Raw genomic sequence first — 72,089 nt, 5'->3', positions numbered from 1 at the left:
ATGGAATACAATAACAATGCTCAGGCAAGGAGTAAAGGGGCAGGGCCCTTCTTATAGTCCAGAAAATCATGGGCAGTTGATGATGATTCCTCCTGTGTGCCTGTGTCTTGCCCTTTAAGGTTGGGCACGAGCGTGCACGTGCACCCTACGGGACACAGCGGACCGGAGCGGAAGTGAGCGCTGGCGTCTCCTGGTAAGGAGATGCAAGCCAGCAGTCACAGATCCATGGCTGCGGCCGCGGGGGGGGGGGGGGGGGGGGGGGGGTGAGTAAACCCGACGGTCGGCGGTCATGGACGCTACAACTCGGAAATGTGATTTTTTTTTTTTCGAGGTGTGGAGTGATTCCTCCACAGAATATAGTTAACATGTAGTTTTTACCACATGGTTAAAGCCGTAAAAGCATAACCCAAAAAACATATTTTTTCCGCGGGTCAATACAATTATGGCGATACCAAATTTATATAGTGTTTTTTATGTTTTTCTACTTTTACAAAGAAAAATCGAATTGTTAAAACAATTGTGTTGCCCTGTTCTTAGATCCATGACTTTTTTTTATCTTTTCATCGATTGAGTGGTTTGAGGTCTTGATTTTTACGAGTTGAGCTGTGTTTTTATTGTCACCATTTTGGGGCACATAAGACCTTTTGATCACATTTTATTCAATTTTTTTGTGAGAGATGAGGTGACCAAAAAAATAGCAATTCTGGCATTTTTATATTTATTTATTTTTTACAACGTTTTTCGTGCTGGTTAAATAATATTATATTGTAAAACTTCAAACTTTTACGCACGCGAAAATACCAATTTTGTTTATTTAGAAAATAAATGCTTTACATAGGAAAAGAGGGATTTTTTGAAATTTTATTAATAAAAAAAAACAATTCTAGATTTTTTTACTTTTTTATTAGTCCCTCTAGGGGACTTGAATTAGCAATTGATGGATCGCTTTCCCATTATACTGCAATAGTAATGTATTGCATTTGTGAAAGTGATTAGAATATCTTTAACAGCATTATACTATGTATTTTTCCGGCTCCTATTATGCCCTACCGCATTGCGTGGTGGTGATGGGTTGTCGGAGGAGGCTGCCACCCTTTTTCAAACGGCTTAGATGCCCTGTCGCTATTGACTGTGGAATCTAAGGGGTTAAATGATCAGAGTCAGAGTTTTTTCCGGTCCCGCCCATTACAGTGAAGTGTCAGCTCTAACATATAGCCAAGATCCGCTTAGTATCAAGCAGGCCTAGCCTGTGAGCCCACTCCATACTTCCTCTTGCCGGCTATGACGTAACCCTACATCAAATGTTGGAAATGGGTTAATATTATAATTCCAAGTGGATTCTTGATGTTAATTTTTACCTGTTACATGTACTGTACACTAGGTTTTATTTTTCAGCCTTTTTTTTTTTTGGGGCTTTCTTGTAAAAGGATTCATAATACTGTGGCTTTTCATATTCCGCAGTGATTGACATTCATTCTGAAACTTTTTTCCCTATTATTTATGTTAGAGTAGACAATATGTGTATAGTAAGGCTGCGTTCACATCTGCGTCAGCGCTCCATTCCCTCAAAATTTTCCGTCAGAACGAAGCCCTAACTGGCACAAACGGAAACCAGAGGCTCGTTTCCATCACCATTGATTATAATGGTGACGGATCCGGTGCAAATTGTTTACGTTTGTCTCCGTTATGCAGGGGTTCTGTTGTTTTGAGGGAATGAATACCGTAGTCGACTACGCTATTGATTCAGTCAAAATGATGGAATTCCTGCACAACAGAGACAAACGGAAACGATTTGCACCAGATCCGTCACCATTGAAATCAATGGTGATGGAAACGAGCCTCTGGTTTCCGTTTGTGTCAGTTAGGGCTCCGTTCCAACGGAAAGCTCAGACGGAACATCGGAAAGGAGCCGTGACGCAGATGTGAATGCAGCCTAAGTGTGCGTATTATTAATGTAAATGTAAGATGAATGCACATCAGGATAGTTGAAGAGCTGGCATAGTGCTAGTTCCAGGAAAGACTCAAAAGCCTAGAACTATATTAAACTTGCTGCACTGGTTTATGAGGCCATCTGTGGCCATGGTTCTATACTTTATACACAGAGGACAAGCTGGCCGGGGTGCCAGGCGGTGCATTTCCAATTCATGTGCCATCAATAATATTATTCATCTGCTTCTTGCTCCACCAGGTTGCTATTAATATGATCACTAGCTAAATTTTACTCATGATTTTTCCTGGTGTCTTTCCCTAGAGCCATATTTGTGACTTGACTTTAATTTAGGACCATTGGCGCCCTTCTTAGACCCAAAAAACCCTAGTTGATCCATCCATATTTCAGACCCTTCTGCTGTATACTGCCTCTAATGATCTTCTGCCATATCAGTTACCGGCCCAACTACACCTGGAAATAAGCCCAGGAAAAAGTACCTCTTGCGATTAGCAGAGGACCTGTGGCCAAAAACAGAAGTCTGCAAGTAAAGGGGATATTTTAGGTGCTATGGACTATTCACTGGATTTTTACTTAAAGAGTAGGTCCACCTTCCCAATCAGTTTTGTGTATTACTCCAATGCATCTAAAATAAAAAAAAACTGCAACAAGTGCGTAAATACTATAAATGAAAAATCTATTTTGTGTCTACAGATCCAATACAGAACTATATATCTCCATAGTAACAGACTACAAACAAACAAACAAACGATGATTAGCGTCATTGCTGTCTAGCAATGGCTCTCGAGAGAAATGTATGTGCTAGGAAAAATACTCTGTGAGCTAAATACATCAGAAAATTTCTCTGGTAGTTTGCTACAATGTATCAGTCTAGGGTCCAAGCTGTTTAGCTCACAGAGCATTGCCTAGACTGGATACACTTGTATCCACTTTTACGCTGAGAGCAGAACTAGGTGTGTGGTTTACATTCAGAGGCAGCAAACCTAGAGCGTTCTCATTCACTGACACTAAACTAATATCTTGAAAATGATTAATAATTAAAACATAATGGACCTCATATTTCATGACCGTCTAATGGTGCATTCACACACAGCAGGTTTGTTTGCAGAGATGTCTACAACTGAAAATCAGTTCCATTAATCTGAATTTGGTTGTTTCTAAAGCAAGCACATCAATTTTTGCAACAAAATCTGCCAAGGAGTCTGGGCCCCACCCTCTTCATTATCGGGGGGGGGGGGGGGTAGTAAAGGGGCAGTAGGGCACAGTGAAACGCAAACTAGCAGGGTCTCTTTGGAGGGGCAGGGCAGAGAAAGGAGGTGGGTATCAGAGGGTAAATGGGAAAAGACTAGGTGCCTAAGTGTCAGACCTCGGTGTTCCTTATAAGCCACGCCTCTAATCCCACCCAATACCCGCCTATACACACACGATTCAGACAACTTAGTATCATGCTGTCATAGTGCCTCCCGCACAGTATAATGTCAAATAGCTGCCCCCACACAGTATAATGCCAAGTAGCTGCCCCATAGAGTATAATACCCTCTAGCTGCCACCATAAAGTATAATGCCCACACAGATACCCCCATGCAGTGTAATGCCCCATAGTTGACCCATATGGCATAATGCCACCATACAGTATAATGCCCCATAGTTGACCCATACAGCATAATGCCCCCTACAGTGTCATGCCCCAGCAGCTGCCCCATGCTCTGCAATTCAGTGCTTATGCATGTAATTGTATCTGCATCCTATAGATACAGGTACAATTATAGTGCAGGAGGGGGTGGCGGCGGCTGGCTTCAGTGGCGCCGCTGCCCCCTCAGAGAGGCAGCAGCACACAGAGGAGAGCGGGCCCATTTTTTTTTTCGTTTATGAATGAGCCCCTGACGAGGCCCTGTGTATGACTGCACCCTAAAAGGAAAACTGGCCTTGTTGCCCATAACAACCAATCACAACTTTCACTTTCCCACAGCAGTTTAAAAAGTGGAAGCTGAGCTCTGGTTGGTTGCTATGGGCAACAAGGCTATTTTTTTTTGGGCATAATGCAAGGCTCTAAGAAGAAATGCTCCAGAATAGTTATTTCATGAGCAAACAAGTAATTACTAAAACCGACATGTCAGGAGAGATGACAGGTCTTCTTTAAACTAATATCTGGCCGCAGCATTTTAGCCCAAAAAAAGTCTCTAAAAATGCAACCGAAAATGTGTGAAGCTGGCCTATAATTGGAAACTTGAATGGACATATAAAAGCAAAGAATAGAAAAAAACAAAACATTAATAGTGAGGCTATGTTCACACACTAGACATAGAAATGGCTGTAAAATACGGAGATGTTTTCAAGGGAAAACAGCCTCTGATTTTCAGCCGTTTTTTAAGCATCAAGCGTTTGATGCGTTTTTTTGCAGCCGTTTTTGGAGCTGTTTTTCTATTGACCCAATGAAAAACGGCTCAAGAAGTGACATGCACTTTTTTTTACGGGGCGTTTTTTTACATGACGTTTTTTCACACTGCCGCGTAAAAAACGCCCAGTCAGAACGAAACGCCATTTTTCCCATTGAAATCAATCGGCAGATGTTTGGAGGCGATCAGCTTCCGTATTTTAACCCTTTTTTCGGGGCATTTACAGCCCGAAATACGGCTGAAAATACACCGTGTGAACATAGCCTAATATTTCCAAGTAAGACATAACATTTTGCATTATGTCTGAAAATCTCAATTAGACGTAATATAAAAAGATGAAGACTTCACAGTGAGATTTTTTATCCTTTGTAACAAAAAAAACACATGCCAGAGAAGCTATGTAATTATCGGATACAGAAGGCGTTATGTTATTTTGATTTTCTTTTCTTTTTGGTATATCTACTTGGTTCTAGATATATCCACTGGCCATTGTTTGTGACTTTAGCCATTTTTTGTCTCAAGCTGAAAATTAGGTTATGTATGTGGAAATACCAGCCACTTCCGCCAACCAGAAATGTTCAATATGACACAAAAAAACTCCTTGCATTGGCTACATTTTAGTTTTTTTCTGTGAAAATAGAAGAAATGGACCCTATTTCTTTTAGGCCTGATTTACACGAGCGTGTGCGTTTTGCGCACGCAAAAAACACGACGTTTTGCGTGCGCAAAAGGCACTTAACAGCTGCGTGTGTCATCAGTGTATGATGCGCGGCTGCGAGATTTTCTCGCAGTGCCATCATTATGATGCACGTGGTGCTTTTCTGTTTACATTCAGAGTTTGACAGCTGTTGCGCGAACCACGCAGTTCGCACGGAAGTGCTTCCGTGTGGCATGCGTGGTTTTCACGCACCCATTGACTTCAATGGGTGCGTGATACGCGAACAGCGCACAAAGAAAGGACATGTCGTGAGTTTTACGCAACGCACTCGCGCTGCACAAAATTCACACACTGTCTGCACTGCCCCATAGCCTAATTAATATAGGTGCGTACGACACGCGTGAAAAGCACGCGCGTCGCACGCGCGTATATTACGCTCCTGTAAATTATGCCTAATGCTAATGCAAGGGGCAGAGAGATTATCTCACCATGTACCTTATGGAAGGCCTCTAGATGTTGCCTCTTCTACCAAGATCATTCGCATGAGAGACAGAGTTTCATTGGTGCCAGAATATTGAATTTCTTAGTATAGAGTACTGCATTATTTTTATCTAAGTGGTATGTTGTGCCATCTGTGGCCCTATTGTAACCCACCTCTGGAAAGAACAATAAGGCCCTGTTCACATCTGCGCTTCGAGACTCAAAAACAATAAGGCCCCAGTTGAAGCTTTTAGACCACTTTTTGATTTTTTTAAAATTTTTCTTTCTAAATATTATTTTTAAAAACACAGACCGCCTAGTATCTCACTAGCTATAACTTCTCAGTCTTATATATTTTTTTTCTTTAATCAGCTGTTATACAAACTTATACTGTACTGGATTAGATTTCTTCTCGCTTATGCCTGTCTATCCAAAGAATATGCTACCTAGAACCAGTACAATAAAAAAAAAAGTGTGTAACAATATAAATAAAAAATATATTTTGCAATGATTTATAACTCATCAGTGATTAAAATATCATCCCCCCTCTCATTGTGGCGTCGGGTTTTTGCCACTCAGAAGAAAAATGTTGGTGTTTGTTTCCTGCTCTATGTGCTTTTTATAAACTTTTTGGCCAATTCCCCAAACCCTTGTTTAGTAACAATCCAGTTGCTCTGGAGAGAGGTGTCCTGCATAGGTTCTCACCACCAAGTAGCAAAGGGGCTGGGCACCCTCTCTCCAACGGCACCATGGCCTACTTTTATGAAATGTATGCCCTTGTAAGGCTCTATTCACATGACAGGGTCCAAGTGTCGGCCGATAAAAACGTCCGTTTTGGTCCGTTTTTCTCGGCCGATTTGCATCCATTTAGCATCCGTTCCGCTTCCATTCCGGGCCGTGTTTCCATTTTAACGGCCGATTTTGACCCTTTTTGCATGCGTTTTTTCCTTGTCCATTTTAAAATATATGGACAGTGAAGTCAGGGACTTCTCCTGGTGCGGAAACACCAGCCACAGCACCGGGGATTCCGCTTCAGAAGTCCCTGACGTCACTGTGTCCATATATGGACAGTGAAGTCAGGGACTTCTCCTGGAGCGGAATCCCCAATTCCCGGCCACAGAGTTGCCGAAGTTGTGGCTGGGGATTTGGGATTCCGCTCCTACAGGGAGCAACAAAATACCCTCATCCTCCTCCTCACCTGCACTTCGTACTGTAAGGAGGAGGAGGAGAGATTGAGCGACGGAAGACACGGCTGTCACTCGGAACACATTCCGGTGATGGCCGAACGGGAGAACGACCGAAAATAGGGCATGTCCCATTTTTTGACCGCCAAGTTTCCCGGGCCATCAAAAAAATTGGTCTTGTGAATAGCCCCATTTGGGGTCAATTGTTCCTACTGCGGCCGTGTGACGGACGTTTTTTAGAGCCTAACGTTGAGTTCCTCTATCAACTCTGCTCCCATAGCGGCTTCCCTCCAGGGTTATGCTCACTTCTAGCCAGCGATCTCCTGCTCAGCTCCGCATAGGCCCGCGTCACCTCTCCGGTTTACCACGCTACGCAGCTGCAACCTCCAGTCCTTACCTGCATCAATGCAGGAAAACAAGCCCACTTACTTGGTGTCCAGGTTCTGCTCCTCTGCTGCACAGACTAACAGGCAGGGCCGGCATTAGGGGGAGGCAACCTGTGCAATGGCCCAAAGCCCCCATACTCTAATGGCCCCCTGCCCACTATAGCGGCTGCTGCAAGGCCCGTGCCGCCTGGCCCATAACATTTTTGGCCCGGCTGGAACGGACCCCTTCATGCCCGGTGGCGTCGCTAGCATCGGAGGGGGCCCCGGTGATAGCGATAGCCACATTCACTTGTATCTACGTCCTCCTCAGGACAGAAATGCAATAAATACTATAGGCTGCAGGCCACGTTAGGCCTGCAGCTTATAAGGCGTTGGGAAGAATCCCTGAACAGGCCGACGTGATGACGTCACTGCATCATGTTGGCCTGTGCAAGGGTCGTGCCCGGAGGTTGTGAAGAGTTCCGTTCATCGCGGGAATGGGGCAAGGTAAGTACAATGTTTTTTTGGGGGCTGTGTGTCACTGTATACAATTGGTGGGGGAGTTGTGTGTCACTATATACAAGGGGGGGAGCTTTGTGGCACTATTGATGATGGGGGCTGTGTGGCACTATATACAAGGGGGGCTGTGTGACACTATATACAAGGGAGAGTGGGGCTGTGTGGCACTATATACAAGGGAGAGGGGGTCTGTGTGGCACTATATACAAGGGAGGGGCTATGTGGCACTATATACAAGGGAGGAGGATTATGTGTCACTTTATACACAAGGGGGGGCTGTGTGGCAACATATACAAGGGGGGCTGTGTGGCACTATATACAAGGGAGGGCTGTGTGGCACTATATGCAAGGGGATGCTATGTGGCACTATATACAAGGGAGAGTTGTGTGGCACTACATACAAGGGGGGGCTGTGTGTGGCGCGATCTACAGGGGAATGTGTGGCGCTATCTACAGGGGCAAAAAGGGTTTTTTATTACGGTGGGGCACAAAAGTGTCAGGGTTACTGATGGGGCACTTTTATTGTGTTGAGCACTTAGGAATAATTATTACCATCTGGGGCTCTGTGGATTACGAGTTTGTTTAGAGGATGGGGTATAGGTGGGGAGGGTGCATGTGTGTCAAATTCTGCAGAGACGAGTTGGCTGGAATAAGTCGTCACAGTCGTCTGAGCCAGATGGAGAACAAAAAAGGAAAGGGAACGACTCTAATCAGAGAAAACATCACCTGTGAGTCACTGGATTTAAATGTGCTGTAATCACTTATATGGTCTGCAGAGCTCCTGCGTATAACTGACATATACCACTATATAGTCACTATATGCTGGTAATATTATATGGTCTGCAAAGCTCCTGCGTATAATTGGCATCTACCACTATATTGGTTTTTATTCAGTAACAGTATGGGGTTATTATTCAGTCACTATGTCATTATGGTGTGGCGGTAATATTCATTAACTGTATGGGGGTATTATTCAGTCACTATGTGTTTATGGTGTGGAGGTATTATTCAGTAACAGTATGGGGGCATTATTCCTATACTATGACGTTATGGTGTGACGGTATTATTCAGTAACAATATTGGGGCATTATTCAGTCATTATGTGGTTATGGTGTGGTGGTAATATTCAGTAACCGTATGATGGTATTATTCAGTCACTATGTGTTTGTGGTGTGGCAGTATTATTCAGTAACAGTATGGGGGTATTATTCAGCCACTATGTGATTATATTGTGGTGGTAATATTCAGTAACAGTATGGTGGTATTATTCAGTCACTATGTGGTTATTGTGTGGTGGTATTATTCAATAACAGTATGGGGGTATTATTCAATCTCTATGTGGTTATGGTGTGGCGGGATTATTCAGTAACAGTATGGGGGATTATTCAGTCACTATGTGATTATGGTGTGGCAGTATTATACAGTAACAGTATGGTGGTATTATTCAGTCACTATGTGGCTATGGTGTGGTCGTATTATTCAATAACAGTATGGGGGTATTATTCAGTCACTATGTGGTTATGGTGTGGCAGTATTATTCAGTAACAGTATGAGGGTATTATTCAGTCACTATGTGGTTATGGTGTGGTGGTATTATTCAGTAATAGTATGGGGGTATTATTCAGTCACTATGTGGTTATGGTGTGGAGATATTATTCAGTAACAGTATAGGGGCATTATTCAGTCACTATGTGGTTATGGTATGGTGGTCTTATTCAATAACAGTATGGGGGTATAATTCAGTCCCTATGTGGTTATGGTGTGGAGGTATTATTCAGTTACAGTATAGGGGTATTATTCAGTCACTATGTGGTTATAGTGTGGTGGTATTATTCAGTAACAGTATGGGGGTATTATTCAATCACAATGTGGTTATGGTGTGGAGGTATTATTTAGTAACAGTATGGTGGTATTATTCAGTAACTATGTAGTTATGCTGGGGTGTTATTATTCAGTTACAGTATGGGGGTATTATTCAGTCACTATGTGGTTATGATGTGGCAGTATTATTCAGTAACATTATGGGGGTAGTATTCAGTTACTATGTGGTTATGGTGTGGCGGTATTATTCAGTAAGAGTATGGGGGTATTATTCAGTCACTGTGGTTTTGGTGTGGTGGTATTATTCAGTAACAGTATGAGGGTATTATTCAGTCACTATGTGGTTATGGTGTGGCGGTATTATTCAGTAACAGTATGGGGGTATTATTCAGTCACTATGTGGTTATGGTGTGGTGGTATTATTCAGTAACAGTATGGGGGTATTATTCAGTCACTATGTGGTTATGATGTGGCAGTATTATTCAGTAACAGTATGGGGGTAGTATTCAGTCACTATGTGGTTATGGTGTGGCGGTGTTATTCAGTAACAGTATGAGGGTATTATTCAGTCACTATGTGGTTATGGTGTGGCGGTATTATTCAGTAACAATATCGGGTGTTATTCAGTCACTATGTGGTTATGGTGTGATGGTATTATTCAGTAACAGTATGGGGGTATTATTCAGTCACTATGTGGTTATGGTGTGGCAGTATTATTCAGTAACAGTATGGGGACATTATTCGGTCACTATGTGGTTATGATGTGGCAGTATTATTCAGTAACAATATGGGGATATTATTCAGTCACTATGTGGTTATGGTGTGACGGTATTATTCAGTAACAGTATGGGGGTATTATTCAGTCACTATGTGGTTATGGTGTGACGGTATTATTCAGTAACAGTATGGGGATATTATTCAGTCACTATGTGGTTATGGTGTGGTGGTATTATTCAGTAACAGTATGGGGATATTATTCAGTCACTATGTGGTTATGGTGTGGCGGTATTATTCAGTAACAATATGGGGGTATTATTCAGCCACTATGTGGTTATGGTGTGACGGTATTATTTAGTAACCGTATGGGGGTATTATTCAGTCACTATTTGGTTATGGTGTGATGGTATTCTTCAGTAACAGTATGGGGGTATTATTCAGTCACTATGTGATTATGGTATGGCGGTATTATTTGGACCTTATATTGTGTTATTATTGGTAATATTGGTCTTATAATAGTGAGTTGTTTTCAGCAACAGTATGCAGGTAATATTTCATCTGGTATAGTGGTATGATTTAATAACTGCATATGTATATAATTTATCTTTTTGTAAGAGGGAGACATATGCTTTGGGGCTTGCAACACTTCAGGATGCGCTAGAAATCAATTCACTGCACACCACCTTCTGAATTTGCTGCATTATTGATACAGTAATTCAGCATTTGGGGCCCCACTTTTAACTTTACTCAGGGCCACACTTTGTCAGGAACCGGCTCTGCCAACAGCAGCTATTTCTAGCCCCTCACGCGGTTCACCTGCCATCCCCGGGGAAAACGCTTCCTTTTTATGTGCTCTGCTGTTCCGACAGCACTGCATGGCACCGCGGCCTGGCTTCCAGCCAACCTGCAAAACGAATCATTATACGCTACATATATATAGTGTACAAACCAATAAACACCTTAGCAGTATCTCAATATAACTTTGCAAACTCTTAAAGTGACAGGCAACACAAAAAAAAGTATATGTGGACAGTCCTTAGACTGTAAATAGGGGCACTTAGTCCCCCTCCTTACAAACTCAAGGACCTGGAGGCAGTGTCAAGTAATTTTACTTCTCCTAAAGTGTTTACATTAGCATGTTTGTTAACAGCTTGTGGCACGTCACTTCTCCAGAATTACGACTCCTTTATCCGTATAGAACAAACTGCATGTTCTTTTTGTACATCAAAAATACTCATTTTATTTGCCGTAAATACAGAAATGGAGCTGACAGATCCCTGATGTGATCATTTCTCACCCAATCTTATTCTTCACTGAGATGTTCTCTCACAGATAAGTTCCTAACTTCATTCTCAGATGACCTCCCTCCCACACTAATGGTAGAAACGTCAGGTCAGAGAAAGGAAGACTAATGACGGGCGTCGGGCACTGCTGATCTCTGCTAGATGCATGTCACACTGGCTTCTTATGTATTTTGTAATGGATACAACATATGGTGAGATATTTAACCCTCATCTTGTCAGGTCAACCACCAGTTATAGCCATAGACTGGTGTCACATTATCAATGTATGTCATTTGTTGAAAGGCTCTGATTCTTAACATAAATCCTTTGGTCTAGCATACGTAAAATATATAACAAGTGTGGTCTGAGTGTTTAACATACGTATCTCATGTATAGACTAAAGTGTGGTATTCTGTGCTACGGCTAGAGGGCGCAATACAACAAAAACAATACTCCTCGGAGCTATAAGGAAAATACCAAGTATGTAACATTCAAAGTATAATATCTGACTACTATAGAAATATTTAACCCCTTGGTGCCGCTGCCGTTTTTGTTTTTTTTATTTATGTTTTTCTCTCCCTGTCTTCCAAAAGCCATAACTTTTTTATTTTTTTCCATCGACAGAGCCGTTTGAGGGCTGTTTTTTGCAGGACGAGTTGTAGTTTTTATTAGAACCATTTTATGAAACATATAATGTACTGGGGAACGTCAAAAAATTATTTATGGGGAGAAATGGGAAAGAAAACTGCAATTACTCCCTTGTTTTATGGGTTCGTTTTTACAGCGTTCACCGTGTGGTAAAAACAACATGTTCGCTTTATTCTGCATGTCTTTTGTCTGTTTTCTTTATGATTTACTGCTTTAAGAAAGATAAAGCTATTTGTAAAAAAATATATATTTTGTGTCGCCATATTCTGAGAGCCATAACTTTTTTCTTTATCTTTTGATAGAGTGATGAGAGGACTTGTTTTTTGCAGGGCGAGCTTTAATTTTTATTCGTACCATTTCAGGGTACATGCAACATTTTGATCACTTTGGTTCCAAAAAAATAGCAATTCTGGATATTTTTATTTATTTATTTTTTTTATTTCAACGTGCAGGTTAATTAAATTATAGTCGTTCGGACTTTTATGGATGCAACGATACCAATTATGTTTTGTTTTTGTATTTTTAGGAGGGAAATGGGGATCTCATCTTTTAACATTTTTGTATTTTTGAATATTAAAAAAAACTTTATTTAACTGACATTTGTATTTTTTTTAGTCCCCAAACTAGGGACTAAAGCTGGTACAGTACACTGCAATACCTATGTATTGCAGTGTAATGTAATATTTACCGGTTCCTATTTTAATAGGAGCACAAAGATGGCAGACCTGGGGGCGTTCATTAGGACTCGAAGCTGCCCTGACAACCATTGTCCCCCCGCAATTGTGTCGCAGGGGGGCGGGGGTGATAGTGTGACAGAGGAGCCGTGGTTTTACAACTGGAATTGGAGTTGACGGTGAAGTGCAGTGAAGTGTGGGCTGTAACATACAGCCGACATAAACTAAGTTTGGAGCGGAACAAAAAGAGGACCTGGTTATTCTGGTTATAAATAAGCTAAGCAGCAATACTCAATGTCAAGCAGCAGCTGCAAAGCAAATCGGATTATAGGGTGTATAACAAGTAAAAACCTGGGATTCAAATGTATTTTATCCTTCTATAAAACCCTTGTAAGACCAAATCTTCAATATGGAATTCAGTTTTGCAAAAAAAGATATAGTAGAACTGGAGAGGGTTCAAAGACAGGCGACTAGATTATTAAATAGGATAGGATGTGTCGCTTAAAATGAAAGGCTAGAGAAATTGGGCTTGTTCAACTTGGAAAAAAAGATGTCTTAGAGGTGATCCTATTAATATGTGTAAGCATATGTGTGGTCAATACAACAAAGCAGCACAGAATATGTTCTCTCCAAGGACTCTACAATGGACCAGGGGACATTCATTGCCTGTGAAAGAAAGACGTTTCACGCATCAAAATAGGAAAGGATTCTTTACAGTTAGAGCAGTCAAACTATGGAATGTCCTACCCCAATAGGTAGTAATGACAGATACCATGTCAGCATTTAAAAAAAGGCTAGATGATTATTTACTGACAAATTACATTGGGGGTTATAATTAATATAGCAATGAATGACCTGTAACTGATTAAGAAAGGTTGAACTTGATGGATCTGTGTCTTTTTTCAACCTATGTAACCCCCTGCTGTCAGGGAAGAGTGCTGTTTGAGGCGAGGTCCTCATGAACCTATTCAAACCAAAAGAAGTCATTAGGATTATTGAACTTGAGGGAGTTTAGTGCTGGGCTCCCCTCTCTCCATGTACCATTACATCCTGCATGATGATCTGCTGAGGGCTGCCATGATCCCTGCCGAGGAGGAAATATTTTATCTATCTATCTATCTATCTATCTATCTATCTATCTATCTATCTATCTATCTATCTATCTATCTATCTATCTATCTATCTATCTATCTATCTGTCTATCTGTCTGTCTGTCTGTCTGTCTGTCTGTCTGCCGCCATCAGAAATTCAGGGGCCTCATACAGTGACATTGGTCACGGACCCTCGGGCTTTACCGTTTGAGCATTTAAAGGGAGGGAAGTGAGCGGAAGGTCAGCAGGAAGCATAGTAAGCAGGAGAAGTTTGTCAAAGGGGTTTTCTGAAATATTAAAAATAGGACTTTATGTTGAAAATAGATCAAATTGAAATGTACTAATCTTAGTAATTCTGTGCCATTCCCGCACCGCAGGTACTCACCCGCCTGTCCCCAGTAATCTCTGTGTACCTTACTTCCACAATGGCGTGATGTGTTCATGTCACGTGATTGTGGCAGCCAGTCACCGCTGCTAAGTAAGGGCACTGGTGGTGTGGGAACGGCACAGTATTCACAGTAAACACAAATACCTTTATTTTTAAGGTCCTAGCCCTATTGAACCTAATTTAAACAGAATCTGTCACCAGGCTTACGCTGCTCTATCTTAGGATAGCATAAAGTAGTGCCGGAAGCCCTGATTTCATTGATGTGTCACTTGTCAATATGGTGTACTTTTCATAAAATCAGGTTCAGCGCAAGCCGAGCCCGGAGTCCCCCTAATGATGTGCATGCGCTAATTCTGAAGTACTCCATGTTCATTATATGCGGGATAATCCCACCCACCGCCGCTGATTGACAGCTTTCTTCTCTATTCACAGCACTAACCCCCATAATTACCCCGGTACCTACCGCCACCAGGGGTTCAAGAAGAGCCGGGTACTATCCAGGACCCGACCATCTGTAGTGACGGTCAGGTACTTGGGTGGCCCCATGCTGGTATTATTAGAATGAGAAAGGCCAGAAACCTTGGCCCTTCCCACCCTGGTAATGCTAGGCTGCTGCTGCTATGTTGTATCTGGCAGGTTATCAAAAGTGGGGGGGGGGACCCCAACATCATTTTCTCCAATTATTATTATTATTTTTAAATGACGTGGGGTTCCCCGATTTTTAATAAATAAATAATTAGAGAAAACGATGTTGGGAAAATAATATTTTATTGAAATAAAAAAAAAAACACAACCCTAAAAAAAAGCCATCATTGAAGAAGTCCTCGAATTCGATGTAGTCCAACAACAACCAACCTGTAAAAAAACACAAAGAAATACATTAGTAACAAACAAACAGGGCCCATGTGTGATACTGTCTTTTGTACCCTGTATCTAAGCCTATTACCATGTGTGACCCTGTCTGCTGGGCCCTGTATCTAAGCGTACTACATGGTGGGCTTAGATACAGGGCTCCAGCAGACAGTAATCTTATACAGTATAAACTTACTGTCTGCTGGGGCTCTGTATCTAAGCCTACCATGTGCTAGGCTTAAATACAGGGCCCATCAGACAGGATCACATATGGGCCCTGTATCTAAGCCTACCATGCAGTAGGCTTAGATACAGGGCCCATGTGTGATACTGTCTGTTCGGGCCTGTATCTAAACCTGCCACAAGGTAGGCTTAAAAACAGGGCCTAGCAAAAGGATCACACCATGTGTGATCCTGTCTGGTGGGCCCTGCATCTAAACCTACAACATGGTAGGCTTAGTTACATGGCCTCAGCAGACAGTAACGTTATACTTACCCTCTTCGTCAGCTCCGGGCACAGTGGAGGTCCTGACGCCATCCAGCTTTGTGACGTAATGCGCGATAGTACGACAAAGACATCGGGACTTATGACTTATGACGACAAAGACATTTGGATTTTCGCTGCCCTGGGAACGAGGATTCTAAGTATAACGTTACTATAGTAACATGGGCCCATGTAGTTTATTACATATGCTCCAGATACTATAGTAACTTTTCACTAGCTACGGGGTCCGATCGTAATTGCGAAGGTGGCGACCGGTATGGCTACTCCTCCAGCAGTCGCGACGGGCCCCTGTTTAGCCCGAGCCTCTGACGGGAGTGCCACCTGTACTGCCCCGATGGTGGCGCTGTATTTATCTATGTATCTAACTATCTATCGTTCTATCTCTTCACTGTACAATTGTTTTCTATTTCTAGATCATTACTAAGATCTGCCGCACAATTACAATCTATAAAGGTATTTTTTTGCAACCTCTATTTAGAGAACAGGAAACGATCAGGTACGTTCTAGGAAAATAAGTGACACCTTTCCATGGTTTGGGTAAGACCCTTCCACCTGTGGGGGTCACAGTCTGGTCTCTATTGGATATTTACATGTTGTGAAGTCTGCCTCTTATTAATAAATGTAGTTACGTTTTAAATAAGCAAAAACCTAGAACACATTGGAAATTAAAGAAAAAAACATTTAAGAAACACAAAAAACAAAGAAAACATCTTTACTATCTACAAAAACTTCTATAATAATATCACCTATAACATCAATATCAACAACATCAATAACATCTATCTTAATATTATCTATAATAGCTACAGCTATAATAATATATCGATAATACCATCTATAATAGAATTTCGACAGTATCTAATGGACAATACCATCTATAATAGAATTTCTATACTATCTAAAATTCTCATGAAGACACTTCTATAGATAAAACCTTCGTTTAGAGAACGGGATAAAGATCCGGTAAGTTATATGTTAATATGTAACATTTTCATGATTGGGGTAAGGCTCTTCCACTTGAGAGGGTCACAGTCTGGTCTCTATTGGGTATTAATGTCTTGTGAAAACTGCTCCTAATTAAAAAATGTAATTACATTTTAAATAAGCAAAAACAATATAAAAATAGAACAAAATGGAGATGATAAAGCACATTTCAAAAAGACAAAAACACAAAGAAAAGACAAAGAACAATAACTGTTACATCTTTACTAACTACAAGAACATCTATAATAACATCAATATCAACAACATCAATAACATCTATAATAATATTATCTATAATAGAATTTCTATACCATCTAAAAATTCTATAGATGAAACCTTTGTTTACAGGATAAAAATCCGGTAAGTTCTATGTTAATAAGTGTGACATTTTCATGTTTGGGGTAAGGCTCTTTGACTTGTGGGGGTCACAGTCTGGTTTCTATTAGGTATTTATGTATTTGTCTCTTCTTTGTGTTTCTTTTAATTCTCTTTGTCATTTCCATTTGCAGGTTTTGTTTTTTTTGCTTATGTAAAATTTGTCATTCTTTTTTTTAGGATCCAACTATTCGAGTGCCGTGAGTCCTGAACATTGAGAAATATTAAAAAATAAATTTGGCTCATCTCATCCAAGGTTGCACTATCTAAGGATGGCTTGACATAATTTAAAGCTCCTTCCATATCTCCTCATCATTCTGGACCTCCATCAATTGTTTCGGAAAAGAGGACATATGCAGAGGTACTACAATGATCATCAGGCTAAGTGCACCATTTCTAGTATTTCACTGTCCTTCACCAAACATACCTACTTAGGGATCTTAGGCTGTCTAAGCATGGGAGCCACTGACTGGATGTCGGGTCTCCTTTAAGTATCCCATAAAGCACACTGAGTGGGTTCCTAATATGAGTGGCCGAGGGGATGACATGGGGGGGAGGGTTTAAGCTTATATAATAGAGGTTACTTCCTGTAGTTAGCCTCTTTCCCGCTTTCCAGACAGAGTTCAGGAACGCCCGCCCGCCCGCCATCTTTTTTATTATGAGATGTTATAAGTACTTATGACTTTGTGTTGTTATGACTTTGTATAAATAATATTTGGTATCCATTTGTCACAGCTGGCGTGTTCGGAGGCTCTTGTTCCGTTCGTTGAAGGGGATGTGTAAGACGGGTCATCTGGCAAAACAACAAAGACATGCCCACCACGGGGGGCGGTGGCACGGCATGCGAGGTGATAGTCATCTGAAACATCAAGTTAATGAATGTCAATGAACTGACAAGGTTTCCCTTTGTTATATTGTTAATAAAAGCTGTGGCCACCCCCACTTTATTCCACAAAGATGACTATGTGTTTATTTCTATAGTAAGTTTCGTTAAGTAGCACTCAGAAGCACGTAAAAGGTACATACAGTCAAGGATGGTGACATTCCACAAGTGTCTTCATGCTTCATGGTACTAGGTCCTCTTCCTCTAGAAATCAACAAGAATGCCTGCTGCGAATAAAGGAGAGTTTTAGTGTCTACTGTTTTACAGAGTAAAGGCTCTTTTACACCGACCGATCGCTCGTCCCCATCCATTATTATCATGTCGGCAGCGCGTCTCTCTGTTTACACAGGAAGATGTGCTGCAGACAACGATAATATTTTACTTTTTTAAAACGATACGACCAGCAGATGATGGAGTGTTGCCTTGTTCATCTGCTGATCGCTGCCCTGTTTACACAGGCCAATTATCCGCAACAATCGTTCTATGAACGCATGTCTGCCCGATAATCGCCCAGTGTAAAACCCCCTTTACTCCAACTTTGAACTTTATTTAGGTAGAGGACCTCTATAAGTAACTATCAATGTCATACATACCTCCTTCATCATTGGCCCTTGGAATAAAACATAGACCTTCTAAATAAGGGTATAACCTACTCTTTGGCTGGGTTCACACTGAGTTTTTTGCAGGAGGAATATCGGGATGCAGGCAGAGCAAAATTTGCCTCAAAATTCCAAACAGAATTTTGAGGCAGATTTTGCTCTGCCTGCATGCCGATTTTCGCTGCGTTTTTCGCCTGCGGCCATTGAGCGCCGTGGGCAAAAAACACCACAAAATACGCTTTCTCTGCCTCCCATTGATGTCAATGGGAGGTCAGAGGCGTAAACGGCCAAAGATAGGGCATGTCCCTTTTTTTTCCCCGCCAGATGGTTTTTCTGCTCGCAGGGAAAAAAACGCCTCCGCCTCCCATTGAAATCAATGGGAGGCATTTTCGGACGTATTATTGGCGCGTTTTCCTACACAGTTTCCGCGGCAAGAAACTCTGTGTGAACCCCCCCTTAGTAAAAAAAAAATCATATTACAAATGCATCTTTGTCATCTGTGGCTTAGTTAGAATAAAGGGCGCACCATAACAAAGATGAAAATGAGCCCCACAAGTGTCGTTCTGGCTTTTGGCCCCCAGGGCTGAAGGGCCTGCTGTTTGTTTCCCCCTACCAGAATAAAGATCATTATATAAATACTATATCAGTTTCAAGAAATGTAAATAAAATACAGTACCAGAACTAAGCAGACAGGGATGATCATGTTATCACACTGCCTTGCATCAGTTCAAAATATTGAACCCAAACAGGCTGAGATAGTGCTTTTCCCCTGGTTATGGGGGAACCAGCTGCTATATAAACACCTCGTTTGGAACAATTCGCAAAAATTGTCTGAATCTCACCCATGCCCAGTAAGGGGCGTAACTAGAAAGTGCTGATGCCACACAAATTATCGGACACATTACTAAAAAATGCAAGATAGGGGCATGGCAGACATTAAAATTCAAACCAGACTCCTAAATTAATTTAGATCCCAAAATAGATGCCTAAATAAGTTCAATCCCTAACCCCCTAAATAAATTCAGACCCGTCCTGGAAATTAGTTCTGAGCACAAACCAGACCTCTACAATAATTCAGACCCAGAATTACGGTAATTCTGATCCCATATTAGGCACCAAAATGTATTCAGGCCCCAGAATGGACCCCTAAATAATTCAGACCCCAGACTACATATGAGAATTGACCTCTGGTCCAGCAGAAAATACTTACCAGACAACTGGCCCTCTAGGTATGAGAGAACTGGATTATGGTGGTTTTTCTTTTATTTTCACATTCTATAGGCTCCATATTTTATAATTTCAGATGCCGTGTGAAACATTAAGTATATTGCCATTAATTGATAGTGTCATTTACTTTCCCATTAATTGTGGTGTGCCAAGACAACTGAGACCTTTTCCCCACTGGGAAGCCACATATAATCTGACAGCCAAGCATGCTAATCTTAATAGCTTATTCTCTTGATGCGTGCAGACTCGTAACGGTCTGACCAAGAGCATTAACCACAAACCTAAGCTGATGTGGCTGTGAATTATTTTTGATAACAATATTGCTAACTTACTCTACATTCCCCCTCTCTCCTTTTCTCAGTCTGATGGGATAATACTTAGTCTGACAGATGCTAAGGCTGTTGGAGTGAATTAGGGATGTGATGTAAAATTTCCATGGTTAGATTATGGCGCTTTACTGTTCAGCAGTGATTGTATCTTCAAGTTCCCTATCAATTTTAACTGATATTTTTCCAACAAGTTTATTTTTGGTGCAAATATCTTACCTCAGGACCAGGTTGCTGACTCTTGGCATATTTGATTAGTGAAAGCAGATTATTGAACCACTACACACTAGCTCCAATGAATTTAAAGCCTTGTCTGCTATAGATAATCCCTTTTTATTAGAAGGATCCCCCTAAAATGAACTGATCACAGGTTGTCCTGCTGCTAGTACCCTAAGTGAGCAGCTGTAATCTATGGGAACTTCAGTAGGAAGTATTCAATTTCTCTGCTGCACTCCCAAAGGTGGAAAGAGACATTACACAGTTGCCAATAAAATCAATAGGCTGTCCATGTGATGAATGGAGGTACTGGCTCCTCCAGACACACTTTTTGTAGCCGCTGACAGATGGAGTCCTCAATTGAGTCAAGGGAAAGGGAGGCTGGTTCTAAACCTGACAATACTGTACAAAAGGTGATATTTGCGGCAAATCAGGATCCATTACAGAGTTGAAGGCCATGTCTAGAGTGAATTTTTTCTGCTACATATGAACATGGCCTAAGAAATTCAAGGGTGATCCAACTTCATATGCATTTCTATAAAGATCACATTACTGCATTGTCCTAAATTATTTATATCCCCTTTTTCATATGTAAAATGTAGATTTAAGCCTGCCCAAAAATACAAATCGGAACAATCGAACAGCCACAATACCAGTGAAGGATGTCCTATACAAGCTTAGACACAGGGTTGCATCTATCAAATTCCCCATTTCACTCTGAAAAACAAATGCACAGGGCTGATTTTAGGGGGTAACAATCCCTAGGGGTCCAGTCCTAGGAGGGCCCCTTGGAACCACCGGAGAATACTAAAGCTACCCAGTATTATTTAGCAATGCAGAGTAGTATTTTTGGGGGAATTGAGTTGCATTATTATGTGGGAACTAAATAGCAGTATTATGTGGGCTCTTTAAAAATATATTATTTGGATGCTGCATATTGTTTGGGCACTATTTGGTAATATTATCTGGACTGTATATGGTAGTAGTTTTACGGCACTATATAGATATATATATATATATATATATATATATATATATATGTTATGCGGGCCGAAATTATTTAAAAAACTGTCTAAGAATGGCCCTACTTGTTGCCCAGGGCCCCATTTTCTATAAAACCTTTTACATTACATCTTGAAGTTTGATGGAGGCAAAGTAGTATTAAAATGTTACCTAGTCTTGATATCAGTCTTTCTCTTTTACATTTAGATCAGTGAGGGTGATGAAACTATAACTATAGCCCGGAGATTAGAACGCTGCCTACTCGTTTTTATTTTTCATAAACTTATAAAATGTCACCGCCTATCACAAAATTAATTCCTCGCACTAAGTTTGTGAGTGTTAAGATGACAGAAAGATAATGGAGTCTGGTTTTATATTTTATGAACTTCAGAATGTCACAGCCAACAAATACACAAGCTAATATTAGTAAGTAATCATAACCACCCTAAAAGGAAGAGAACGTGTTCACTTTATGCATAGAAGACGTTGTAGTTAAAGGAGCATTTGTTCACATTTAAATGTATTAAAGGGATTGTCCAGTTTTTAGATTGAAAAATATTCCAAAACAGTGCCACTCTTGTCCATGGGCTGTTTCTGGTATTGCAGACTATCCCCATTTAAGTCAATGGGGCTGAGCATTTCTGGAAAAAATTTAGACCCAATTTTTTTTACCAGGTCATCCCTTTAAAGGAGTTTTCCCATAATACTAAGTGATGGCATATCAGTAAGATATGAATCCACTGCCTGATCGGCAGGGGTCTAACGGATTGGACCCCATGATCCCCAGAATGATGCAACAGCAGTGCTGGTTCAGCGCCGCTGCTCTTTCATAGGTATTCCCTGGACAGTGACACCCCACAACAGTTTCTTTATATTAAATTGATTTAATCCCTTAGTGACCGGCCTATTTTAGACCTTAATGACCGAGCTATCTTTTAAGTTTTTCCATCGTCTCATTCAAAGAGCTATAACTTTTTTATTTTTTTGTCGACATAGCTGTATGCGGTCTTGTTTTTTGCGGGAGAATCAAGTTGTATTTTTTAATAGCACCATTTTGGGGTACATATAATTTATTGATTAACTTTTATTAACTTTTTTTGAGGGGGGAATAGAAAAAAACAGCAATTTCGCCAAACTTTTTGCGTCCTAAATTTACGGTATTTAGCGTGGGGTATAAATAACACAATAACATTATTCAGCTGGTTGTTACGATTGCAATGATACCATATTTATATATGCAGCTGTTCGCGGGCTTTTTTTTTTGCAGGATGACTTAGTTTTTATTGGTACTATTCTTGAGTACATGCAACTTTTTATCATATTCTTTTAAGGCGGGATGCACAAAAAACAGTAATTTATTGCATTCTTTTTTATTTTATTTTTTACGGCATTTGCCGAGTGGGTTAAATATGTATACCAAATATTTGTAACTTTTTTTTAAAAAAAAAATCTCATGATAAAGCATTTTGTAAGGGGAAAAGGTGGGTTTTTCATAATTTTTTTTACTTTGGATATTTATTTATTTATTATAAACTTTTATTAAACTTTTTTATTAGTCCCATTGGTGACTTCACTCTGCGATCATCTGATCACTTTTATCATACATTGCATTACTTCTGTATTGCAGTGTATTACTGCCTGGCCGCGTGAATCTGGCATGGCCTAGCAGGCATTAACTAGTAGCAGACCTGGGGGCCCTTAATAGCCTCCGGCTACCATAGAAGACACCTGCAGCTTGCGATCGTATAACAGGGTGCCGGTGGGGGGAGAGAGAGAGGGAGTCCCCTCCCTCCAAAACCATTCAGATAAGGGGCTCGCTGTTGAAAAGCCGCATCTGAGGGGTTAAACGAGTGGGATCAATACTGATATCGATCTCGCCCGTTCCAGCGGTCTTCTCCTAGCCCTCAGCTACCTCAGGTAGCTGAGAGCAGGGAGATTTAACTGCTCCCCGCTTACTTATTCCAATGCAGCGCCGTGCCGTAAAAAGGCTACTGCTTCGCAATAAAGCCTGTTAGTGTCTGCTGTAAAAACACTAATGGGAGGTCATTAATGGGTTAATGTGTGCTACCATTGTTTATTATCCCTATTTTAAAACTTTTAAGAATTGTGTATCCTTTCATTAATGCAATGTACCTTGACTAAACTCAAAATTCTGTACTTGAGAAAATTCCAAGACATGTACAAGAGTTCCTGTTATCTGCAACTGACTCCAGATTACCATCTGCCAAGTCTCTGCCATCTGTTTAAAGTTTGTTCCGAAATGGAAAAGTTTATTATTTATGATTTTTTGTCAACATTGTAAAATAAAATCATAGCTCTTTCATCTGTACACTGGTCCAGCAGTCACTTTTCTAATACATTTTATGTTTTGTGTTGCGTTGGTATTGTTGTTAATATTTCTTATTATTAGCCTACAATTATCCATCACTTACATTTCAGAGTGTTATCATCATACATGTTCACTATGGCAAATATTCAGTAGAAAATGTCTTAAAAAAAAAAAAAGCCCCTGGAAAAAATATCCAATATTTTTTTCCCAATCCCTGGCTTTAGTTTCCAAGTCCTACTTGTCTAATGGTCTACCAGTCCCTTTCGTCCAGTGCCACAGGCTGATCGCCTCCATGCCATGCTGCATTGATGCAGTAATTCATGCAAAAAGAGCCCCGACCAAGTATTGAGGGCATATACTGTACATACTTTTCAGTAGGACAACATTTCAGTATTAAAATTCATTTTTGAAATTGGGCTTATATAATATTCTAATTTTTGGAGAGACTAAATTTTGGCTTTTCAGTAACTGTTAGCCATAATCATCAACATTAAAAAAAATAAATGCTGGAAATAGATCACTCTGTAATGAATCTATATAATATAACAGTTACACTTTTTGAATTGAATTACTGAAATAAATTAACTTTTTGATGATATTCGAATTCATTGAGAAGGACTAATATATATATATGTAGACAGAGAGGAGTGGGGAGTGCAACAACAGTTTCTTTCTCCATGAGAGGGGGAGTAGAAATGGTGAGGCACCTTATTAGATCAGAGAGTCCATAGTCAGCCTTAGGTACATGCGACCAGTGTGGTTGCACAGGGCGCCACCTGCTGCACTGTGAGGGTGGTGCCACCGGGTGTGCGTGCCCCGCCATGTAGCTGCTACTCAGGGCGCAAGCAGGTCAGGTGCCACTCACTTACTGCACCGACCTCAATACTGGCTGCCCCGCGCCCTGGCCACCGCTCATCCACTCACCCTGTCCTGCGTTCTGTATGACGAGACAGGCATAATTACATCATTCAGCAAGCAAGACAGGGAGGAGTCCCCCACGCTTAATATGCGTTTTCAGGGCTGGCGGGGACACTGAGGAAGTGTTTTTTCCAGGGTGGCTCCAGCTCCAGCAGACAGTGTTTCTCAGAAGCCCAGCAGGTCAGTCACTGACTTTGGGGTTTGCTTGAATGGGTGTACTGTTGAAGGGTCTAAATAGGGCAATAATGGCAAATGGACATAGAATTCAGTGCCACCGTGGTGCCCATTTGCCATTTTGTTGCCCCTTTATTATTCTTCTGTGACAAAAGATGCTAAAGGCTACAGGGGCAGTAAATGGCAAATAGGCATCAAGGGGCCACTAAACAGAAGGACTCTAAAGGGGCAATAAGTGGGAAATGGACATCATGGTGGCACTGAAAGACACTAAAGTGTTAATGAATGTCAAATGGGCACAAAATTCAGTGCCTTTATAGTGCACATTTACCATTTGTTGCCTTTTTAAACCCTGTTCAGATTACGTTAAAATCTATGTACACCTTTGAATTTTTTTATTTCTAATAAAAATCGGTGTGTTTGATGCAACTTTGTAATTACATTTAAGGCTTCGTTCACATTTGCGTCAGGGCTCCGTCCGGGTGTTCCCTCTGAGCTTTCCGTCAGAACGGAACCCTGACTGAAACAAACGGAAACCATAGTTTGCATCACCATTGATTTCAATGGTGATGGATCTGGTGCAAATGGTTTCCGTTTGTCACCGTTGTGTAAGGGTTCTGTCATTTGAATGGAATGAATATCGTAGTCGACTGCTGTATTGATTCTGTCAGAACGACGGAACCCTTACTCAACGGTGACAAACGGAAACCATTTGATCTGTCACCATTGAAATCAATGGTGATGTAAATGGAAACCTATGGTTTCCGTTTATTTCAGTCAGAGTTCCGTTCTGACGGAAAGCTCAGATGGAACGGCTGAACCGAGCCCTGACGCACATGTGAATGAAGCCTTATTAAACTATTTTTACTTTTTGACATACAGCTGCTTTGTAATCTGTATACAGAACAGCCATATTTAGCGCTGAGACCTGAGTCCGTCAGGTCAGTTGGACTGACGGGTTCAGAGTCAGCGGGTCCTGCGTGTCTCTGACAGTTCATGACTTAGATGTGATCGATAACAGGTGGATCCTGTGTGTCAGAGACACGCAGGACCTGGTGACATTGAACCCGTCAGTCCCACCTACCTGACTGATTCAGGTCTCAGTGCTAGATACGGCTGCTCTGTATACAGAATACAAAGCAGCTGTATCTCAAAAAGTAATAATAGATTTTAATAAAAAGTATATATTTAGAAAGTTGCACAAAACACACTGACTGATTCTTTAAAAAAAACTAAAAAACTTTTTCAAAGGTGTACACAGCCTTTAAAGCGGTTGTCCAGAATAAAATTAAAAAAACAACACATTTTGTTGAAGCAGCAGGAGAAGTTAAAATAAAAAAATAACTTATACTTACCTCTATCCCCCCCAGACGTTCCTGCACTGGGGGCTCCCGTCAGATCTGTTCTCTGTTTGTATATAGCGGTAACATCATGTTGACCGTACACCACCGCTGCAGCCTATTAATAGCCTCAGCAGTGATCAGCTGAGACCAGTAATAGGCTGCAGCGGTGATGTACTGTATACGTGACGTCACCATTGCAGCCGCTTTGTGTACACACAGAACAGAGATGACAGAAGCCCCCAGCGCAGGAACGTCTGTGAGGAGAGCGGTAAGTATGGGCTGCTTTTTTATTTGAACCCCTCCTCTCCTGCTGCCACATAAAAAGTTTAAACCCAGACAACCCCTTTAACCTCTTAACACTATCCGTGTATGTATGCCGGATGTGCATTCCAACAATATTGCCGTAACAATACGTGCCACTCTGTGTTATCTGTGGTGTTACGTAGGACTGCAGGTAACACTAATACATCATCTGTAATCAGAGAGTTATCACTGTGTGTTATCTGTGGTGTTACATAGGACTGCAGGTAACACTTATACATTATCTGTAATCAGAGAGTTATTACTGTGTATTATCTGTGTGCAGGTGTGTGTGTGTGTGTGTGTGTGTGTGTGTGTGTGTGTGTGTGTGTGTGTGTGTGTGTGTGTGTGTATTTGTGGGTCTAAGCGCCTAGCTAGGTATCTGTATGTGTATATATTTTTGTGTGTGCATCTACTACTGTATCTGTACTCAGAGTTATCACTGTGTTATCTTTAGTGTTACATAGGACTGCAGGTAACATCCACTACATTATATGTAATCAGAGCGTTATCACTGTTATTGGTGGTGTTACATAGGACTGCAGGTAATATCTAATACATTATCTGTAATCAAAGAGTTATCACGATGTGTGTTATCTGTGGTGTTACATAGCACTGCAGGTAACATCTGCTGCACTATCTGTACTTTGTATATATGTGCCTGTGTGGGTATATTTGGGTCTGTATGTCTATATATTTACCTATATGTATTTGTATATGACCCATTATGTGTGTGTGTGTACATGCCTCGTGTGTGTGTGTGTTTGTGTTTCGGTATATATATGTATGTATATTTGCCTGTATGTCTACATATGTGCCTCTATGTATGTACAGTATATATGTTCCAGTATGTACGTGTCTATATATATATGGTTAATTTTTTATTTGTTTGTGGAGGGCAGCAATAGAGAATCCGGCACAGGGCACCATCCAACCTAAGGCCGGCCCTGAGAGAGTCTATAACAAGACGGGAAAAACAAGATGGTTGTGATTATCAGAAATCCTTCATAACGATCCTAGGTCTAGAAGCCACCATGTTTACCTGGATGTGTCCCCAACTCATCATTTCTATCTGCAGTACACACAAAAGACATTTTGCTTTTGATAGAGCCTGTTATTAAATTAGAATTTTTCCTGTATTGTTAATACAGGTGTGAGTCATAGCGCAGATATACTATAGGAGGTGCAGAGACAACATTCGAACTCAGGACCTGGTGCCTGAGTGGGTCTTAAAGTTCTTTTGCCACATAAGAAGACACCAGTATTATAAATGGCACATGGTAGATGGGGGCCCTGATACAGATTTTGCATTGGAGCCAAAAGCTTCAAGTTAAGCCACTAGTGATAACTGTTCTCATGGGTTGGTTAAATTGGGCTAAAAGGGCATTTACCAGCTGACAGTAGAGCAAACCACTTTCTAGTCTACTGCCAAGCAACTGATTGTGAAATTGGTCGTCGCTAATCAGGGCTGGATTTACCTATAGGCACAGTAGGCCTTTGCCTATAGGTGTCCCTTGAGGATGGGTACCTGATAAAGGGAGAGCAGACAACCCTTTTAATGCTATATTTGACATAGTAGTTGCACCATTTTCAACTATATGTCAGGATGCAAATGCAACTGAGCATAATAGTGGACCAGTTCACTGTCAGCTCCCTGCCCCACCATTCATTTTGTGACCCCTAACATGCAAGGATGCCAGCGCAGGCTGGCGTGATGCAGTGACGTCATCACACCTGCCTGAGCCAAGCTGTGGACTGCAAGGCCAGAAGAGGCCTGCTGAATGAGCTGCTCCATACGTTGTGAGAACTGGTTCTAGGTGGGTATTACTTCTGTTGCTTTAAAGAGGCCCTGTCACCAGATGATCAAATCCCTATCTCCTATTGCATGTGATCGGCGCTGCAATGTAGATAACAGTAAAGTTTTTTTGTTTTTTTTTAAAACAATCATTTTTGACCAAGTTATGAGCAATTTTATATTTATGCAAATGAGCCTTTCTAATGGACAACTGGGCGTGTTTTCTCTTATTTCCAACTGGGCGTTTATTGTGTTTGTAACATCTGGGCGTGTTTACTTGTTTTACTAGCTGGGCGTTGTGAATAGAAGTGTATGATGCACTTCTCATCGTTACCACCCAGCTTCTGGCAGTGCACAGACACACAGCGTGATCTCGCGAGATCACGCTGTGACGTCACTTCCTCCCACAGGAACTTCATCGCGTCGGACGATCGAGGACACGCTGTGTGTCTGTGCACTGCCAGAAGCTGGGTGGTAACGATGAGAAGTGAATGATGCTGATTCGTCAGCATCATACACTTCTATTCACAACGCCCAGCTAGTAAAACAAGTAAACAAACCCAGATGTTACAAACACAATACACGCCCAGTTGGAAATAAGAGAAAACACGCCCAGTTATCCATTAGAAAGGCTCATTTGCATAAATATAAAATTGCTCATAACTCGGCCAAAAATTATCGTTTTTCAAAAAAACAAAAATGTTACTGTTATCTACATTGCAGCGCCGATCACATGCAATAGGAGATAGGGACTTGATCATCTGGTGACAGAGCCTCTTTAAGCGGGCACTATTTTTGTGTGGTGAGGCCTAAGAAGGCATTATACAGTATGTGGGCACTAAGAGGGCATTTTAACTGTGAAGGGGCACTAAGTGGGCATCCTTACTGTGGGGCACTAAGGGGGCATCCTTATCAGGGCCACACAGTCCATGAGGCAAGATGAGCTTCTCGCCTCAGGTGTCATCCTGATGCCTCTCTGAAGGGGCGGAGGCCCCACTGAAACTAGCTGTCGCCACCCCCTCCTGCAGTATAATTGTACCTGCGTCTAAAGGACGTTCTGTGCCCTGTCATTCAGCACCTTTTAATGATGCAAGCAGCGTGATGACGTCATTGCGCCACTTTCGTCGTTGAATTGTAGGGTAAGGCACAATGCCAATCAGCACCTTTCAACGGAGCAATCGGCATCATCGCGCCGCTTGCGTTGTACAGCCCCAGCAGACCTTCTCAGAAGAGAGCAGGCCTCTACTGCAAGAGGACGGCGCGGGAATGGGATCAAGTGAGTATGAAAGCTTTTTTTCTCTTAAATATGTGAGTTCCATTATCTATGGGGGGGGCTCTATCTACAGGGGGCACAATCTAAAGGGGAGCTATATGTGGGACACCATCTACAGGGGGGCTATATGTGGGGCACTATCTACAGGGGGATCTATGAGGGCCCATAATCTACAGGGGGATCCATGTAGGGCACCATCTACAGGGGACTCTATGGGGGCCACAATCTACAGGGGGATCCATGTAGGGCACTATCTACAGGGGTTCAATGGGGGCACTATCTATAGGGGATTCTGTCTAGAGGGGGCTGTATGTGGGGCACTATGTACAGGGGCTACTATCTACAGGGGGATCTATGAAGGCCCATAATCTACTGGGGAATCTATGTACGGCACAATCTACAGGGGACGCTATTGTGGCCACTATCGACAGGGGATCTATGTAGGGAACTATCTAAAGGGGGCTCTATGGGGGGCACTATCTACAGGTGGCTCTGTCTACATGGGGCTCTATATACAGGGTCTCTATGGGGCAGTTATTACAGGGGGCTCTATGGGGGCACTATCTACAGGGGGCTTTATGGGGGGCACTCTCTGCAGGGGGCTCTATGTGGGGCACTATCTACAGGGGGCTCTATGGGGGGCACTATCTACATGGGGCTGTATGACGCAGTTTCTACAGAAGGCTCTATAGGGGGCACTATATATGTGGAGCACTGTTTACAGGGGGCTTTATGTGGGGCACTGTCTACGGGGCTCTATGTGGGCACTGTCGACAGGGGGCTCAATGTGGGGTACTGTATACATGGGGCTCTATATGCGGCACTGTATACAGGGTGCTATATGGGGGGCACTATTTACAGGGGGCTCTATGGGTTGGCACTATCTACAGGGGGCAATATCTACAGGGGGCTATATGGGGGACAGTGTCTACTGTGTGTGTGTGTGTGTGTGTGTGTGTGTGTGTGTGTGTGTGTGTGTGTGTGTGTGTGTGACACAGTATATGACACTATTATAATTAGAGATGCAGTATACCATGAGAATTTTATACTGGTTGAACAGGAGAAACAGGGACCACAAGTCCACAATATTAATCAATGAACATGAGCTTCTTAGTTAACATTTTGATCAAATTGTATAAGCCCACTTGCCACTTCATGGCGAACTCCGATAAGTGAGTCCCTACTCTATTGGTTGCAGCACCGCATGGCGGTGCCCGCCATCACAGTACCGCACCCGCAAATGGGGCAACTCAGAGTCCCAGAAGCACCCCTGCTGCCAGGCCAAGCCACCTTGGCTCTGGGCCACGTCCCCCCACAAATGCAGCACCACAGCAACAGACACTGTGAAAAGGTAGAATGAACTCACCTTTAGATGTGCCCCAGTGGCCAACTGAGAGCACAAGTGTAGAAACACTTATGAGGTCATTCCTTAATTAAAATCAGCTGGGTTAAAAGCGTGGAGTGCTGGTACCAGAAATTGCAAAAAAAGGAAAGAATATAAATATACTGGTTGAAGAAGGGGCCCCTATCTCCAGGGGGTGCTATCTACAGGGGGCTCTATGGGGGGCACTATCTACAGGGGGCTCTATGGGGGCAATATCTACACAGGGCTCTATGGGGGGCACTATCTACAGGATAGCGCTGTGTGTGTGGGGGGACACAGTGTATGGTGCTATTATAATCAGGGACACAGTGTATGGCGCTATTATATTTAGGGGCATTGTGTGTGGCACCATGAGAATTTTATCTTGGTTTATAGGTGCAGAAATGTTTGAAAAGTGAGAAGCTGAGTGGTAAACTGCAGAAATGTGCTGTGGTCGGTAGAAGTCATCATAGAGGTCTGGACCGGACGGAGAAGAAAAGAGAAAAAGAACAACTAGAATCTGAGAAGACATCACCTGTGAGTCACTTAATGTAAATGATTATTCTGCCTCTAATCAGTACTGTAGTCACTGTATGATCTGCAGCGAGATGATGGGCAGTATGATTTTTTTTTGTGAGACTAGATCTCCCAGCATATCCTTCGGGCCAAGCTGGGAGCTGTAGTTTTACGTCGTACAAATCTATACGGCAGGGGTTGCACTAAATTGAGCTGTATTTGTGTTGGTGCTGTATTTATGTACTGAGCTTTGTTCTGGTGCTGTACATATGTACTGATCTTTGATCTTTGTTCTGGTGTTGTATTTATGTACTGAGCTTGGTTCTGGTGTTATATTTATGTACTGAGCTTGGTTCTAGTGCTGTATTTATGTACTGAGCTTTGTTCTGGTGTTGTATTCATGTACTGAGCTTTGTTCTGGTGCTGTATTTATGTAATGATCTTGGTTCTGGTGCTGTATATAAGTACTGAGCTTTGTTCTGGCGCTGTATTTATGTACTGAGCTTGGATCTGGTGTATTTATGTACTGAGCTTTGTTCTAGTCTTGTATATATGTACTGAGCGTTGTTCTGGTGCTGTATTTATGTACTGATCTTGGTTCTGGTGCTGTATATATGTACTGAGCGTTGTTCTGGTGCTGTATATATGTATTGTGCTTGTTTCTGGAGCTGTAATTACATAGGATATCTTTATAATAACAAAATTTCAGAGCAGATTGAATTGTTTTCAATTAATTTTATATTTAATGGAAACCTGTCAGGTAGTTTTAACCCTTTGAACCGCCACCTTGCAGTAAAACATGCCCTGACAATATTTCCAAATATTTCCCTGTAAGTGTTTTTTTCAGATGCAGCAAAATCTATAAAATCAACTTTTAATGTGGCGCACACTATATGCTAATTACTCATTAAAGGTTCATGAGGCGGTGCCGCTATCCTGAAAAGTCACATAGTCATGCCTCCAAACCCACCTGTCCATGCTTGATTGATATCCCCCGGGTTGTTATACATCACTACCAGACTCCTTCAACTTTTTCGGATGCGCCATTGCCTTGTACTACTTGGGAATGCACCGTGCAGCGAGGTGTACTCTGCCCGGCTTCATCGCTGTACCACGCATGCCGGGGAAGTGCAAGGCAACGGCGCATCCGCAAGAGTTAGAGGATGCTGATAGTGATGTAGAACAGGCAGGGGATGTCAATCATGATCTGGGGGGCGCAATTTCAATTTTTGCCTTAGGCAGCAGAAAAGCTAGAATTGGCCCTGATCCTTATTGTGTGGTGGACACTAACGGGGCATCATTACTTATTGGAGGACACTAAGGGGACATCATTAATATTTGTGTGGCATCCTTACTATGTGTGGGCACTAAGGAGCATCCTTATTGTGTGTGGTGCACTAAGGGGGCATTATTACTGTGAGGCAGTGCTAATTGGGCATATTTTGGTGTGAGTGGCATGAAAGGGGCATTATTACTGTGACGAGAACTAAAGAGGCATCCTTACTATGTGCAGGGCAATGAGAGGCCTTATTACTGTGAGGGGACACTAAGGGGCATTATTAATGTGTAGGGGTACTAATACTGCGTGGCACAAAAACAGGGCACTAGGGAAGTCTGTGAGGTATGAAGTGACACTATTACTGGGTGGGGTCAAAGGTGGCCAATTTTATAGGGTGCTGCACAAAGGGGGCACGATGTGGGGAACTATTACAGCATGGGGTACTAGCTACTAATTACTATGTACGGGGCACTAAGGGGGAATTATTACTGTGAGGGGACACTAAGGAGCACTATTAATGTGTAGGGTTACTATTACTCTGTGGCATACAAAGAGGGTTCTATGAAAGTGTACGAGGTGTGAAAGGGCACTATTACTGTGTGGGGTCAAAGGTGGGCACTATTACTGTGTGCTGCAAAGGGTGCACGATGTGGGGCACTAAGGGGGCACTATTACAGCATGGGGCACTTGCTATTTCCCACTGTTATCTTTAGGTGCACTGTCTGTGTGGCACTATTATTTTTGTGGGCACCATCTGTTTGCCACTATTTTTGCAGAAGTAGGACACCATTAGGGTGGATTCACATGTGGCAGATTTTGTTACATTCCTCTGAAAGGAACGTGTAAAATTCATTCAGATGAAAATTTAGAAATCCGGCACCTGCTACATGTGTTTATGCCAGATTAAAGGAATTTTATTGTATAAATTCTGATTTATTATATGAATAAATGCTTGAATCAACTCAAACATAATTGAAATTAATTTGTTGTTATGTTTCATTTGTTTCTAACTATTGCAAATGTATTTAAAATGCTTTATTATTTTTGACTTGGCCCAGACCCACGAGAGAATCCAATATAAATTCTATTAAAAAATCATTTGCCTGCAGAGAATTTCCACTGGATTACCCTTTTAAACTTTAATGTTGGTTAAAAAATATCAATCACTGATGAATCAAACTGTACAGTCAAGTAAAAAAAAATCCCGGCTGAATGTGTAAGGATGAGAATTGAAATGATTGGGAAAATTGTATTCCAGAGGCGCAGCCCAGAGAGTCAGTAAAATTAGATTATCGTTCCCAGGCTACAAATGAAATACAGTCTGCCACCTGTGTGAGAGCCAGCATGCGGATAATATGTTTGTTGCATGAATGGATAGCTTACTATGCATGTGTGCCAATGTCTGCGTCAACGGAGGGCTGGAAACCTGCAGACTGGCATAGGAAATTATTACCCATGAATCAGGTAACCACTGCTTTGTGTTTTGGTTAACAAGGGTGCTCTCACACTACACATTGCATCATCATTGCATCCACTGACAAGGTAAAGTATTGCAGAATATTCCCCATGAAAAAAGGAACTTTGCCGTTATGCTAATGACATACACTACATGGACAAAAGTATTGGGACATACCTCTTAATCATTGAATTCAGGTATTTCATTCAGTCTCATTGCCACAGGTGTATTAAATCCAGCTCCTCGCCATGCAGTCGCCTTTACAAACATTTGTGAAAGAATGGGTCGTTCTAAAGAGCTCACTGAATTCGGATGGAGAGGTGTAAAGCAGCCGCCACTGGACTCTGGAGCAGTGTAAACGTGTTCTGTGGAGTGGTGAATCACGCTTCTCTATTGGGCAGTCTGATGGAAGAGTCTGGGTTTGGTGAATGCCAGGAGAACGTTACCTGCCTGACTGCATTGTGCCCACTGTAAAGTTTGGTGGAGGAAGGGTAATGCTATGGGGTTGTTTTTCAGGGGTCGGCCTAGGTCCCTTAGTTCCAGTGAAGGGACAATTGTATTCTTCCACTTTGAGGGAATAGTTTGGGGTTTCTATTATTTCCTGTTTTAGCTGCAAAGGGGGGACAAACTCCATATTAATGTCTATAGATTTAGAATGGGATGTTTTAAAAGCTCCTGTAGGTGTATTGTGTAGGGGCCCTAATACTATTGTCCATATAGTCAGAGGAGTAGCTATGTTCTCCTGCACCTGGGGCAAAGATTCAGATTGGCGCCCCCCCCCCTCAACTTCTTTCCCGACATCTCCTTCCCCCTCGCCATGTTTGCTTGCTCTACCAATCAATTTTTTTTTCACTATTTTTTTACAAATGTTTTCACATTTTACATTTTTTTTTTTTTTTTAAATGGTATAAAACAATTTCTTCATTTTACAAGCGATATAGTTCTATAAGGGAGTTACCATAACAATAAATTAGAAGAAAATAAATGAAAGAGGCCGCACAGCCCCTTGTAGATAGCGCCACACATAACCCCCTGTAGATAGTGCCACACACAGCCCCCTCTTGTATATAATGCCACACAGCCCCCTGTAGATAGTGCCACACACAGCCCCCTGTAGATACTGCCACAACAGCCCCCTTTAGATAGCGCCACACACAGCCCCCTCTTGTATTTAATGCCACACAGCCCCCTGTAGATAGCGCGACACACAGCCCCCAGTAGATAGCGCCACAACAGCCCCTTGTAGATAGCTCCACACACAGCCCCCTTGTAGTTAACGCCACACAGCCCCCTGTAGATAGCACCACGCACAGCTGCCTGTAGATAGTGCCACACACAGCCCCCCTCTTGTATATAACGCCACACAGCCCCCTGTAGATAGCTCCACACACCGCCCACCCTTGTAGTTAACGCCACACAGCCTCCCTGTTGTAGATAATGCCACACAGCCCCCCCTGGTAAATAGCGCCACATAAAGCCCCCCTTGTAGATAGTGCCACACAAAGCCCCCCTTATAGATAGCGCCACACACAGCCCCCCTTGTAAACAGCACCACCATAGCCCTCCTTGTAGATAATGCCACACACAGCCCACTGCTCCCTTGTAGATAGCGGCACACTCCCCCTTGTAAATAGCGGCACACTCCCCCTTGTAGATAATGCCACACACAGCCCACCACCCTCCTTGCAAATAGCGCCACACTCCCCATCTCTTGTAAATAGCGCCACACTGTAAACAGAGCAGAGAGCCTACCTCTACCACTCTCCGCTCTGCCTGATGTGACTCACCGGAGGAGCCGAGAAGGTCATGCGGCACAGGCAGCGGTGGAGTTCCTTCTGACTAGGGTCGGTGACAGCCCGGGAGTGGACCAGTGAGCTCAGGGGACAGGTCAGGTGACTGGACTGGTCCACTCCCGGGCCGTCACAGACCCCAGTCAGAAAGCCGCCGATATGATTACCTGGCCCTTCCTAACGCTGATCGCAGCTGCTGGTGTCCGACATACAGGGCACCTATCAGCAGCGATCAGCTGCTCTGCCACGGTGCCCACCCTTCCCTACCACCTTGTTGCACCCGGGGCACATGCCCCATCTGCCCCCCCCCCTAGCTACGCCTCTGCATATAGTCTATATTGTACTCACAGTGCATTCACTCTATACATTTATTTTTGTTTTTATAGCATAACCTTTTCCCCTTTATTGTAATTCTTTATTCTTATGAGGCATACAAGTTTCATGGAATTTGATGCCAGGACCACTGTTTCCTTTAAGATGCCTGATCTGTTAAATCACAACTGCAGAGTTTTTTTTATCTCCTCCCTTTAAGGCCCCATGCACGCGACCGTATTTTGCATCCGTAATTACGGCCCCATACAGTTTGCTATTTGCTACGGACACCTTTCCTGTTATTTACGGAGAGGTGTCCGTGCTAATTACAGCACAGCATGCCCATAGAAGTCTATGGGAGCTTCCGTAAATACGGACGGCTACGGATGTGCATCCGTAAACAGTCGGTATTTATGGAAGCATTGCTGTGCAACATTTTGGTGACATCATTTGCAGCCTCCCCATTTTTACGGATCCGTATTTAGGGATCAAATACGGATCCAATACGGATCGTATTTACAGACACACTTCCGTATATACAAATAAAATACGGATGATTACGGATCCGTATTTACGTAGAGTATTTCGGGATAGATGAAAATACGGTTGTATGCATGGGGCCTTAGGGTCCTCTACACAGCTTGACGTGGGCCATGTAAACGAGCGCCGATCAACGAGACCGCTCCTTGATCAGCACTCGTTTGCTCCTTTCACAAGGAGCAATGCATGGGGACGAGCGATTGTTACTACGATCGCTTGTTCTCTTACATTTCTATCATGTTGGCAGCATGACTCCCTGTTTACACAGGGAGATGTGCTGCCGAGTGCCGACAATGATAATATTTCTTGCAGCATAAGCGATACGCTCAACCGATGTTTGCTCGTTCATCGGATGATCATTGCCCTGTTCTGTGAACGCTCGTTTGCCCACAAATTGTCCAGTGTAAAAGGGCCTTTATTCCACTTTGCTGTGATCACTGCGATCAGTGTAAAGGGGGAAGGGTAAGCTGATCATCTTTCAGCTTCCTGTCATAACTATAAAGTTGGAAAATGGAGCAGCACTCCACCTGTTCAAGTAATTATATTTTGACCCTTTTATAACAAGGGTAGGGCCACACGCAGCTAACAACCGCGCCGGCACCATATTTGGTGCGGCTGTCAAACAGCCTGTTAGTGGCCGCATGTTAACGCAGGTAAGCCGTCCCTTTATCTGCAAAATCGTGCAGCCATGAATTAATACACCCTTTATGGCCGCACGATTTTGCAAATTACAACAACTTACCCCCTAATCATATTCTCTATGGCAGTGCCAGAAAAAGCCGAACACTACACTCGGCTATCTCCGGCGCACCCATAGAGAATTAATGGAGCGGCAGTGCGCATGCGCATGTAACCGGAATACCCCTTAACAAGGTATTTGACTGCCACTCCTACATAGTGCCAGCGTGGTTGTTGGCCGCGTTGCGAGCGTGTCAGGGCCGCTCCGTGTGGCTGTACCATAGGAAGCACAAATCACCGCTGGTGAATTTAGTTAATCATAAATAGCTGCAATGTTTCAGATAGTTAACCCTTCATCAGGCTGCTGTTGTATCGTTATGTGCTTACTGATAATTATAAAGCAGGAAAATAGAGACGTCAGTAAATCACAAGACACCAGATATTAAATTGTAACCCTTCTCTGTCTTAGACTAAAAGGGATGCAGCCATAAACCCCTACACTGCCGTTGACCACCTGATACATTATAATAACCTCGTCACCCCAATAGACACCAGAGAATCCACGTTTGGTCTCGTCAGGGAGCCCAGAAACTGTATGGAATGTCTTGATTAGTCTGCACGCTTGCGCGGCTGTTTCCGTAACTCACTTAGATGTGAATGGAGAGAGCGGTGCATATGCGTGGTCACCCCTCCATTCATTCCCCGCCTGGACACAGCGGCCACCTCACTAGGCGAGCCGGAGGTGATCCCAAAAAACGGAGACCCGCTTCTATCAGACATTTATGGCATAACCTGTGGATAAGCCATAAATGTCTTAATTTGAAATAACGCTTTAATTTAATGTTCTTCTATCCTATTATGAAGGGTGCCCTGGGTAGCAAAATCTCCTGTACTGTCCTTTAGGTGGTGTTGCCTAAGGCTATGATCTCATACTGTAATGCACTTATTAAAAGCATGAAAGCAACGTGAACCCCCAAAATAAAATAGCAAATACCCCTTGGGCTTCACATACCAAAGGTTGAAAACCTAGGACCTAAGGAATCTAGATAAGGTGATAAGTGTCTGTAGTGCTTAAGTGTAAGGTGATGAACTAAAGGCCCTTTTACACGGGCCAATTATTGGGCAAACAAGCGTTTATATGAACGCTCGTTCCCGATCATTGCCGTGTATAAGCAGGGCCGTATAACAGGACTGTGTCTGAATATATATATATATATATATATATATATATATATATATATATATATAGTCTTGCTACCATGGAGGGTATAAAAAATAATGCTTATTTTAAATTGTCCCATGGGAAAGTGACAAGGCAAATGTCACTTCTACCCTATGTTATGCTTCCCAGATATAAGAGTAGCACATTCATTTATTCTCATTCTTTCTGTACCACTAACAATGTCCCACAGAGTGACAGACGTGACGGGCTATATATTACTTCTCTCCCTCTCCTTCTGAGAATGTCACTGTGTCATATTGTAACGTCAAAATTGATTGGTTCTGTTTTGCTTTGGTTCACATTGTTTATAAGGTATGTTTAAGTTTTTGTTTTTCACTCCGATCACTTTTGTTAGACGAGTTGACCAGATAAGCCTATTTGTCTTGAAAGACAGAGGACTTGTTGCTATAGACCAATTCTTCATATCAAATGTAGGTACTGGAAGCTAATACGTTATGTGACAACATCCCTTTGTTTTGAGGTAGACAGATTTAGTGTGAAGGTCTTCTGATGAGATCCTCTTCTAAGATGAAGACAAGTGATACGTCAAGAGGGTTCATCTTTCACAGTGTCACTGAGTCAAAAGTGGACAACCTACTAAATATTCCGTCTAGTTAATCTATTTTCAGTGTCACTAGGTGTGAAGAATGTGTGGAGTGTATAGAAAGGGATAGAAGTGTACCAAAGCTCTCATCTGCAAACCAGCAGCTGGAATCTGATGGCCTTCAAAAATGATATGTTCACCTTTGAACACCACTTTCCAGTTTATAAATTGAATGCAAAAGGGTTTTTCGAAACGTAAATGTTGATGGGCATCAATATTTAATATTAGTGGTAGTTGCAGGAGCATCTTTATTGTGCTGATTGCCGGGTCTTACGGGTTGGACCCCCACCAATTAAATATTAATGCCCTATCCTATTTAAGTCTTGGAAAAAAACTTTAATCAATATAAAAAGTTGAGTTACTTTGTGATTACATTATATTACTCATCCTGTATTGAGCCTGAGTTATAGCAATATTTATTTTTTATATTATTATTGATTTTATTGAGAGTAGAGGTCCCATGATGGAAACCAACAATGCCCGTCGGAACCTATTTAGTTTAATAGGTTCCGTCGGGTTTCTGTCATGGTTCTGTTATTTGGCCAGACAAAATAGCACTGCATGCGCAGCACTGTATAAATGTGATATACAATAGTGATGATGAGGGAAGACACTGTTGGACTTGATTTCAGCAACGCCACTGAATGACACAACACTAGATCGCATCAATGGCGGAACTAATTTTCATGAGCCAGATTGTGGGTTTTAATGGCCCACATTTATTATGCAGTTTCCCCCAATATTTGCGCTTTTTGTCATCAATCAAATTTGGAAAGTGATGAAAACAGTGGCCATGGTCTTTATGGAGACTTGGGGGGGAAACTAATTAGGACTGGCATTTCATTTGCCTGTCTTAATAGTAAGCAAAAGCCTCTTCATAAATGTGTCAAATTTATTTAGTCTGGGATCGTGCGCCATAATTGTGGCCATGCGTCAAACCCCCCCCATCGGACATAATATAAAAAACACATACTAATTTTACCTCTCCACTTCTCTTCCAGGCTCCCTCATCACTCCAGTGCTGCTCATACAAGATATCTGTACCTAGCATGCGTCAGGGCCTTATATGCAATGCAGCACTTCAACGTCATCAGTGCTAAATTGCTTACAATGTCCTGACGCTGACCGGGGTCATTACGTTGTATGAACTGCGCAAGGGTAATGAGGGAGCTGAAGGGGAGAAGAGGAGAGGAGAGGTTAGTATAACTTTTTTCTTTTTAATGTTCAATGTGGGGGAAGGGGTTAGTCTAAATGTGGAGGAGCAAGGTAGGGGCCCAGCACAAACATTTCTATGCCCCATTAAGTGAAATCTTCGCCAGATAGGAGCTGGTGAAGATTTCCACCGAAATGTATGCCACTTTTAATAAATTGATGCCATTAAATTATAAAAAATTTGTCAGGCCTCGGTAGCCATGCACCCTTTCCCAGAGGCCACACCCCCTTCACACAAATGGCAAGGGTGGTGGAAAAGATTCAAATTGAAACTTTTTGCTCTTTTTGCAACTGTCATAGAAATGTTAATAAATAAATTAATAAATAATGTAGGCCATATTTATTAAGAAAAATAGATGAAAATGGCATTAATTTTGTTTTCAAAAAGCGCCAAATTTATTAAAGGGGTATTTCCAAAAACCTAAACCCTAAACCTAAAATCATAATTCCTGTCAAATACACTTATTTTTATTTTTTTTAGCATTCCTCACTTGTCACCCTTTCTAAATATGCCACCTCATTCTCTATTTACTTTACGTTGCTACTGAACAAATACAGTATTTCTTTGCTTGTCGGTGGAGCATGCGTAGTTACCTCCCTATTCTATTTAATAGCTGTCATCCTGTGCAGAAAAACTGTACGGTTTCCTTTCTTCGGCACACAGGTCGAGCATGCGTAGAGAAGACTGTGGCTGTCTCTCCCTGCACTGCGTTCAGTAAGCGTCGCTCCGATGTCAGAGTTGCAGCCGAGCGTGCACTAAGAATGTCAACCAGAACCACCAATGGAAAAAACACAACGTGAGGATCGTCGGGCAACCACGGTAAATCGGTGGTAACGTGGAACGCACATTAGAACCGCCCAAATCACTGGGTCCATGCATAGAGTATATCGGAGGAATTGGAGGCCAAAAGTATAGACAGAAACAACAAAGTACGTTTTTGAGGGCATGATTCTATATATTTTATATACTAAGGAGGGCTGCCGGAGTTCTGGAAAAAGGGCTATTCTGGGACAACCCATTTAAGAGGCATCTGGCTTTTAATAAATTTGGTGCAAATCACTCCAACAATCGCATTTAGACTGGCATAAGATACGCCAGTCTAAGTAAATGTGGGTCATTCTGCCTTTAAAGGTTGTTCCTTATATGCAGTAATTGAAGATGAAGGATCTGGGGTTGTACGCTGTGTTCCCTCTCATTCTGGTTTAGTCTAACTCTTAGCAGCTATACAGCACATTGCTATTTTCTCCCTCTTTTCATATTAATATTACGCATTAAACGTGGCAATTTGTCTTGTAAAGGCAGCCGCCAGCAGACGCAGCTGCTCTAATTATTCCTATTGTATTGTGCGGCTCACTGCTCGGTGTCACCACTTGGCAAAGAGAAAATAAAGCTGGAATTCTACGCTTCAGCTTCCCTGGCCTATGTTCTGTATGTTTTTTTTTCTTTTTTGTTTTTTTATACCTTTAGGACAATGTGTAGGCAGAATAATGCTTAGAATACCCCATTATTAGAGAGTATGACAGCAATATTATTATCAGTGCTACCAATAAAGACAAATTCATAATTAGTCTTCCATTTTTGATGGGTATAAAATCTTATAAATGGCCAAGACCATGCATTGTAAATTATTTTTATTATCTTTTTATTTTTTAAATAAAAAAAAAAAATGGTAAACAATACGACTTGATTCAAACTCTGAGTTTTAAAAAGGTGTTAGGGCCTATTCACATCAGCGTTCGGTTTCCATTGATGGGTTCCGTCAGACCTTTCCGTCGGAGGAACTCATCAACGGAAAGGCAAACGAAAACCATAGCTTCCGTTTGCATTACCATTGATTTCAATGGTAATGCTTCCGTTGCTAATGGTTTCCGTTTGTCTCTGGTCCTTAAGGTTTGCGTTTTTTTTGCGGAATCAATAGAGTAGTCGACTGCGCTATTGATTCCGTCAATAATCCCTCAACACATCCTTCCTGGCTTAAATGACGTCCCACGGGCGGGGGATTTAGAGCTGGCATGTAAAGATGTATCACAGCCTGTGAGATATCAGGAAAGTTTAGGGACCGGACTAAATGACTCTTTAATATAGCGGCACCGCCCAGATGACTCTTGGACAGTAATTAGCATACAGTGCACGCTAGTATATAAGTAATTTTTCTACATTATGCAACATTAGACAGATTATACAGGGGCATCTTTATTAACCTATTCTCGTGTGATATAACAGCATGGTGGCAGCTTAGGGGCCCAAAAACTCCTGATAGGATCTCTTTAATTATAGTGAAAGTTAACCTTTGGTGGCATCTGTGGGGAAGGTGGGAAATAAAGAGTAATCCTGATATACAGTAATACCTCCCAAATAATACTTCCATACCATCATACCATGTCAACTAACAATATTATATAGTGCTTATATATACAGTGGCAGATAACAGTAACATAATATGCCCAAATGTAATGCCAGCGGCAGGTGCCGCTCCTGCTAGAGGTCCTCACCGCCAGGTCTTCTTTTTCTTTTTAAGAAATTTCAGGTGTCACACAAGTAATAATTGACATTAGAGATTTACTTCCTAAATGCTGAAGAATCATACTGTTGGTCGAGTACATAGAAGATCTTGGGAAGACATGGCTTGGTACAAAGAGCTGGGACACAGGCATAATTTGAAGCCTCTGGGCCCAATGCAAAATCTGAAACAGCCCCCCTCCAACCATTTGCCATATACTGTTATCTTTTTATGTGGCAGAGAGTCCTTTGTGTCCCCTCAGTCACCAGGATACAAGTGCCACTGCTGCCTCTGCACCTCCTATATCTATGCCTCTGATAGGAAAGCACTGAGTGGGTTGTTTCCTAGTACCTGTAAAGCCCACTCTGAGCAGTTTATGAGAGGCAGTTAAATATTAAAAATATTTCTGCTGCCACAAGAGGGAGCTTACTGCATATGGAGTTATTATTGAGTTCAATGGGAGCTGTATAAATCCTTATGCAGTTAGCTCCCCTAGTGGTGGCTGGGGCAAACAGAATAATTTAATGCAATTCTGTAGGATCCGGAGCTTTGTATCAGAAAAAAAGAATAAAAAATTCTGCTCTTAACCACCTCCATTGTCCCATATTCGATCCCAAACCACCAAAATATTAGGTCTTAACTAGGGTCACCGATTGTCTTTAAATTCCTGAACAGTCAGTATTTTAACGCCTCCACCATAGGCACTGTCACGATCCGTGGGTATGTGTACACACTAGGCTGCACCTCCATAGCGGAGTAGCAGCTGGCCAATCATCAGTATACACATTCAATGCAAAGTACTAGTACAAGAGTACTTGTTATAGTCCCGACAGTAGCAGAGGCTTAGATACAGATGGAACTTGATGATAGACACACGTGGTTCACATGTGGCGGATGATGGCATGGCAGAAGACACCAGACGTGGTGTATGACAGCAGGCGCGGTAGATGGCACAAACACAGCACTGGATACAGGTAGCAGGGCACGGGAACACTGGGAACAGGATACGACTAAGGGACCATTTGCAAGACTACCATGGGAATACACAACAACACTCAGGAGCGAAAGGGCCCTTTTTATAGTCCAGGGTGATCTGGAGATAATTAATTAATTAAATATGTATGTGTGTGCTGGCCCTTTAAGGCTGGGAACGAGCATTTGTGCGCCCTAGAGACTAGTGCAGAGCTGGCGTCTAATGGGACGTCTCGCCCGAACATGGAAGTCTGCGGTCACGGCCGTCGGGGGGTGAGTAAGAGCGACAGTCCACGGCCGTGGACATTACAGGCACCAATGCACTTGGATACCCCACCCATTCATAAATTCTGCATTTGCCCCTGCTTAAACTGGTGTAACAAGGGTCTGATACATAGGAAAATTGGAATAAGATTGGTTTAACGTATAGGAAGACTGGGAAAAGAGTAGTCCGACATATGGATGAGCCTAGAAATAAGTGGTCTGGCACTCAAGTCCAGTGAATGGTGAGTGTTGGCACGAGTTACGTCTGTTTTTATCTCTTTGAGCCCATTAGTAAATAAGAATGCAGAAAATAACTTCAAATTAGAAATAAAGAATGTACATAATCCATTTCTTCTTCTTTTAATGGCGCCTAAAACATTCAACCGCATGTATAAGGGTGTTACTATGGTAGTATCTTTTTAGAGAAATGAATAAGGATGGTGTGTATTACTGCTGTACAGGACTGGGTCAATGTGTTCTTATTTTAAGAAGTCTTGTATTTTTCTAGGAATGAAAATGCTCTCACAAACAATAAGTATAAGACCACAGAAAGCCCTGAGATACATCTGAGAATGATTGACTTTCCTTTTTTTGTCATATATCGCAGACATATCAGACCTTTCTAACAACCTGAATATGTTGAGCATAAACAAGGAGACACACATATAATATCCAGGAGCAGTAGAGACACCGGCACTCATCCGAGTTAAAACCTGATGCCAGTGCTCAATGTTGTTGTTCAACAAAGATGAATGCAGCAGCAATATATTCCGGAAGGAGAAGAAGACATTGCGGCACTCACCAGAGCATAAATAAATGTCAAGGCTTTTAGTCCATCAAGTGAATATTCACAGTTTTGTCGACACAATCACAAGTAAAATGGCAACATCCCAGTTTCGCCCCCATCACCTGCTATTTATACATAATATACAGCAGGGACCACCTACAATTAAAGCAAAAACATAGTACAAAATATGTATAATTTCAACTTTCAACAATATATGACATCCGGAACATATAAAAAATGTGGATATTTACAAATAAATGACTTTAAAAGAAACAGCTAAGACTCTGTTCACACCTGCGTTGAGGCTTTCCTTTGTTCTGCTCTGTCAGAGGAGCAGAACAAGGGAAAACCGGAAGCGACTGGTCCGTTGCACCATGGACACCACTGGCGGCCAAAGAAACCCATTGACTTTAATGGGTTCTCCCGATTTTCCATCAGGGTGTCCGTGGTTTTACTGGAAACAATAGAGCAGCGTGCTGCGCTATTATTTCTGGCAATCTCTGCCGGATCTGCAATGTAGGCCCTAATTTGAACAGAGCCTAAGATCCTTATGATCATTCATACCTAACGGTCCCCCGGCACGAGTTTTTAAAATCCAATGTGCATCTCTCTGCAACAGGTTTGTGTTCCTATCAATGTGAGGCGGTGCTTTTGTAACCCTTTTTATGCCAGCAAAAGACAGGGCATTAGAATGACCATCATGGGCCTTATGAAAATATTTTATGACTCTGAGGCTCCCTTCTCCTGTCACTATTGAACGAACATGTTCATGTATCGTCTTAAAGAACGGACTAATAGTCTTCCCTATATAAAACTATCTTCAAGGTCAAAATAGCACATAGACAATATAGTCTGATAAACTGGTGCAAGAGCTCTGATACATAGGAGAACTGGAATAAGATTGGTTTAACACATCCATATGCCGGACTGGGGAAAGAGTAGTCATATGGATGAGCTTGGGAATAAGTGGTCTGGCACTCTAGTCCAGTGAACGGTGAGGGTTGGCGCGAGTTACGTCTGCTTTTAACTCTTTGAGCCCATTAGTAAATAAGAATGCAGCAAATAACTTCAAATTAGAAATAAAGAATGTACATAATCCATTTCTTCATCTTGTAATGGCGCCTGAAACATTTAACCGCACTTATAAGGGTGTTACTATGGTAGTATCTTTCTAGAGGAATTGAATAAGGATGGTGTGCATTACTGCCGTACAGGACTGGGTCAATGTGTTCTTATCTTAAGAAGTCTTGTATTTTCTAGGAATAAAAATGCTCTCACAAACAATAAGTATAAAACCACAGAAAGCCCTAAGATACATCTGAGAATGATTGACTTTCCCTTTTTTTGTCATATATCGCAGATATACCAGACCTTTCTAGCAACCTGAATATGTTGAGCATAAACAAGGAAACACACATATCATTTCCAACAAGATACGAGTCGGTGGATTCCTCCGGGATTATGTAATTTGCCATTAAATAAATTGTGATAGTAGAGATATAGACTGTGTATATATTGTGATGGTTTATAAGGGGCTATAGATAAAAAGCTGTGCATGCAAATATATAGCACAGGGATTCTATACCTTTTTCCCCCTTGTTTGGACGTTTTAAGAAGGAATATGGAGAATCATAAACATAGAAACCAGTTTAATTTAAAAAAACAAAAACAAAAAAAAACAACGCATCTATCTCCTCAAGGGGGTCAACCTGAACCCCATCCTGCCTGGTCAGGCGGTTGCAGGGGAGTCATAACTTTTCTATTTTTACATTTACTTTGCTATTTGAGCCCTTTTTTGTGGGACAAGTTGGAGATTTATGTTTTTTAGACATCATTTTGGGGTCACATGTAAGGGTATGTTCACACACCCTATTTACGGACGTAATTCGGGCGTTTTACGCCTCGAATTACGTCCAAAAATACGGCTCCAAACCGCCTGCAAACATCTGCCCATTGAAATCAATGGGGTTACGATGTTCTGTGCATACAGGCTTTTTTTTTTTACGTAAAAAGACGCCCTCGTCAAAGAAGTGCATGTCACTTCTTGAGACGTAATTGGAGCCGTTTTTCATTGACTCCATTGAAAAACAGCTCCAATTACGTCCGTAATTGACGCCGCTAAAAACGCGAGTACGAGCAATTACGTCTGAAATTCAGGAGCTGTTTTCACCTGAAAACAGCTCCGTAATTTCAGGTGTATTGGACACTGTCGTGTGAACATACCCTAAGAGTTAAAAATGTCAGCATTTTCTATAATGACAAAATCAGTATTTTTGGTGTTTTGTTTTTTTAATTTTATGCAGTTTACCGTTCTGCTAAATTGACAAGATACATATATTGAAGGGATTGTGAGAAATATGATGATATCAATTATGTTTGTTTTATTGCTGTATATTAACTTTTATTCAATCAAAATTATTAATTAAAAAAGTTTTCAAATTGTTTTTTTCTGCATCATGCAAAAAAAAGGACAAAAACAATTAAATAAAGTTCACTTTAATATATTAAAGTAAACTTTATTTAATTGTTTTTGACATTCTTTTTTTAATCCTATTAGCAGTCTTACATTTTAATTATTTAAAAAAAAAATAATGCGATATCCTAATTCTATATGACATTATATTGATGCCTCTGTATGTAAAACCTTCAGATTTGGCAACCCAAAATTTAGGACAGGCCCCCTCAATTTGTCTGTACCATGATCAGCATTAAAGGGGCTAATCATAGTGATCACATGCTAGAACTTTGTCTCATATTACTTCGCATCTCATATGTACTTTTGGAGCAGCATCTCTTCAGTCATAATAATATTTTGGCTGTTTTGTATGACTTTTAGCCTTGTCCTCTTTCATCTTCCGTAGGCCCGTTACTGCGTCCTGGTATTATTTCCACCTGGGAATACAGGTTCTATGAATACCCTCTATATGTAAAAAAGTTTTTTGAATTCAATAATAACTTTTATGATTGCTCTTACTGTGTTTGGGTCTATTCGCCTTATCATTTATACCCCTCCTTTTTTCTTATACATATACAAAATTGCGTTATTGATGTCAGATTTTTCTACTCTTACATTCACACATACTTCTATACTACTGTTTTATGCAAACACTATTGACGCTTATGTAATATTATAGTAAGAAAGAGATAGATCCGGAGGATGTATAAAATGTAACTTTTACTAGGTTTAGTTTAAAACATACGTAACATTTGATGTATATAAATGAGGATTTCATGTGCCAATACTGCATTCAATTTCTCATGTATTTTCTATGATATGCGTTTATATCAAGGTTTTTAAGACAGCAAAAAGTTAGTCCACCTTTGTAAGCATTCTTAATTTGTAATATGTTATGGTTATTAACTTCAGGGGGTTCCTCCACATTTTTCTCGTTTGCATGGACTACATATAAGGGTAATATAAAGATTGTAGGGCAGTTGCCCTCCTACCCTTTTTCGTATTGGTAGTCCTTTTGGCAGATGTGTCCAAATGTCCAAAATAGTGGTGAACCTCTCCTGGGTAATGATTGGTAAATAGATGTTCTCCCAACGCGTTTCTTGTTGACCAGACAATTCCTCAGGGAACATGTCAGAAGTTTGTTAAATGTTTAGTTATCCTTCAATTTAACCATCGGACGTCTATGAGGGACAGTCTCAAATGCCTTTGCAAAGTCCAAAAACACTATATCCACAGCGGCCCCTCTGTCTAGGCTTCTGCTCACCTCTTCATAAAAACAAATCAGGTTGGTTTGACAACTTCTGCCCTTAGTAAAACCGTGCTGGCTGTCACTTATAATACTATTTTTATCACATAATCCTGTATATAGTCCCTCAATAGCGCCTCAAACATTTTTCCCACGATGGATGTTAAGCTTACTGGTCTATAATTACCCGGGGATGACATAGAGCCCTTTTTGAAAATAGGCACCACATTTGTCCTGCGCCTGTCCCTTGGCACTATACCAGTCAATAGAGAATCTCTGAATGTTATGAACAGGGGGACAGAAATAACTGAACTAAGCTCCTTAAGAACTCTAGGGTGTAACCGATCTGGTCCCGGGGCCTTGTGCACATTTATTTTATTTAACTTAGCTTGGACCATATCTACATTCAGCCAATTCAGTATATCCACTGATATATTAACAGCACTGGCACCAGCTACATCAGCTCCTCGGCACTGGCACCGGCTATATCAGCTGCTCTTTCTTCTATACAGAGCTAAAGAACCCATTTAGTGACTGCCTTCTCTTGATCCCCTGTCACCAAATCCCCATTACCACTATTTAGGGGTGCTATATGTTCAAATCTTGGTTTCTTTGCATTTACATACTTGAAGAATTATGATTTGTTTTACTATCCTTGGCCACCTGCCTTTCATTTTGTATTTTTGCTGATTTTATTACTTTTATACAGATTTTATTACGCTCTTTATATTTTACAAAGGCTACAGATGTACCCTCAGATTTGTATTTTTAAAATGCCCTTTTTTTGTCATTGCCCTTTTTACAGAAGGTGTCAGCCATGTGGGGTTTAATTTTAGTAATTTATACTTGTTACCTATAGGAATACATTTTGTACTATAATTATACAAAGTGGATTTTAAAATCTCCCATTTATCATTTGTCCCATTATTTGACATTAGTTCTTCCCAGTCTATATCCTGAATTGCAGCCCTCATCCTGGGGAAATTGGCTTTCTTAAAATTAAGTGTTTTTGCCCTCCCAGCCTGTGTTTGTTTTTTACAGTATAGGTAAAATATAACTATATTGTGGTCACTGTTACTGAGGTTTTCACAAACATTGACATGCCCAACTAGCTCTGCATTATTAGAAATGGCCAGATCCAACAGAGCTTCACCTCTAGTCGGGTCTTCCACAAACTGGCCCATAAAATTTTCCTGCAACAGGTTGAGGAAATTTTTCCCCTTCCAAGTTGAAACCAAACCATGACACCAATTAATATCCCGGTAATTAAAATCTCCCATTATCACTACAGTACCCCCCTGTGCAGGACGCTCCATTTGTTTATACAGCTGACCTTCCATCTCTTCAGATAGGGGGTCTATAGATTACACCAAAAGTAATTTTTTCAGTGTTTACTTCCCTTTGTAATTGCACCCACAAGGTTTCAACCTCCAAACAATCTTCACCCACTAATGTCTCATTCACACTCACCTTCATATCACTTCTCACATACAGACATACACCACTACCTTCATATCACTTCTCACATACAGACATACACCACCGCCTTCATATCACTTCTCACATACAGACATACACCACCACCTTTCCTATTTGTCCTGTCTTTCCGAAACAGTGTAAAACCCTGTAGATTTACAGCCCAGTCACGTGAAGAGTCCAGCCATGTTTCAGCAACACCAACTATATCTATATGTTCCTCCAGTACCAAGGCCTCTAGCTCTCCCATTTTGCTTGTGAAGATACACTTTAACTTGCCTTTCAATTTTAAATTTTTCACTTTCAGTATCAGAAATGTGATTATTTCACATTATTTGGACATTTTTATTTTTATTGCTGTTTTGCAACAAAAGGATCTCCTTATCCTGTTGTCTAGTCCTCTCCAGGCCATATCTAAAGGAATTTTAGATATGGCCTGGATAGATGCTTTGAAAACCTAACATATTAGAGGAGCAGCACCAGATAATAAGTATTCACTTATTTGGTCACTTCTTGTACAGAAGATCTAGTCTTGACTATGGTCTTGACATCAACCCATTTGAAAATCAAAATAACATAATAGGGGTGGAAAATAGGGGTTAAAATATACAATATAGCTCAATGGCTCTAGGATTAAATCAGTCAAGTAGAGTTGGGTAGACAAGGTCTGCATTAGAGTCCTACTTGAGTCGAAGTTTACTGCCGAGTAAACCGAGGCTCAGTTTATGGTGTGTGTGTGGCCCTTGGCCCTCACCCGGTACCCCACTTGAGCATGGTGCAGTAATGAAATCAGGCACAGTGGCTGTCAATGGAAACATAAAAATACTCCTCTTTTGGAAAACAAGCGCAATAGTTACAATATCACACACAGCTTGGTGGCTACAGAATATGTACACAGTGTATCGGTTACAGTCACAAATGGGCACACAACTTGACGGTTGCAGTCTCTTAATGGGTGTACAACAACTCACGACACTTGCAGTACACAGGGTCTAAGTGTCCTTCCTCTGGTCCCTGGTCACTTTCTTTTCCGGCAGAGATCCAAGCCTCCACCTGTCTCGCTACAGGAGCTCTCTACCTCTGGCAGTAGTCCATAACCACTTGCAGCAGACACAGTGCCTCAAAATAGTCAGGACCCAAGTCACTCACAGTGGCCGCTTCAGCACGATTCACAGGGTTTGTCACTTTAGTGATATACGCTGGCACAACCCAACTCCTCTCTAAAGATCTTCCTCCGGTCCCACGCGGTATCTCCTCCTCACACTTGACAACTTGCTCCACTATATACCACAATGGCTCTCTCTGTCATGCACTCTAACACTATGGACTATGCATGCTCTCCCCAAGCCGCACCACAGCAACTCCTTAAATCGATTTGGTCTACCTACACAGGGAGCACGTATGACGTCATGCTCAAGGTGTTCACACACATGACCAGAGCCTGCCAACATCTCCCACGTGTATATAGAGTGAACATGAGTTCATAATGAAAGACACAGTGCCAACATTACAAACCTATAGATAGCAACATAGAATAACATGTATCATGTATGCTTGGTTTCTTGATAGTGTACAACAATAAGGGGATACGTAAAGTACAATTTTGCAAAGCATCTTCTTATATGTACCTCAAGGCACAAAGTCTATAATAAAACCGACAATTCCTGCTCATCATGACCTGATTCTTGTCAGATATAGGACCCTTTTAAAAGTTTTCTAAAATAATATATTTAAAAAAAAAGTTCCTACTGGTCTTGTCAGATCCTTTCTGTCATAAACAGATAAATGTGAACTATAACTATGATAAATACTATGATAAATATAGCCTAGAAGGTAGGGCGGCATAACACCTATCATCTATCTGGTTCCCCCGTGAAGTTGTGAAAGAAAAATGGCTGACTGGTGTTGGTTGGCTCGTTCTTCTGATTTAGGGCTAAATCAGGTGAAGGAAGCATTTTGATTTTTCTATATTGCCCTCCCTCCTCATTGTACATCGCTGTTTGAGGCCCATTAAAAAGTGGAATTTTCGTTAAAATACACAGTAATCCAAAATTCAAGAAACATTATAACACCTTAATCTCAGGTTACCATAGTAACTCTGACACTAAAGCTCTCAAGTCAATATTTTTGGAGTTCTTTCCATATCGCCCACTAAGACTCAAACAATTCTGATGGGGGTTTGTAAAGGGTAAAGTGTATAAGTGTGCGCGTCGCATTTGCTTAGTGAAATAAACAAAATTATTTTACGCTGTTATTTTCCTTGTATAAAAAATGCACCATATTTCTGCAGATTGACTTCTAAAATCATAATTATGACTTTTTTTTCTTATAGTAATGACTTTTAGCATTATAATTAAAATAAATAAATATATTTTAAAGAAAAATAACGAAGCTAAATACTGGAATAAAAATGTTACCATTAACATTATGAAATAAACAAGCCCTTAAAATTTGGTTCAGTTGTTTCATAGTTAGAATTGCTTTGTAAGCTTTTAAAGTTTTCCTTTAGGCTATGTTCACACAGAGTTTTTTTGCCAAGTTTTTTTACGACTTTTTTGACGCGGAAACCGCGCCGCAAAACTCGTCAAAAACGGCCCGAAAATGCCTCCCATTGATTCCAATGGGAGGCGGAGGTGTCTTTTTCCCGTGAGCGGTAAAACCGGCTAGCGGGGCAAAGAAGGGACATGCCCTATCTTCGGGCGTTTACGCCTCTGACCACCCATTGACATCAATGGGAGGCAGAGAAAGCGTATTTTGCCGCGTTTTATGCCCGCGACGCTCAATGGCCGCAGGCAAAAAATCGCCTTGCAGGGAGAGGAAAATCTGCCTCAAACTTCCAAACGGAATTTTGAGGGAGAAATTCCGCCTGCAAAAAACTCTGTGTGAACATAGCCTAAGGCCTCATGCACACGACTGTAGCCATGTGCACGGCCGTGATTTTCGGGTCGGCCGGCAGCGGGTAATGCACATGGCCGCGGCCATTATTTTCAATGAGCCCGGACCGCAGAAGACGGCCCTAATAAGACATGTCCGTTCTTTCTGCGGTGCGGGCTCCCAGGCCATGCACAGACCGTAAAAACTACGGTTGTGTGCATGGCCCCAAGAAATGAATGGGGCCGCAATTCTCCCGTGGATTTTCGTGAGAACTGCGGCCGCAAAAGCACGTTCGTGTGCATGGGGCATTAGAGTTCCCATAGTGGTCACCTATTTTTACTACACTTGTAAATGGCAAGAAAATTGTCAATACATATCCAGGAGTCTGGAACTCAAGAAAGTCCAAGGGTATGTGCACACGATAACTGCAATTACGTCTGAAAATACGGAGCTGTTTTGAAGGGAAAACAGCCCCTGATTTTCAGAAGTTTTTTGAGCAACTCGCGTTTTTCGTGCCGTTTTTTGCTGCTTTTTCGCAGCATTATTTTACGTCCGTTTTTGAAGCTGTTTTCATTGGAGTCTATGAGAAAACGGCTCCAAAAACGTCCAAAGAAGTGTCCTGCACTTCTTTGACGAGGCAGTCATTTTACGCGTCGTCGTTTGACAACTGTCAAACGACGACGCGTAAATGACTGGTCGTCGGCACAGTACGTCGGCAAACCCATTCAAATGAATGGGCAGATGTTTTCCGACGTATTGGAGCCGTATTTTCAGGCGTAAATCGAGGCATAATACGCCTCGTTTATGCCTGAAAATAGGTCGTGTGAACCCAGCCCAACACTGAAAGCATCTGTAATCGCTTCTATTTCCTGTTGTCATTTTTAGAACATTTTGAGAGAATAAACAGTTCTAACTAAGAATTTATTTAACTGAACAACATTTTAAAAAAAACTTGGGGAAGAGAACAACTTAAAGAAAAGACTGAAGCATCTCATTCAATTTGTGTCCACTCCTGTGTTTGCCTCATAAAATTCATCCAATAACTGCATCAAAACTCTGTGTGTGATCCTGGCCTTACTGTGGCCCTGTGGCCTATGGTTTGGTTGATCTATTCTATAAAAATAGCAAAATGTCCCAGTAAAGATAAGGATTTTCAAAGGGTTGGACATTGACTTACAGGGTAGTCACCTTATAGGTGGCACTAAAGAGTCAGTTTCCTTCCTTCTAAGTAGAGATATTATGCATAATTTTTTCCCAGGGCGCATTGCCCTTAAAACTCCCTAACAGCTGGATCTCCACAAGGAGAACCACTACCTTCCAAGACAAGAGCTGTCCTTGGATAACAAATATAGGATGTAGAATGGATGTTCTATATATCCAGAGAGTTTATAGGGGGTGCAGAGGAGGCCCAGGTGATTGAAGGGATCCAAAACCAGTGTCATAAATAGCATAGGGTAAGGGGGGCCCGTTAGATATTTTGAATTATGGCCCAGAAGACTGAGGTTATGCCTCTGTAAACATCAGTAGGAATGTAGGCAAAACATTTGTAAGGGATGGGGGTTGCCTATGAGGAGTGCCCCTACTACCCTGCATGAATAACAAAGTATTGTTTTATTTATTTATTTATTTATTTATTCACTTCTAAATTTATTTTTGATTCTCATCATTGTTTGTGGAGTTTTTACATTTAGAATTACCTATAGAAATGAGGGAATGGATGGACACAATTCATTATGCAGCCAGACACATCTCCAGGGTGGGAAAGGTTAAACACCATGGGATTGATAAGTCTTCCATCTCGTGACAAAGTCCACTTGTTCTGGGTGCCCGGATTGCCATGTTTTTAATTTGGCACACAAGGATTTTACATCAACGGAAGTCTTTTGTTGTCATGGTAACCAGGCTCAATTTTCGTTCGTTCTGGCAATTGTGTTTTTATCGTTTCCTGCTGCGAAATAGATAAAGCTTACTCGTCTCTCAGTGATGCTCCCAAAAGTTTGGCCCCTGTGGATCTGAGGAAAAATTTTCAAGCATCTTTTCTTTGTCAAAAAAGATAAAATGTCAAGTGTCCACAACTGGTAAATTGTTATTGTAAAAATATATTATCTAGTGATAGGCCAGTTACAGTGCTATCCTAGGGAACGTCCATAGGGTGCAATCGGGGTCAAACTGGCCCTCCATAGTACAAGGATCCTCCGGTGAACCCCAGTTCTGATATAATAATGGGCCCCAAAGGTCTGTCCTTTCACCCCAACACTAATTGCTGTGATAGATACAGTGTTAAATATAATATTTTGTTTTGACCCCTACCATAATGTTTTGGTCTAGACACTTTTTTTTTTTTAGCAATCTTACACAGGTGCTGGTTTATTAGCCATAACTTTTTCTTGTTGGGCTACTAAAATAACTGTGTTGTTTATTATTTTTTTGTCATAAATCGGTTTGTTTCTTCTTACCTTTTTATAGCATTAATTTTTAACAATTTTCATTTTAATAGGGGTTAATTGCGCCAAAAATGTTAAAGGAAAAACAGTTTTTAATTAATGTTTCTTTCTTTAAATTTGGCGAATTTATATTAAAATAAAATATTACAATGGGTTTTCTATTTTGTTTTGGTAGTTTTGATATATAACATGGAGAGTTTTGGGTAATTGGGGCAGGTATGGTTTGGGTTGGTGCCAGCATTGTGTGCTTTTGTTTTGTTTTCAACATATATATGTTTTTTTAACAATTTTTTTTATATCTTTTTATGTATTCTTTTTTTTTTTTTTCATAATTGAAAGATATCTCGGGGACTTTCCGACTTTTTGATGCCGGGTTTTCGTAGAGAAGTGTTGACCCTTAGAGACGTTTTTTTTGGCAGCTGCATGGTGGCAAAAAAACATTAGACTGGACACAGGAGTAGAGTCAGTGGAGCAACTACTGCCGTTGCAGCCATAGCGGCTTCTACTGGGCCTGCGGCATGAGGGGGCCCGTGCCGCCCACCGGCATGGGCCACTCCATGCCCAGGGGCTCTGCTAACAGCAGCTATGGCTGCTACAGCCACATTAAATAGTATCTGCGTCCTTAGGATGCAGATACTATTGAACACTATGGCAGAGCAGGGAGGTATCTCCCTGCCATAGTCACCCCACAAATAATTTTTTTTCAGCTTCCCAGTACATTATGCAGTACAATAAATGTTGCCATGAAAAACTACAAAAGCAACCTGCAAATTCCTCTGGTTCTTTCAGATATCATAATATAGTCCATTATTGATGAGATCATCTATCATTAGAGTAAGATCTGACTCAGCAGCTTTCACTGTTTGACATCTGGAGAGCAGATACAGTTTAAATCTAATCTGAAATGAAATATTATAAGAGGAAATGCTTTCCTTCCCCTTTGGCTGATGCATTAGGTGTGTTTCACTACACTCTTTTATATAATTCAAGATCAATCTCAATGGGATTCAATTTATCTGATAGCAGGTTTTAAATGCAGAAAATAATGCAAGAAAATTTTGCAACAAAATTCCACAAATAGTTACATAGTTAATAAGGGTGAAAAAAAGATATATCTAAGTATAAGTATATCTAATTCAGCATAAAGTATTCTCTTGCAGTGTTGATCCAGAGAAAGCGAGTCCTACGTGTCATAACTTCGATGTTATCAATATTTAGCTGGATCATATATGTCGGAGACACGCAGGGCCCGATCTCAGCCAAGATGTCAGTTCAGCTGACCTGACGGAATCGGCTGAGAGACAACGCTACAGCTTCTATATATACAGGGTACATAGAATCTGGATCATAAAAAGTGGAAAAAATATCTCACATAAGTGATTTGAAAAGTTGGTAGATACATTAATTTAATAGAAAAAAAAAAGTTGCTTACAAAGGTCTTCAAAGATTTTGTAGGGCACTTTAAAACTTTCACCCCCACAAGCCTGGAAGCAGTATGCCAACAGTCAGACTCCCAACAGTCAAGTCCGCTTCCAAGCTCCACCACCACCGTTTTCCATACAACCATCCACCAGCTGTGACTTGTCAAAGATGGAGAAAATGATAAGTAACTCAGTTGTAAAAGAAAACAGTATGAAAGAAAATACATGAACACAATCAATACGAAAATGGCCCTAACCTTAGATCAACACAGGAAATGGGGGGGCGGGCAAACAAGATGGTAAATATATATATGGTCAGTGAAAAATGAGCGGAGGAATGAGGAAAATGGGAAAAAACTCCAGAACACCCGGGAAAGAGGAAGAAAGTCTATGAGTACCCCTTATAAATAACCAACCCAGTGGGTGAAGGCTTGCAAATTATTGACTGTTCATGTGACATACCGTTATAACCACTACCCATAGGGTGTTTACTGTGGGGAAGGGGTTAGCCATAACACTCCTGCAGCTGCCTGAATACAGGCATGATTCAGCCATCATTCAATAAATAAAAACTTTTAAGATTTCTTTAAAATATAATTTTAGGTGGAATCTCCCCTCCCTCTCATTTGTACAGTACATTCGTTATCCATAACTGATAAGTATCTGGAACTGTATCTGTCTGTCTATTCGTCCGTCAGCCCAGAGATTCAGAAAATACTGGTTTTGTTCAGTTTTGGACTTTGTTGTATCCTACTTGTAAGATCACAGTATGTTGTACTCCTGGCGGACCCTTTGCATAATCAGATGTATATACGACAGCTTATATAAAGAGGATGGCTGCTTAGGATAATCCCTTTTTGCTAGAAGAGTCCCCTAATTTAAGGGCATGTTCAGACGTGGCAGAATTTTTCCGCTGCTAATGTTGGTGCAGATTTGGGGCAATTACGCAACGAATCTGCACCAACATTTGCATATTTGACAGGTAATTCAGACGTTGAAGAAATCAGAGCGGACTTGCCACAGATTTCAGTTTTTGCATTGCAAAGGCTGAAATACGCAGTGAAATTTCGCTTCTTATCCGCAACAGACAATTCTGCACCACAGCCTATGGTCCACAGCAGAGTTTTCCATAACGTCTGCACGCAGATAACTAAAAAGTTGTGGAAACCAATGGACAAACTGTCTGCAACCGATTTCCACTGCGGATTGTCCGCAGCGGAATTCCATAGCAATTCTGCCACATCTGAATGTGCCCTTAAACTGATTACAGAGCGTCCTGCTATACAACTGGATAGATGGAGAAATTGATTATGATGAATTTGCATGCAAAAACCTTATGTGACTTTTTTTTTACATATTCCACACATGTGGTTAAAACAGAAATAGATAATTTACTAGACTTGATTTTTACCAAAAAATGCATGCCCTTCAGTCCACTGTTGCCCCAAAAGACTTAACAAACATGCATTAGTAACCCCTTTCAGCGGGCCTATCTATATATTAAAAGATTTTAAAGAGAATGTCTAGTTTAAAGAACCCATTTTCAAATACCCTATTTGGGAATTTTAAATTAATAGAGGTGGTTCCCTTGTCCAGAACCAACATCTAATATATTAGTGGAGAGTGGCCGCAAAGAGAGTCTCTCACTCTGGAGGACCCAGTATGTCCATGTATTATGTGGACAGGTAATTGATATCAATAGGAAATGCGTAATGATTCTTTTCTCCTCTGGTGGCACTGCAGAGGAATTAAACACTTGCTAATCCAGAGATTACAGATGATCACTGAGAGTCACAGCAATCTGACATCAGCTGATCATCGGGGGAGACTTCAAACAAAAAGGAATTGTCCAAAGGTGGACACTCCTTTAATGCTGGGAGAGCCACATTCCTCCAATGGACAAACAGAAGCATCTTATGCCTGCTCCATCAATACTTACTCTTGTAGAGAGAGATGCGCAAGTGAGTAATAAAAGGAGGGAGAGAGGCCGATGGTAAATAAATATATATATATATATATATATATATATATATATATATATATATACACACACATATATATTAATATATATACAGAAAACTAATGAAGCACGGAGCTTTCATTATTATATATCATGATATAGATCATGCCCACACATCTCATATGGATTTGTACAGCTTGTTCCAGCCTTTCAAATATCATGCCGTGAAAGCACTTCACTTCTGAAAGGATCTGAGAATCGGCATGAGAAAGGGCAAATCAAGTAGTTATAATATTTAAATGATTTTATTCTCTGTGTCGCTGAAAAATATATGCAGATTATTAATAAATTTGAGATATTTTATAAGATGCATCCGGAAGGTGATAAGACGCATTGACATGGGGTGTCGAGCAATGGATCAGATCAAACATCAAACTTCCATTTGCACCCATCTGTAGCCAGACTTGACTATCATTAAGCAGTTTATTGTATAGATGTAGCAGAGTTGAATTGGTCATTCATTTTTTTGGAGTTGCATGTCTGGGCATCGTAATAACGCAAACTTAAAGGGTTTGACCAGGATTACCAAAAAAGCGTCTGATTTTTTCCATTACCAGCACCACTCTTGAATCTGGTATTGCAGCTCAGTCAGATTTACCTTTTTTTGTAATGCCTGAAACCCCTTTTTAGGTAATGTAGTAGGTTTACTTAGAGTTCTATCTTGGATTGGGCTGTAGAAGTGCCAACAGGGGGCGGTGTGAACCCTCCCTGTCACCAAGGGATTTGACTTGGCGGCTACTTCAGGGAGCGAAGTCTAAGGGCATAAGGGCACCCCCAGTCTTCACCCTTTAACCCCTGTACAGGGATGTGGACTTTGCTGCAGGCAAACCCCTAGGTCGCTACCCCTGGAGTAGTCTCCCCTGGTGATGGCTGACGTTGGACGAGGCAGAGTGGTAAACTGGGTAGGCGGCAGAGATTTAACACGGATAACATAGCAATAGGTCTGGGCAGATGGCAGGCATGGATGGTCAATAACAGACAGAAGGTCGGTACACAGGGATTCAGAAAACGAGATTGCAGGGAAACTAGGAAGACAAAGGAACAAGGTCAGGGGTTAATTTCAAAATAGGCAACGACTAGCTCTTTAAGAATGCAAGTGTAGCGTTTCGGCGGCTAGAGCGGCTGCCTGGTGCAGAGGCAGAAAGAGAGGAGCGGCGTGGGACAGGGGGATGCCAGGCAGCGGTGAGGGGAATGGGGAATGTGACAGTAAAACTACTAATAAATTCTGAAATATCTACTGTACCACTCCATGGTTAGTATTTCATCTCTCATATCGCTTAATAATAATAAAAAATATTCATAGATATGTTTGAATTAGATTATTAGCTGCCCCTTTTTAAAGTTTGTCGTGCCTGCCAGATGCTAAGTTAAAAGCTCTGGGATCCCAAGTCAAAATCTATAGTCCTCCAACCATCACGTGGTTAAAGTTCATATTTGTATAGTAAGATAAGGACCTGCCATTTAGAAGCCACAATAATGGCTAATTGCCATTCAGGAGCCTCAAGCATTAAAACATTTGCCACAGCAACTTTTGCAGATTTAACCTCATAGACAGTCCTTTTTTTTTCAGCTAACCCTGCCTGTAAGTCTCTGTTCAGATCTGCATCATGATTTCCCTTTTTATGTTCCATTATATGAATAGAAGAAAAAAATAACAAAACAGCCAGATCCATCTCATGATGGACAGCAACGGCGCCCGATGGAACCCATTGACTTTCCGCTATGGTTTCTGTCATTTTACCAGACAAAATAGCGCTGCTTGCTGCAAACTGAGCCTCCAACGCAGATGTGTACACAACATAAGAAGGGGGATACTGGATATGGCACAAGGCAGTGGGCAGACACCTAAAAGAACCCGGAGAGGCATCACCATCCCCTATTTCTACCAATGCCAGTGTTGGCAAGTTTTCCTAGTTAAAGGCTTTTTGATATTTCTGAGGTGTCATGGACGTGCACCTCATGGACTAGGATCAGAAAAGTATGTAGTTACTGCTATTTGTCTTTGTTTTTTCAGTCAAAGTTGACATAGGATGACCACCACCACCACCACCACCCAACACACTTATCTCCTCCATGGTCTTCTACTGCTCTCTACTCCGCTAACAGGAACTTATTTGTTAGCAGCCAATCAGATTTCTTTTAGATGTAGCCATTACTTCCTCTCCAAATCCCTTGAGTCAGCGATCAGCCCTGGGGAAGAAAGATCAAGCAGGAGACATCCCGATGTATTGTATTCTGAGACAAGACTTTCTTACTGAATCCCATTAAGTATAGAGTTGGATAGGCAGAAGCCACAGGAAGCCCCCTATTGTAGTGACGCCATGAATGAATGCTAACTACTCAAGGTAATGCCTTCTACTTTAAATCTACTCTTATGGTTCTTATCCTAAATTCTGCATTATCCCATCACTATCATTATCCCCCTCTTAACCCTTCATTGGTCACATTGAGGGTGAGTTCACATGTTGCGTAAATACTGCGAAATATCCGCAACGGAATTCGTTGCGGAAAATTCCCAGCAAATACAGTAGCAGCAAAGTGGATGAGTTAAAACAAATCTCATCCACACGCTGTGTAAATACTGTGCGAAAAAAAGCGCTCAGAAATGGACCTGCGGTGCGGAATTTTATGAATTCAATGGGAAGGTAAAACCCGCAACTAATAGCAGTTGTTGCGGGTTTTTTCGCAGCGATTCCACTGCAACTCAGGAAAAAAAAAAAAATCTTATACTTACCTAGGAGTCTGTGTTTCTTCCTCCAGGCCGGCCTCCTGGGATGACGTTTCATCCCATGTGACCGCTGCAGCCAATCGTGATATGATATCAGAGGGCTGGCCTCCTGAAATGATGCTTCATCCCATGTGACCGCCGCAGCAGCCAATCACAGGCTGTAGTGCTCTCCTGGGATGAAACATCACCCCAGTGCAGTTGTTTTCCGCAGCAGACATTTCGGGCGAAAAATTGCATCACAGTTTTGTGCGTTTTTTCGCCCAGAATTGCCTGCGGCACACAGGGTGAATACGATGCGTGCTTTTACGCAGCATATCCACCCGTGTGAACTCAACCTGAATGTGTAAGAAGCCAAAGGTGTCCTAGCTAGAATTCCTGATTGGAGAGCCTGGAATGTTGACTGTTTCTCTTATCTACTAATTTTCTTCTGTCTTGACTATATGACGGCAACCTAACCACAAGACTAATGACTGCCCATTGTGTGGACACATTCAAGTAATTTTGTTTTATCTCCTTCTCGGAGAATTCTGGGATTCATCGATTTTTTTTTTCCTATTAACCTATTAAGCACAGAAAATGGAGAATTAGACTTTTAATCTAGCTCAAGTATCCAGGCTATTAAAAATATGTAATTACTTCTTCCAGTGAGTCGTACATATAAATTAATGGAGGAAGGTAAAGTGGTAATAGTTGACAATATGAGTGAATACAGTACACAGTACGAGCGTTGATCAATTTTTTGTTCAATTCCATCCGGACAACATTATTTGTGCTCTAAATTATAATATTATTTAAAATCTCCAGTGATTTTTCTTAAAATTTAAAAAAAGTTGTCCAGAATTAGAAAAAGAGCTTGATTTTACAGAAACAACGCCCTTCTTGCCAATTGGCTATATTTGGTACTGCAGGTCGTCCCCATTTAAGTGAATGGAACTCAATTGCAACACTAGGCACAGCCAATGGACAAGAGTGGCGCTATTTCTGGAAAAAAAAGTTGACCTTATTACTAATCCTGGATCACCCCTTTAAATGAAATTTGTAAGCTAAATATTGTCGCAAACTCTTTTTTTCCTTTTTTTAATTTGAATTTTGTGTTTTATTACAATGGTTGTCCGGAGAGATAAAATTGATGGCCTATCCTCGGAATAGAATATGAATATCTGATCGGTGGGTGTTTGGCTCTCGGCACACCCCGCCGATCATCTATTTTGATGGGGCGCTTCCTCCCCTTCTTTTCTTTGGCTGCTCCATACTGCCAAATGCCGACACACTTGTAGCATTGGTTCACAATATTACAGCCTTCTCCCATTCACTTGAATGGTTCCTAGTTAAGCCGTAATTTTAAATTGTTCCTCTAAATATTTTGGTAGTGTTGACCCCTTTTTAATTACTAGTCAATAAAAGTTTTGGTGATTCAGTAGCAAATCTCATCCACACGCTGTGTAAATACTGTGCGAAAAAAAGCGCTCAGAAATGGACCTGCGGTGCTGAATTTTATGAATTCAATGGGAAGGTAAAACCCGCAACTAAAAGCAGTTGTTGCGTTTTTTTTCGCAGCGATTCCACTGCAAATAACGCAACTCAGGAAAAAAAAAAAAATCTTATACTTACCTAGGAGTCTGTGTTTCTTCCTCCAGGCCGGCCTCCTGGGATGACGTTTCATCCCATGTGACCGCTGCAGCCAATCGTGAGATGATATCAGAGGGCTGGCCTCCTGGAATGATGCTTCATCTCATGTGACCGCCGCAGCAGCCAATCACAGGCTGTAGTGCTCTCCTGGGATGAAACATCACCCCAGTGCAGTTGTTTTCCGCAGCAGACATTTCGGGCGAAAAATTGCATCACAGTTTTGTGCGGTTTTTCGCCCAGAATTACCTGCGGCACACAGGGTGAATACGATGCGTGCTTTTACGCAGCATATCCACCCGTGTGAACTCAACCTGAATGTGTAAGAAGCCAACGGTGTCCTTGCTAGAATTCCTGATTGGAGAGCCTGGAATGTTGACTGTTTCTCTTATCTACTAATTTTCTTCTGTCTTGACTATATGACAGCAACCTAACCACAAGACTAATGACTGCCCATTGTGTGGACACATTCAAGTAATTTTGTTTTATCTCCTTCTCGGAGAATTCTGGGATTCATCGATTTTTTTTTTTTCCTATTAACCTATTAAGCTCAGAAAATGGGAATTAGACTTTCAATCTAGCTCAAGTATCCAGGCTATTAAAAATATGTAATTACTTCTTCCAGTGAGTCGTACATATAAATTAATGGAGGAAGGTAAAGTGGTAATAGTTGACAATATGAGTGAATACAGTACACAGTACGAGCGTTGATCAATTTTTTGTTCAATTCCATCCGGACAACATTATTTGTGCTCTAAATTATAATATTATTTAAAATCTCCAGTGATTTTTCTTAAAATTTAAAAAAAGTTGTCCAGAATTAGAAAAAGAGCTTGATTTTACAGAAACAACGCCCTTCTTGCCAATTGGCTATATTTGGTACTGCAGGTCGTCCCCATTTAAGTGAATGGAACTCAATTGCAACACTAGGCACAGCCAATGGACAAGAGTGGCGCTATTTCTGGAAAAAAAAGTTGACCTTATTACTAATCCTGGATCACCCCTTTAAATGAAATTTGTAAGCTAAATATTGTCGCAAACTCTTTTTTTCCTTTTTTTAATTTGAATTTTGTGTTTTATTACAATGGTTGTCCGGAGAGATAAAATTGATGGCCTATCCTCGGAATAGAATATGAATATCTGATCGGTGGGTGTTTGGCTCTCGGCACACCCCGCCGATCATCTATTTTGATGGGGCGCTTCCTCCCCTTCTTTTCTTTGGCTGCTCCATACTGCCAAATGCCGACACACTTGTAGCATTGGTTCACAATATTACAGCCTTCTCCCATTCACTTGAATGGTTCCTAGTTAAGCCGTAATTTTAAATTGTTCCTCTAAATATTTTGGTAGTGTTGACCCCTTTTTAATTACTAGTCAATAAAAGTTTTGGTGATTCAGTAGCAAATCTCATCCACACGATGTGTAAATACTGTGCGAAAAAAAGCGCTCAGAAATGGACCTGCGGTGCTGAATTTTATGAATTCAATGGGAAGGTAAAACCCGCAACTAAAAGCAGTTGTTGCGTTTTTTTTCGCAGCGATTCCACTGCAAATAACGCAACTCAGGAAAAAAAAAAAAATCTTATACTTACCTAGGAGTCTGTGTTTCTTCCTCCAGGCCGGCCTCCTGGGATGACGTTTCATCCCATGTGACCGCTGCAGCCAATCGTGAGATGATATCAGAGGGCTGGCCTCCTGGAATGATGCTTCATCTCATGTGACCGCCGCAGCAGCCAATCACAGGCTGTAGTGCTCTCCTGGGATGAAACATCACCCCAGTGCAGTTGTTTTCCGCAGCAGACATTTCGGGCGAAAAATTGCATCACAGTTTTGTGCGGTTTTTCGCCCAGAATTACCTGCGGCACACAGGGTGAATACGATGCGTGCTTTTACGCAGCATATCCACCCGTGTGAACTCAACCTGAATGTGTAAGAAGCCAACGGTGTCCTTGCTAGAATTCCTGATTGGAGAGCCTGGAATGTTGACTGTTTCTCTTATCTACTAATTTTCTTCTGTCTTGACTATATGACAGCAACCTAACCACAAGACTAATGACTGCCCATTGTGTGGACACATTCAAGTAATTTTGTTTTATCTCCTTCTCGGAGAATTCTGGGATTCATCGATTTTTTTTTTTTCCTATTAACCTATTAAGCTCAGAAAATGGGAATTAGACTTTCAATCTAGCTCAAGTATCCAGGCTATTAAAAATATGTAATTACTTCTTCCAGTGAGTCGTACATATAAATTAATGGAGGAAGGTAAAGTGGTAATAGTTGACAATATGAGTGAATACAGTACACAGTACGAGCGTTGATCAATTTTTTGTTCAATTCCATCCGGACAACATTATTTGTGCTCTAAATTATAATATTATTTAAAATCTCCAGTGATTTTTCTTAAAATGTAAAAAAAGCTGTCCAGAATTAGAAAAAGAGCTTGATTTTACAGAAACAGCGCCCTTCTTGCCAATTGGCTATATTTGGTACTGCAGGTCGTCCCCATTTAAGTGAATGGAACTCAATTGCAACACTAGGCACAGCCAATGGACAAGAGTGGCGCTATTTCTGGAAAAAAAAAGTTGACCTTATTACTAATCCTGGATCACCCCTTTAAATGTAATTTGTAAGCTAAATATTGTCGCAAACTCTTTTTTTCCTTTTTTAAATTTGAATTTTGTGTTTTATTACAATGGTTGTCCGGAGAGATAAAATTGATGGCCTATCCTCGTAATAGAATATGAATATCTGATCGGTGGGTGTTTGGCTCTCGGCACACCCCGCCGATCATCTATTTTGATGGGGTGCTTCCTCCCCTTCTTTTCTTTGGCTGCTCCATACTGCCAAATGCCGACACACTTGTAGCATTGGTTCACAATATTACAGCCTTCTCCCATTCACTTGAATGGTTCCTAGTTAAGCCGTAATTTTAAATTGTTCCTCTAAATATTTTGGTAGTGTTGACCCCTTTTTAATTACTAGTCAATAAAAGTTTTGGTGATTGAGTAGCAAAGTGGTTCTTCAGGGAAAGTGTTTATTGAATTGACATTATACCTTGCACTCACCAAGGGGTCATAGTTTGTTTTACTATGTTATAATCCATAAGTAAAGTTCCCATTCAAGCCCCCACTGTAATTTTCCTGCAGCATGGCAGATTGATTGTGCTTTGCAACTTCTTGCTGTTCAATTGGATGCTGCTTATGTACTCTGTCTGTCAGGGTCGTAACTAGGAAAGACTGGGCCCCATAACAAACTTTTGAATGGGGCCCCCCCTCCCCTGGGTGTCACACAACCCCCCTTTGTAGATAGTGCCTTTTTTACAGCCCCCCCCTGTAGATAACGCCATACAGCCCCCTGTAGATAGAGCCATACTGCCCCCTGTAGATAACGCCATACAGCCCCCTCTGTAGATAGCGCCATTCATCCCCCTGTAGATAACGCCATACAGCCCCCCCTGTAGATAACGCCATACAGACCCCCCTGTAGATAACGCCATACAGACCCCCCTGTAGATAACGCCATACAGCCCCCCCTGTAGAGAACGCCATAAAGCCCCCTGTAGAGAACGCCATACAGGCTCCATGTAGATAACGCCATACAGAGTCCCCCCTGCAGATAACGCCAGAGTCCCCCCTGTAGATACAGCCCCCTTTGTAGATATCTACAGAGGAGGCTGTATGGCGTTATCTACAGGGGGGCTGTATGGCATTATCTACAGAGGGGGCTGTATGGCGTTATCTACAGAGGGGGCTGTATGGCGCTATCTACAGAGGGGGCTGTATGGAGTTATCTACAGAGGGGGCTGTATGGCGTTATCTACAGTGGGGGTTGTATGGCGTTCTCTATAGAGGGGGCTGTATGGAGTTACCTACAGAGGGGGCTGTATGGCGTTATCTACAGAGGGGGCTGTATGGCGTTATCTACAGAGGGGGCAGTATGGCGTTCTCTACAGTGGGGGCTGTATGGCGTTCTCTACAGAGGGGGCTGTATGGCGTTCTCTTCAGAGGGGGCTGTATGGTGCTAACGCCATACAGCCCCCTCTGTAGAGAACGCCATACAGCCCCCACTGTAGAGAACGCCATACAGCCCCCACTGTAGAGAACGCCATACAGCCCCCCCTGTAGAGAACGCCATACAGCCTCCCCTGTAGAGAACGCCATACAGCCCCCCTGTAAATAACGCCATACAGCCCCCCTCTAGGTAACGCCATACAGCCCCCCCTGTAGGTAACGCTATATAGCCCCCCCGTAGGTAACGCCATGCAGCCCCAACCCCCCAAAAAAATCCAACCTACAGTGTGTCCTACAAAAGACATGTATCCCCTATCCACAGGATAGGGGATACATGTGTGATCGCTGGCAGCGATAGGGAGAACGGGGGACCGAAAGTCCCCCGAAGTTCTCCATGACTAACCTCTGACTTCTGGAGTCTGCACAACTCAATAAAAATGAAAGTAGCGCTGGTCACGCATGCGCACAAGCGTGACCGGCGATCCATTCATTTCTACGGAGCTGCCGACACAGACCCCGGAAGTCCGAGGTTTGTGATGGAGAACTTCAGGGGACTTTCAGTCCCCCGTTCTCCTTATCAATGCCAGCGATCACACATGAATCCCCTATCCTGTGGATAGGGGATACATGTCTTTTGTTTAATGGCAGAGCGGGGAGATACCTCCCTGCTCTGCCGTAGTATTCAGTGGCGTCGCGCTGTAGCAGCCATATTGGCTGCTAGCGGAGCCTCCGGCCATGGTGGGGGCCCGTGCCAGCGGGCGACACGGGCCACCTCATGCCGCGGGCCCCGTAACAGCCGCTACGGCTGCTACGGCGGTAGTTACGCCACTGCTGTCTGTCCCATCAGTCTTTGCTTGATGATTGTCTATTGTTCATAATATTCTTCCTGAGTGTGGACCTGTCCAGTTTTGTGGATTCTGCGTCTGCCTCTATGTTCCTAGCCTGATCCTGTTCTTGGTACCTTTGCTCCTGGTATTGTCTCGTGGCTACTGTGTATAATCTGCTGCTCTGCTGCTGTGATCGTGCTCCAGTCCTGCTACATATGACCGGTACTTGCCTGTGCTTAGACCTCTATCCTGTGATGTGACACCACCTGCCCCTGGACGCTGCTCCTAATATCTCCTGGATCCGACTTGGGCTACTTCTGCACTCTGTTCTTGACATCTCCTTGTTCCAAGTCTAGTGCCATTGCCTGGTCACTGCTTTGGGTGTCTCCTGGTTCCATCCAAGGTCTGCTCCTGTTTCCGTCTGAGATCAGATTAATCTCTGCCACTCGGGTGTCTGCCACGTCTGGGCCCTTCTGTTTGTTTATGGACTGTTCGGTTACCCCGTTACCTGTTCCTGCATCCCTGTCCTTGTGTTGTTGTCACTGCTGCTTCCGGCTGCCAACTGGTTGTAGTCCATGGAACCACTACCCATGTTAATAAATGATGTTGCTTTATGCTGAAAACTGCTTATGCGTTTCTATATCTAGTCTGTTTCCAATAAAGCAATGTCACAGCTTATATATCTGAATTTGATACATCAGGAATACAGGAATCTAATGTGAATGGCAGTGGTACAAATCACCCTAGTAAAAAGACAAACATTAAGCATTAGAAAAATTAACAACAAAAGAAATTCACCCCATATAGAAACCCTATATCCCTCCAATACTATAGTGATGCACCATATGAGCCCGAAAGCAAAATTGAACTTTCTTTCTGCCATTATCTTCCTCTAGAATACCCTCAACTGTCCCCACTACAGACCAGCCGTATATGCCAAATATTGGAAAAGGTCCAATAACGATATCAAGTACTCCTCTTCCAACCACGTCATTCATTCAACCTAGAATGTATTTTTTACACCAACCTCTCCCTCCACGGGGTCGTAGCAAATAGCAAGACAGAAAGGGACAATAATGAGTCCGAATAATAAAGAATATCGGAAAGTTGGTGAGAACATAATGAAAATATTTCATATGTCATCACAAATATTTCTAACTGCCATCAAGAGAGTCTTTTAAAAAAAAAAGGTCTTTCATTTACTCTCACCCCTAAATTTGATGCATTTCTTTGTAATTGTAATTCTACAAGACCTTTTGAATGAGAGATGGAAGCACCATTCACCACTCTGAAACCAAAATCTCGAATGACTCCGCCATTCTCAAAGTATTCTGATATTGAAACCTTTGTGGAGGTAGTGATGAAAGATATTGAATAGACCAGACCTAAGAGGAATCAGATTTACGATAACTTAACTAAAGAAGAACAAATGGCTTTAGAGGAACTGAGGGCAAGCTATGATCTAGTCATAAAACCTTCAGATAAAGGAGGCAATATTGTATTAATGGACGGGAATAAATATGTGGTGATGGTGATGGTGAAGGATCTTTTGGATGATATACACACGTGCACAGTCTTGGGGTCCAATCCTACAGAATGCCATAGAGCGGAACTCCGAAATCTGCTTTTGGGAGTCAAACAGAACAAACTCCTATCTGAGGAGGAAATCAATTTAATTTTCAAACTTTGCCCCACTATTGCTACAATCTTAAAATGACATGACATTACAGTCACAGAAACTACCTTACTACAATTTGTTGTTACAATTTTCTCTTATTTGCAGACACAATGTACCACTAAATAAAAGGAACCGCCATGGGGACTACAAGTGCACCGACTTATGCTAATTTATTTTTTGGGTGGTGGGAGCACACTTATATTTTTAATGGTAATTTACTTTTTTACACTAGTTTTATTTTTTTTTGGGTCGATTTATTGATGGTATTTACATTTTTGGATTGGCAATAAACAGCTATTTGAGGACTTTGTCGACATACTCAACAATAATGGCATTGAATAAGATTAACACATGAAGTGCAAGAGCCCAATATTAACTTCCTTGACCTCAATGTCTCTATAGACAGTGAGAGGCGCATTATACTTATGTATTTTGAAGCCTCCACCTCCATTAACAGCTTTTCATTAAGGAAAAGTATACCAATTGGATAGTACTTACTGGGAAAACGGAACTGCTCAGAATAGAGTCCATTTAATAAAGAATGTTGGAATCTTTTCAGGAGATTCCTGGTGCAAGGCTACTCAAGAAAATACCTTAAACAGACGTGCAAAAGAGCAGATAGAAGTGAGGAGAAATGAACTCCTCAGAAATCAAACCAGATAGGAACCCCTAAAAATTATTAGGTGTATTGGGACATATGACTTTTACTCTACAGAGATCATGAGAATACAACGAAAACACCGGCTAATTCTCCGAGCAGATTCTGACCTCAGACATTGGTGAATGGCCAATCATTTCATACAGAAGAGGGCATAGTAGAGGGACCGTTTGGTACATAGTCATCTAAATTCCAAAAATCAAACAAAAAAATGGCTCAAGTCACAAGTAAATGGCTCACACCCTTGTGGCCAGTGCAGTTCCTGCACATATCTTCAATATAAGAAAGATTTTGTGAACCAAGTAGACAATAACAAATACTAGATCAGGCTGTTTATTAACTGCCGTAGAAAATGAGTAATATATTGTAAAAGATCTGCCAGGCACTACGTCTGTGGATACTCCCAGGATTAATCAGTCGACACCTGAGGCCAGACCTCTTAGACTGACACCGGCTCCCACCAATCAGGGTGGCAGGCTCAGGAGTGGGAGAGCCTATCGCGGCCTGGTCAGTCGGAGTTAGCTCCGCCCCCTGTCCATTTATACCTGCCGTTTTCTCTTCCTCATTGCTTGTTATTCTTCTTGGATTCCTGGCCCCACTGCTGCCTTGCTCCAGCCTGCTTCTGCCGTGCTTCTGCCTTGCTTCAGTTCCCGCTTATCCTGCTTCGCTCTGCCCCTGGCTTGCTTCCTGCTCCTGGCTCTGCGTTTGTATACTCCACTACATCCTGATCCTGACTGGCTCGTTCACCACTCCGTTTCCTCACGGTGTTCCGTTGGCTACTGCCCCTTCCCTTGCTTGTTCCCTGTTTGTATCCCCTTGCACTTAGTCAGCGTAGGGACCGCCGCCAAGTTGTACCCCGTCGCCTAGGGCGGGACGTTGCAAGTAGGCAGGGACAGGGCGGTGGGTAGATTAGGGCTCACTTGTTCCCTTCACCTCCTTCCTGCCATAACACAATAACAAGCCTATACCTAGTCTACCATTTCTCCTACGCTGACGCTATCATGGACCCCCTTGAGACCCTGACCCAGCAGATGCAGGGCCTCTCCCTACACGTCCAGGCCCTGGCTCAGAGGGTCAACCAGTCTGACGCTGCCATAGTAGTACCCCTCACCTCACCTCTAGAACCCGACCTCAAGTTACCTGACCGGTTCTCAGGGGACCGTAAGACTTTTCTCTCCTTCCGGGAGAGTTGCAGACTTTACTTCCGTCTAAAACCTCACTCCTCAGGTTCCGAGAACCAGCGGGTGGGTATCATTATATCCCGACTCCAGGAAGGGCCCCAAGAGTGGGCCTTCTCCTTGGCTCCTGACGCCCCTGAACTTTCCTCTGTTGATCGTTTTTTCTCTGCCCTCGGACTCATTTACGACGAGACTGACAGGACTGCCTTAGCCGAGAGTCAGTTGGTGACCTTACGTCAGGGTAGGAGACCTGTTGAGGAATACTGTTCTGATTTTAGAAAGTGGTGCGTAGCTTCTCGGTGGAACGACCCGGCCCTAAGGTGCCAGTTTAGGTTAGGATTATCTGACGCCCTCAAGGATCTGCTTGTTAGCTACCCCTCTTCTGACTCCCTAGACCAGGTTATGGCCCTAGCAGTACGACTTGACCGACGTCTCAGAGAACGTCAGCTTGAACGTTTCAATGTTTTCCCCTCTGACTTCCCTGCGATTCCCCCCGAGGTCCCGTCTCCTCGCTCTTCCACGGAAGACTCGGAGGTACCTATGCAACTCGGGGCCTCCATGTCCCCTCGACAACGTAGGGAGTTCCGCAGGAAGAATGGTCTCTGCTTCTATTGTGGGGGTGACAGGCATCTACTGAACACCTGTCCCAGGCGCAAGAATAAGCAGCCGGAAAACTTCCG

The 72,089-nt window shown here is 41.9% G+C and overlaps 1 long non-coding RNA gene across 1 annotated transcript; it reads right to left on the bottom strand.

Moving 5' to 3' along the window:
• Positions 1-14,960: 14,960 nt before the first annotated feature.
• On the bottom strand, positions 14,961-68,465 carry LOC142750910 (uncharacterized). The gene is made up of 3 exons (XR_012882633.1): positions 68,126-68,465; positions 17,915-17,995; positions 14,961-15,027 (listed from the first exon to the last, which is right to left on the bottom strand). It is a non-coding gene; the product is annotated as an uncharacterized LOC142750910 (long non-coding RNA).
• Between the last annotated feature and the right edge of the window lie 3,624 nt (positions 68,466-72,089).

This window comes from Rhinoderma darwinii, chromosome 3, assembly GCF_050947455.1.
Source record: "Rhinoderma darwinii isolate aRhiDar2 chromosome 3, aRhiDar2.hap1, whole genome shotgun sequence".
Lineage (NCBI taxonomy): Eukaryota > Metazoa > Chordata > Amphibia > Anura > Rhinodermatidae > Rhinoderma > Rhinoderma darwinii.
The sequence above is the reverse complement of the archived record's forward strand: the minus strand, read 5'-3'. Positions and strand labels throughout refer to the sequence as shown.